Source organism: Enoplosus armatus, chromosome 1, assembly GCF_043641665.1.
Source record: "Enoplosus armatus isolate fEnoArm2 chromosome 1, fEnoArm2.hap1, whole genome shotgun sequence".
NCBI classification, from domain to species: Eukaryota; Metazoa; Chordata; class Actinopteri; order Centrarchiformes; family Enoplosidae; genus Enoplosus; species Enoplosus armatus.
This window is the reverse complement of record NC_092180.1, coordinates 21,377,938-21,450,026: the sequence shown is the minus strand read 5'-3', so window position 1 is coordinate 21,450,026 and position 72,089 is coordinate 21,377,938. Positions and strand designations below refer to the sequence as shown.

The 72,089-nt window shown below is 40.2% G+C and overlaps 2 protein-coding genes across 2 annotated transcripts; one reads left to right on the top strand and one right to left on the bottom strand.

Moving 5' to 3' along the window:
• The first annotated feature begins 38,161 nt into the window (after positions 1-38,161).
• LOC139281809 (lysyl oxidase homolog 1-like) lies at positions 38,162-48,897 on the top strand. The gene is made up of 6 exons (XM_070901792.1): positions 38,162-38,205; positions 39,292-39,429; positions 45,055-45,211; positions 45,578-45,679; positions 46,074-46,183; positions 48,789-48,897. The coding sequence occupies exons 1-6, from the start codon at positions 38,162-38,164 to the stop codon at positions 48,793-48,795; spliced, it is 558 nt and encodes a 185-aa protein (XP_070757893.1). The 3' UTR covers positions 48,796-48,897.
• A 12,393-nt stretch (positions 48,898-61,290) lies between these two features.
• On the bottom strand, positions 61,291-68,014 carry LOC139285860 (secretory carrier-associated membrane protein 5-like). Its single transcript, XM_070906534.1, has 6 exons — positions 68,011-68,014; positions 65,975-66,145; positions 64,268-64,424; positions 62,902-63,003; positions 61,811-61,928; positions 61,291-61,470 (listed from the first exon to the last, which is right to left on the bottom strand). Exons 1-6 carry the CDS (start codon positions 68,012-68,014, stop codon positions 61,291-61,293), a joined length of 732 nt encoding a protein of 243 aa, XP_070762635.1.
• Positions 68,015-72,089: the final 4,075 nt, after the last annotated feature.

The following is a 72,089-nucleotide window of genomic DNA, read 5'->3' as shown; positions in this document are numbered from 1 at the left end:
ATGTTACCTTTGCCCACTATTCCTTATAGGGTGTAAATATAGAATACATTATATGTGATTGGATGTAGATTGTGTTGTAGGTTTGCATTAAGCAGATATAGAAGAAGATAATCAAATCAAATAATCAAAGAGATCATTGTTAAAGTTGCCATTTCCTTACATAAATACATTAATAGTGTTCATGCCCCAGGTACATACAGTAATTATATTACTAATGCTAGTTTTCTATGGTATTCTTCCAAATTCTACACTATAATATGCATTTATTTGCATGTGTCTTCTTACAAGCATGTGTGACTAATGGAATAGAATATGCATGTTCATGTGTGCTTTACATCATGCACGTACTGTGTATAAAACATCATTTTGGATAAAAACTGAGTCTCATATTGAACCTTGAATATTCTAAAGTTGCAGTGCCTACTGAAATATTTAAATGTAATTCAAGGAAAAGTAGGTAAGTACGATACCTTCAAGGCATCAAAGCAATTTTATTCACAAAGAAATTAGTTTTTTTTTTTTTTTACTTCCTGGGGCCACAGCAATATATTAGTGTGTTCTTGCCTGGTAAGGCCAAAAAAATACATGTGAGGGCATTCCTCAAATAAAAGAAAAATATAAGCTCATTTAGACCAGTACCTAAACGTTAAGTTACTAGCCATAATAATTATCAACATTAGCCAATTGTTCAAGGTAAAACACAATTAGACTCTTACAGTATGTAGATGAGCAGAAGCTATACTTAATTTCTTTGCTGAAAATGAAATATACCACAAATGTGTGAAAAGCTGAAGATAGCCCTGAGCCAAATTACAGAATGTTGTACAAACTCATTAAAATATTTTGTAATCTTGTGTCACGTTATAATTAGCTATCATTAGATGATACCAGTTGTCTTAAAGTTAAAGCAGCTATAATCAATATTCTTATTTTACAATGGATCACATGATTACTTGTATGTGAAGGGTGTCCTTGTAGTGATGAACCCGTGGAGAATTATCACTCAGCTCTATGGAGCTTAACAGCATATTATTGTATAATTGTTTCGGTTTTCTGGTTCATTCTCAACACTCTCATAGTGTATATCTCTGCAAAAAGTAGCTGTTTTCAATGAAAAGCTCTAAAATCCCACTGTGCGCTACCTGCTACTAAAAAGCAGACAGGCAAAGTTAGCAAGCTGGTGAACACAGTGGAGCATCTAGCAGATAAAGAGAGATATTTCCCTCATAAGTTGGTGGAGACTGACAACAGAGCTGAAAGGAGAGTGAATATTACACTTACATTCATCAGAATGAATTCTAATCTGCTGGATGTGCTGCTAACCAGTTCACCATATCAATTTAAAAGACGGCTTATTTACGCTGCCGCCAAGTGGCCAAGACAAACAGTTAATACAAGTTTAAAGAGACAAGCAAATAACTAAAACACTGTAGCTAAAATCGCCAGATGAAGGAATTTTAATGCCACAATGCATCATGCAGCCTACAGTATTTGGCAGTGCGTGGAAAGGAAGACGTTTGAAATCCTCCACTATTCTAGTCTCACAAGAAGGACTGTGATTGATATTTTTTTATTTTGAATTAAGTCGAAGCTTCTTTTAGGCCCGGATTGGATGAGTGGGCTTTCATTCTATGAGTAATCACTTTTGTTAGTGCATTCGTTATTGACCTGGCGAATGCAAAAAGGGGTTCTTTGTTTGTATAATCTGAAATGAATAGGCTGACTGTATTGGCATTACTCATTGTCATCTGTAACATTAAAAACAGACGTCGTCTTGATGTCAAGCTATGTATCAAGAGAATGCTTTCAAACACAAACATTATAAAGGGAAGAGGATACAAGCCAGAGGTAGAAACAGATGAGGCACTCCTCATACCTTGATCTTTGGAAATCTAGTGGTTTATAACCAAGGTGAAGTTAAAACCCAGGGCCAACTCATGGCAAGATGGGTTTCTGCTGACTCTAGTACCTTTCCTGACAGACAGCAAGGGCTATATAGCAAAAAAGAAGAACTTGGGCGGCAGAGTACGAAAGAGCAAAGAGAGGTAAAGAGGAGGCCGGGAGACATCCGGGTAAACTGCTTGGATGTAGCTGGTTCTGGTGAACTGTGTTTTGGTTTTGATGGCTGCTGTGTCTTACCTTGGTAAAATAACTCTGATTTGGAATTTGTTGAATTACAAATAATTTACACATAATTGTGTAGGTTAGGATCTGGAACAGCATATGCCTCCTTATCTAACACAAATATGACTCAGGGTAATTTCACACTGTAGTAAATTTAATGTTTTTTTAAATTCAGATGCTGTATCTGGCTTACTCCAGACTAATGGGAATGGTTCAGTAGTTCAGTAGTGCTATTCTGTGATAAGACCAAATTAATAAAATTATTGCTGTGTTCCTTTTTACATTTTTTAGATGGTCGACTTATTTCTTATGTCTTAAATTGGCAATGTTTTACTATTTATTCAGGCCCTACTATGTTTAACTCTCTGATTTTTGGTTTTGTCCAATCCAAACAGACTGTGAAATCCATCTTATTGAAACCAGTCTAATATGGAGGACTAATTGATCAAAACAATGTCATAATTACAATCATTGCAGTTATCTGGGCTCATTACCCCTTCTGGATGCAGGAATTTGTCCAATTGAGAGGGTGCTGACAGAGCCACACTCTGCCTTTCCAGACTTCTAATTTCTTGGTGCCACGTGTACATCATTTGTCTTAGACAGAAATCTATTCTGAATGGAAGGCTTTCATTAAGTCATCCAATAATGAGCCTGTTTGTCAAGTACAAATGCCAGAGTGCTGAGGGAAGTCACTCAAGGGCACATTTTCCATGCGGTGTCAATATGCTGCTCCATTCACCCACAAGTCAGAAAAAGGAATATCCAGTATCTGTTACCCTTTAGAATATTACTTGAAATTAAGAAATTGGCATTATATGAATGTGAGTGTGTGTATAAGTGAAATTATATTTCTGCAGTGTATCAATGCAGGCAATTTGTAGTGTTTGTACTTTATTTTCTTTTTCCTTTTTGCCGTCTTGCTGCTGCTGTGTCTTTCTCTCACCCAAGTTTGTTACACAGTATACATTTTTAATTGACCCCCCAGGTCTACTCACATGTAAACAGTCAATTTGCACTGTGATGGGGTTCTAGCCCATGTGATCAATACACCAATCCCAGCAGGGTCTCTGACACTGTCTATCAGCAGGTCATCCTGTAGCAGTGATAACACAGCTCTGATTTTCTCTTTTTGTAATGGAAAGGCCACATGCCAAAGAAGTAATTAGCCTGTTGGACAGTTAAATTTCTGCAAGAGAAGGTGTTCAAGGCAAGTCCTGCTGATGGAGGCTTTGTAAGAGTGCGAACCTCCTGCTGCACGAAGACAAAAAGACCGTGGAGTCAGTCATTAAGAAAAAGCTTGAGGTAATTTCCTACTAACTTTAATTGACAGAACAGGCCACTCTCTCCATCTCCTACCTTTACTTTTTACACTTTACATTAAGCATCTACTTCTGTTCACAGCTATATTTCGACCACATTACTGTCTTTATCATTTGCTGCTATTCCATACAATTAGAAGAGTAAAGCAGAATAGTGCAGAGAATTATGTACAACAGTGTAGTTGTTTCCCCACCAAAACACCCAAAACACACCCTTGGGCAGGTGAATGCACGGCTGACATATTACATACAGCATGTGCAACAGTCTCCACTGCATCATGGGCCGATGTAATATATTACACCTCTGAAACGCAGGGGAGACAGCAAGCACAGACGTGATGTGCATGCAGCTGAAGTTTGCAACAGAGAATGCCCTGAATTATTTAATACCAAACAAGGCCTGGGTGAGTGCTGAGGATAACAGTTCATTTAGGTAATGCATGGTGAGAGCACTGTCAAATTTTCCTCCAGATACATTCTTAACACCTCCAAAAGAATAGAAATATAAAGCCACATTGTCTATTATTGCAAAATATTGCCAAAATTATTAATTGTGAAGGGTTAGAGAAGAGGCTAGTTCAAGAAAGCTGGTGAACACAGTGGAGCAGTGTTTGTGTAGATGTAGCAATATCAGATTTCTCTTTGTGTTCATTAGCGTGGTTTAAGTATAAATAACTGCATCATGATAGTGTGATTTACAAGAATACAACTTATATTTCTTTTACTTTCCTGATGGATGAGATGGCCATTTGTGGCAAGGTCTACCTCGCGTACAGCCGCAGGTGGAGTACAGGATCCCTGACGTGCGTGTGATTGAATGAAAAAGCTATTTAGTACCATTCCTGTGCTATATATGTCCAGCAGGGCATCCCTAACTAAAATAAATGATGTTTTATGTCTGGGGCTACGCTTGCTCAACTAGCCATGCTTTGCACCATAAACAAGCCACCAGACGCAATAAATCCCAGACTAAGATGTATTTCCTGCACAGACAGCACAATCCTAATCCGTCCTAAAGCGCAATCACAGGATATCGGCTCTGTGCGGTTCCTGGTGAATCATCACACTGTACAGTATGAAGTAAAGAGATGCAGTCTGAATGAAATAGATAAGCGGATGTATGCGTCCATGTCTGCATGAGTGGTGTGCCTGTTGGTTTTTTGAGTGACAATGCCCAGTGGAGATGAGTTTGCTTTAGATTTTTTTTTGCATCCCGGCCTTCCATGTGGAAGTGCAGTGAACCCAGTGTGCGCAGTGTTGTCTCAGCTTAATGTTTGCTCCCTGCGTAACCACATCTTCAACGCCTGCTGTAAAACCCCAGGGGCTTCCCAAAGTCACTTATGGAACAAATTTGCAAGCGTGAGCATATTGTCTTGCTTCATAAGACACCAGTCAAGTCGCATTTTCCAAGTGTCAGTAAAATAATTCAACTCATTAGGCTTTCAAGCCTTATCAGTTGTTTATGGGATCACAAGAACCAGAACTTTATTGGTGGGTGATTCCCTCAGGCACTCCTTGCCTTTTATTGGGGCCTGTATCTCTGTATCTTGTGTTAAGCTTACTGTCATCAAGGAGCCCTTTCTCATCTCCATCCACAGTAGTTATCACTGTCCCTATTAACACAGAGCACCAGTGAAAAAAGCCAGCAGCCTCCAACTGATCTTATCAAGGTCATCCCCTGGATAGCGCAGAGGAAAATAAAACCGATAAGAGATCTTCCATAACTTAATTAGCTTTTTATCACACAATGCAATTACAAAATTGTCAAGCCGTTGGTGTAAGAGGCCAGGAACACTTTGAAGGAACTAACAATAACAAAGTGGTCAATGCCACTGGGAGAGTGATGGCCCTTTTTGTCTCCTCAGCTAAGGGCTGTACCTCAGTACTGAGGGTAAATCAGAGGGAGCAATGTGGTTTATTTAGCATCCGTTGAGTAATGGTAGCCCAATGCAGAACATACCATTCTGGGGCCAGAGCACCCACTGAGATGCTGATAAGAGAGATTAATGGTGTTGTCTGAGTGGCTGGCATACGATCAGTGCTCGAGCAACCCAAATGTGTCTGCTATCTAAAGCATCTGTATCCCTGCGAAGCACTGAGCAGGATGAGGCAAAAGGACAAGATGTCACATGAATAAATAAAGCGACAAGAACAGGAGGGTAAAACAGCCCCGTGCCCGTACATTCTGGTCAATGCACAAAACCTGCATTAAGCCAACACATGAGGAAGAAACAGAGAGATGGAGTGAAGGGGGGTGAGAAAATGTATAAATAAATCAAAAGGTTAAGCAGAGTAAACAGAGAGTTTGAGTCACAATCACACTGAATATGGAAATGTTTTTGTAAGTGTGCTCAAAATTTGCATGGAAATTGCATTTTGGTCCCATGCTCTTTTGTGTGAGTATGTGTGTGTATGTGGCGGGTATGGGGGTCTATTATCACCTTTGTAATCTCACCACTGCAGAGAATCACGCTCTGGGTTGTGGATGTGATCTATTTTTTCCTCACATGGGCCATTCAAGTTGTACCAAGTGTGCCAGCTTGTTTTCATTGGCAAAAACAGTACCAAGCAACGAACAATCGAATGCTGTTATTTGCAGAAGACAAAAAAGAGTTTGCATGGTCTTTCTTGGACGTCTCATCATATCGTGTCATACTATCTCAGCAATGGTTGAATGTTGGAGAAGGAATACAATTTCAGTAGAACATTTGTTTGAAATGTGTAAAATATGAGAAAAAATATGCAGTTACCTACAGCAATTCATGAGATTTATTCCTTATGATGCAGTTTCTGCTTCGTCACTTTTGCAAAATGCGTTATGTGTTATATTATCCAGTTATTTCAGTGGCTGAATTGAAAAGACAACAACAACAAAAAAATCTTGCAAGATCTAGAAACAGTGAGTGAGTTATGTTAATATTGTTGGGTAACCAAAGAGGGGGAAAAAATCATCATGTTTGTTGGTCACTGTACCTACCCAACTGAGTTTCCTTGGTGACTAAATGTCGAGTCAAACCCAATAGTTCCTCACACTGTGTGTAACACTGAGCTCCTATGATTTCTTCAGGGTTGGGAAGAGTGGCCAGCTCAACAACATCTGGGCTGGCTGGAGAGCCATGTTCATTCCCTCACCACAATGAATTTGAAAATGTCAGCAGAGTCAACTGAACTTGTCTCACTCAGACTCATTGGAGTGACTGATCTCTACATTGTCCAGACTCAACACAACACAGTGACTTTATATATATTTTATATAACGTAAAAACAATACTTATCAAAAAAATCAAAAACCAGGTGTCTATCAAGGAAATTATGGGTGATTACTGGGTTAATGCATTATAATGTAGCAATTTATGGAAAACATGATGACCAATTTAAACACAATTTAATATTTGCTAGATGATATACATTTATATAAATGAAGAAAAAAACCATGTTGTGTTCATGTCTGAACACATATATGAGCAAAATGCTTCTTACAACCGCAACAGGTGCAAAACACACCAACAGCATGAGAAACTAAGCTAGCTCGCACTGCCTCTGCTGTGGCATTCTGACTATGTTACATTACAACACCCATTATAAACAAATTACATTCTTCTTATGTACATACTTTTGAAAAGAATTGATCAACATGTGTGATTTTAACAGGTAACCTGCAAATTACAGGGAAATAATGAGAAAGTCAACAAGTACGTGTGTTTTTCCTTCTCTTGCTGTAGGCTCTCTATCACTCTTTGCTGTCCGTCACACACGCAAAGTTTTCAGAGATTTCCAGTACTTCACACATTTTTTGTCGTAGGAACAATGTAGCAGTTGTTACATCAGTCATACACTGTTGTTTTGTGAGGGCTATCAGCCCGTTGCTATGGGGTGTCAATTTCTGACACAAGCCCCCACTACCAATGAGGAAGTAATGTCTGTAGCCATGGAGACAGACTGTCACGGCTTGTAAACAAGATGTGTGATGTGAGCTCTCTGCACCCCACTGAGGTTGCACTATTTGGCAGGAGATTGATCAATTTTACCACTCAACTATAGGCTATGAATGATGACACTGTCAAGAAAATAAAAAGGCAATATATAAAAAAGATAATTTCAAATAGTCATTTCCCGTCATCTCAAATTGAAGTTGTTGGCTGCTTTTAATAAAAGCTTCCTGCATCATTGTATAAACACCTAACCAGAGGTTTTGACTTATTTTCAAGCAAAGCAAAAAGTTCACCAGTCTACCATGACAATGCAATATAACACATAGTTGTTTTATAATTACAATATGCAGTTTTTACTCAGTCAGCCCCTTTGCACTGTGTATAACATGTAGGACACTTTCCAAAATCTGCAGCATGTCTGTGAATGCTTTTTGGGTTTTGTTTATTTCCTCCTTAAACACATCACATGGTTAAGTCAGAATGGGTCTTATCTGTGCTGGCCAGCCACAGATATTGAAGCCTGTGTCCAACAGTATCGCTTTTTGGTTTTTAGCTATCAACTCTCAATAGATGCATGTGGAAAACAATGGTCACTATTTTAAAACTGGACATGTGATTTGAGCAGTTTCTGAAATTACACATATAGTCATTGATATTGAATTTGATACAAGGTGGAAGTAGGTAAGTTCAGCTATTATAAGAGATGCCCCTTATACAGTTTGTTTTATAGTGTACAGAGCCAGTTCATTTGATGGACAGTAGGTATCAGTGGCTTTACTTACTAAGAGAGCCTGAGAGAAACACTGTTGCTGTGTGTTAAAGCCCTTTCTTTTTTCTGGCATTATCTTGGATCTGAATGTTGCTACAATTATAATTGAGGTGCTAGCTGCACTGATAACAGACTGTCCCACTGCTACTGGCAGGAGAATGGGCTTTGTCTCTGATTGATCCTCACAGTATGGAGACCTCCGACATGACATTGGCACCCCTTGAATGCTCCTGATTGATCACTCCCTAATGATAACAATACATTTTCTTCAGCACTGTAACTTCCAGTAGTCATGGTGGGGTGTAGATTTAGTGCACATTAAAAGCTCAGCCATGTCCTTGACAACCTGCATACTGCTAGGTAGTAGATCACTCAAAGCCAGAAAACTGTATGCTATCGAGGGAAGTCCATAAGCGTCCGTATCAATTCTTAAGACCTGTGCAACATTCAGGATGCCATTGTTAACCAGTTTGCCTTACTTAAAACCTGCTTAATATACTTGGCTGGGTGAATGGTTTCACAGTTTGCAATGGTGTTTAAATGATTTCTGTCATGTTGCAAGTATGCAGTAGCCGAATTTGTACCATATTTATCAATCCCTTCCATGCTTTGCCCATCCATTGGGAGGCCCTGATTACCCTCATGCATTATACATAGTCAGAGGGTCTTGGTTGACTGTGTGAAGAAACAGGGTATAATTTAAAGGGTGGGGAATAGAGGCTTGGCCTGTCTTGGAGTGCAGCCTAAGGAGCATGTTGAAATGAAACCACCCTTTTTGTGTTCTGCCTGGCATTTATCAGCAGGATTGCTCTAATGGGGATGTCATTGGAGGAGGAGAGGAACCGTCTCACTGGGCTTCAGAAGAGGTGCCATGATGGAGATGGAGAGCCGTGTAAAGATTAGCCATATCTCCAAATGAGACCTCCAGTCATACTGGAAAGGGAAATTGTGTTCTTTAATCTGTGTCCTATTTATCATATTACACTAATGGCTGTATCCAAGCCATACAGGCTGAGGGATCGTTGGTCTCACTTAGCAACTGATGCAGGATCAGTCATCACGAGTGTCCAGTGACTCACTTTAGGGCCACAGCTGTTGCAGGATGACGATGATGATGATGCTAAACTGATCTATATTGGTTGTACAATCACAACACACTGACTGATTGGAAAGTGCTGTGTGACCATTTTTGCCATGCTGGAACCCTATTTCTGCCATACAATGACCTCTTGAGATTGGCCACTTTAATATTTTTCATCAACACAGAAGTTCCCTTTCAGCCGATTCATTTAGTACAACACATATAGTGTGGGATATCACGCTCCGCGTGACCTGACTGAAGAAACCTCTATTCATGCCTCACGCTTGCACCTACATACATCTGTCACTACGGTCATCCCTCAGTTCTTATGCTCTTCACCTCTCAAAGAACACTTCTGCCGAGTCATGCCGACTAGCAACAGCTGGTTGTCTCTGTTTTCTGGATCATCTGTGCACCCCTCTTGTACCCAGTTCACTTCGAATGGCTCCAAGGTTACATTGTGCCCCAATAACGGTGTATTTGACTAAGATTATCCCTACATCCTATAACTCTATGGCTTTTAAAGGAGGTTGCATTCCCTGTGTTGTACCTACATGGACCACATTGAGGGCTAATCCAGCCAGGGGCAAAGCTCTGTCTAAACAGCTGCTTTCTCACAGGATTGTGGAGGCTATCTCCTTAGTTTACGACAACAGAGGTCTTCTGTTGTCTTACGGTGTGATGGCACATTCAACCAGGGGCATGGTGACATCATGGGCTTTGTTCTGTGAGTGATATCTGTGCTGCAGCCAGTTGGTCATCACTGCACACTTTTCTTACAGTGATAGAAAGAGACATCCATCAAGCAAGCACAGATAATCCAAAACCCAGATTGAATGCAATGTCTAATTTAGAAGTGGTGTGAAATCATACTAATATCGACTTCTATAACTGAATTTCTAAATGTACAGAGACTGGAATAAAAAGTCCAATGGATAATTACTACACAGCAGCCAAATTCACAATTAATCAAGGCAAAACTTTGCTTTACGTTCAGTCTGAATACACCTCCAGGCACTTAAGCATGAGCTTCACCACACAGAAATACTGGATGCTGTTTGATACAGAGAGACATATAGACTCAAGCAAACACTCCTAAATACACACAGAATCACACTCACAGATGTGCAGCATAAGCCTGTGCAAACACAAGCGGACACATCCCTTAGGCAAAAGGTGATCATTGCAATGTGTGTGTTTCAATGCGTGTGCAGTGTTTCACAGCATACAAAGTGCCTGCTGTAGTCCACTGCTACATGGGATTGAGATCAATGTTCTATGGTGTAGCAGGTAGTTATCTTTTCAGTGTGGACAAGTGTTTCAGAGTTTCATGTTTTATTGATCCATTATGTACAATACATACTAAACTGTACTTACTTGTACTTCTCACCATACATACTACAGTGTTGTTTGACAGGACACGTTATTAATGTTATTAAGGCATATTTCATCAACACGTTTCTGGTGTTTTTACCTGAATACAGCAAGACATTTTGAGTGAACTGGGCTTCCTATTTAATTTCATGTGAATGTCCCATGAAGACAGCACCTCTACTCAGCACCTCTAATCTGTAGACAGAACTAAATAATCATGAATATCTGTACTTGGACTTCCAACTATCTGGGTGTCCTGAAACTGAAATACAGACCAGCGTTGTATTATTAACACAGCAGCTGATATAAAGACTAGCTACTAGGGGTGTAACAAATATAGTCAGTTCATTAATCGGGCTGACAGTTTGATACACTCACAATACTTTAACTTTAAGTTTAAAAAAAAAACACAGAACATTTTATTCCTATGCTGTGTGCATAGTGTTTTTCTATTTTTTATTTATCTAGTTTTTATGAACATTATTTTTCTTCTCTCTAGATTTCAGGGCATAATGAAAATAATATATTCTTATTTCTACATAAAACTAAACTGAGTAAAAAATGCCTAGATAAGAAGATGAAGAACATGAACTTGAATGCATCATTCTACAAAAATACTACTAGTTTGCCCCAAGTCCTGAATTCCAGTTTCCTAAGCAAATAAGGTGAATGCTGCCATTCAGTTGCCTTTTTACAACATGAAGCTATATTTAGGGGTGAATTGCAAAAGCAGATTCGCTCTTTGCACTGAAAATTGAGGTGAAGACTTGTCCGCCTGAGGTGATAGGTTTCAACTTCATTGAAAATGTTGTTATTTGGAGCTCCGTGACTCCATGAATGTACAGAGATAGAGGCAGAAAGGAAAGAGTCTGGAGATAAATAAGAGAAGCTGGCTTTATGGTAAGTTGTAAATCAGTTTCTCCGAGTCGTCACACACTTGTTGTCACAGCATACATTAGTCTGCTAACTTGTTCACTGACTGGCTAAAAGACAATAAAAAACCAGTGCAGCGTTCAAAGAAAGCCGAAAACTGCTTGCTTTTTCAGTGACAGAAACAACACACTTTGACTCCATGGCAAAATAAGTACTTAGTTAAGGTGAGGGAAACATCATGGTTTGGGTTAAAATAAAAGGTTGGGGAAGCTTCGTTGTCATGGTTACAATAATAACTACGTAGTTAAGGTAAGGGAACGATCATGGTCAAAAGAAAGAAACGCTGACTGTCAGTTGGAAACAAGAAATGAAGTGTCTCCTGTGTTAAAGTCCAATGTTTTGTTGACCCATCTATCCACCTCCTCACACTGCAGACTTGGTTGCTCTAATAACATCACTTTACTTCCCTTTGTGCTCCAGTCATAATTACCACGGTTGCTAGAGGGCTAGGTGTTGTTGTGTGGCATTTTCTATTAGTTTTTTTTTTTTTCTCTTCTCCTCCATTAAGTCTAACATCACCAAAGACAAAATATTGTTGCATGTAAATAAAAAGTGTGTCATACATACACAGCAACATTTAGCTAATACACTTCTCACTTTACATAAAATCTCAGATGAAGATGTACTACTCTGTAAAAAGCCACTTTTGTTTCAAGGTCTATTGTGTTATTATTGATGTAGTATGTGATGAGACTCACACACCAGTTCACTGTAACACCTTTTTGGTAGTGAGGAAAATTTGGACAAAGTAAATATCTAGCTTTTCCCTCGTAGAGACAGATTGGGCTTTACAAACCTTATTTTTTTCCAAGAAGGTGTTTGGAGTCATTTGATCACAATACATTTCTGTTGTGATAGAGAAGGTCTCATCTAACTCATTGCCACTGACGTGGTTTTAATGTTTGGGTATGCTGCTCCTTCAAACGTTTTCAAAACAAAACAAAGTCAAGCCTTTGTGTGTGTATGTATTTCATTTCATTCCTTGTCATGCCACAACACTTGCTTTCTCCATGTGTGGTTCTATGAATCGGTATAAGATATCTTTGAGACTCAGTGAAGCACACCACTGCTGGCCTGCTTCTGACCCTGAGTCCCCATCTGTCATAGCATCCCACCTATTCATTCCCTCCTCTGTTCTCCCTGGCAGTTTGGAGCATAGCCAGCAGGCTCTGTGATGACTGTCCTTTACTGTGGTCATAAGTAAATCATGGTACATCAGGAAAGGATGAGGTGCTCTGCTCACATCCTGGGGTGTAGTTGAGGATAAAAGTAGGCAAATGCCATTTACATACATTTATTGGGCTATGAAACATGGACTATTAATGATAGCTGCTGATTAAATGACCTGCTTGAGTTACTGTGACCACTGTGATTTCTGAAGAACATCTGGAAATCAAATTCAGATGGTTCATCCATTGAAAACTAGGGGTTTGTGGTTGGAATTGTGGAATTGTTTGTAGTTGGTTTGTTTTTGTATCTTTTCTACATCATGATGCAAGCATGTCCAAACACTCAAATTGTTTCTGAAGTGCTGCATATTTGACCCAGCGTAGTGCTTCACTTATGTGTCTAATATAGGACTCTGGGCTCACTTCCACCTTAGTGTTAATTCCTTGGTGAGATTCTCAGAAAAAGACTGTAATCATGTCCAAGAAATGGAGCACAACATGCGTGTTTTAATAATGTCTGAGGAATGAAATGCCTAGATAAGAATGTACTTGTGCAGTTAAATAAATGTATGGGGCTTGCTTGGTCTAGTTTCCCTCAAGGTGTGGTGCACTCTTGTGAGGCACCATGCATGGTGATGTGAGTTGATAAAGTTTGGCTACTCTGTCTAATAAAAGGATTGATACCCCACTCCGTCCACACCCAAGCCTTTCAGTAACTGAATAGGTCAATGAAAATTATTTATTTTTAAAATTTTTTACTTTTCTTTACTTTTTTGAGGGTGCTCTCTGGTGTATGCGGGCTGCTAAAAACTTGGCAAACAGTAAAATAGATTTGCATTGCACAGCACTATGAGATAGAAACGGATTATAAAGTTATGTTGCAGTCCAGAGCCTGACAATTGCCTCTCAGGTCGGCCAATTTGACCTGAAAAGCGACTCTTTAACTGCCCATCACTGCCAAGCAAGACTTATGGGCTACAAGCATCTGAAGCATAGAAAATAGCATCTTAACAAAGTGGCTTGGCAAAGTGATGGATTTCACAAAAACCAACAGCTGTTAGCTAAATAATCTGTTAAGGAACCATAGTGCCAAAAATTCTGTTTAAATACTACATATTAATGCCTCATATTTAATCGCTCGCTGAACAGATGCTGGCTTCTTTTAATTAAGCAACCTCTGAGTTTTGTTACTTCTCAGTGAGTGCTAATGCAATCTGCTTCACAAACCTGTAACTACAAACGCTGAACATCCCATTTTCCACGTTGCTGAACTGGTTCTAATGATGAGTCGATAATGGCCTATAACCATATAGCTAAGTCCTGAAGGTGGTGAAGCCAGCAGTCAACAGGTTTAATCAAAGTTGTGCTGCCAAACTTTATTATTTGACTTGAAAAGTTACAATGATAAAGTATGCAGTTAATAAATTATACTTTGTTATGCTGCTGCTATGATACATAAGGGAAATACGTTTGAATTAGTTTGATCTCTGTTTCATTTCATTTTCAAAAATATGGGATACGAAATGAATACAAAGTAACCAATTAGTGGCTAATTTATAATGACGATTGTCTGTTGAAGGATCATAGCCAGAAGCAGGGTGAGTTCCTCTGAGAAAAATGTTTTCTTTGTAAAGTAACTTGAGGTAATGGCATTTCTCTCACATTTTGAGTTCGGCAAGGCAGCAGTGGCAGCCCCTGTGGTCCGTGACATTGTTTGCAAGGTTTAATTAAGTCACAGCCACTCTTGATGGAGTTAGTTAAAGTCATGAGCCCCTGTTGACTTTGGAATGGCTGAGTGAAGCACATTCGTGTTGTTGCTTTGATTGTTTTTAGTCATTAAAGGAGCAGGACCCTGGAGAAGTGTGCAGGAAAGAGTACAGCCAATTCCACTGCATCCAAAAAAGACAACAGTTATCCATGGAAGGCTGAATAAATCTGTTGGACGACTGGAAGCTAGATCCTACTTCAAAATGTAACCTGCATGGTGTTAATATTTAACTGCGGTAAAAGGGAAAATCATGTTTGTGATAGGATTTGTGAGTTTTCATCTGTTAAAAGTTTTAAATCTTGTTTGAACACTGAATAGACCGTGAGTATATACACATGCACACGTGTCCTGCCAATAATCAGGATGTTTACATGGAATATTACCTAATTGAAATGTATAACCACAAACATGTTTATAGTGGTATCTGGTGCCTTTCTTGGACTCCTCATTATTCCCACACTTTGTCATTCTGAAGAAATAAATTATTTGACAGGACATACTAGTTAACGTTTTCTTGAGCCTTGAGACCTTGAGACTTTTTGTCGCAAAGTTGATACTTGTACAAGGTGTTTATGAGAAAATGGAACACAAGTTGAGTTTTTGAAAACATTAAAGCTGCATTTACTCATTTTTTTTAGCTCCACTTGAGGAGCTGTAAATACAACATTGTCATATTCACTTTATAAAGCTGTTAGGGTGAGTGGGACAGTTTCAAGAGACCTGCTATGACCTGCAAGGAGAGGGTCATGTGACAGCAGAAACATTTGTAAAACTCTGCAGCAAATGGAGAAATGCAGTAACACTTGTTAATTAAACTTAATTTTCAGATATCAATTTCTCCTGAAGCACATCCATTGTAACATAAAAAAACACATAAAACAACATCAAATCCACTGCCAATTTGGTCTACATAAGATAACATCGTAATAATAGCTCTTACAGCCCACAGTCAACATGCTAGCACATTAGCTTTTACTGGTGGTGCTATGCCCATCGGTCACAAGGTCATAGTTGTCCCTCTAGTGTCTCCTTATCGCAAGCGTTAGCAAACGTTTGCGTATTTACACATCAAGCAGCTACATTATCAGTCGACTGGAGTTGTGTTTCAGACATCTAAGAAAAGTAAGTCCAGCATTCAGTATCCTTTTACATGTGGTTTGGTCAGATAATTCTTGTCACTATGAGGAACCCCTTTCACATTACACCGTCATTTCATCCATTATTTATATAGAATTATTGATTAGTGCAGCATGAAAGAAAATGCAATATGTGGTTTAAACAATATCTTATTTAACCATGGACATACTTGTTGACAGCACGGTATCAATTATCAAAGCAGTCACACTGAATATTTATTTTCTTCTCTCTGGCTTTGATAGCACAAGATGATAGCTGGCTCTTGAGGACCACAGAATTGTGCAAACAGGGAGAGTAAACCTTTGGGCCCTGTCTTAGCAGGTGGGTAGACCACTTGTGTCTCAGTTTCTTGGCCTAGGGTCAGATTCTCCTGCACAGCACCTCAGCTAAACAAGAAAGCTACCACTTACCCATGCAAATCTGCCCGGATAATGGCATTAATGGCTGAGCCTACGGGCACAACAGTTTCTGTACTACCTTGATAACCCTGAAAAGTCTGTACACCGTCATTGGGGCAGTGAGGAGATCTTTTCTAAAAGGTTTAAGATGAACATGCTTATATGGAGGTTGGAAGGATTACATACTTCTTCATAAACAACCCTCTGTTTATATCCTGTAGGTAACAGTATCTAAATACTGTGGTATACATATCTTCTATACACTAACTGAAAATTGTTAAACACACACACTCAAACATGTATTTGGTAAAGGAAGCAATCAGGCGGCCATAAGTCTGTGTGTGTTCAAACAAGAAGTGAAAGTACAGTGGTGAGCGCAAGCATCATTCTGCCTCTCTCATGCTCTCTCAATCTCTCTCTGTCTATAAACTCTGGTAAAGCCAAGGCCAGTTTGGCTTCATTTGCAGCACAAGCCTCTTAATCCCTGGAGTCTCCAGTGTAGAAAGGGACATGAGGAGCATATGGAGGGCCTCTGATCCTTATTAGTACATGGCACAGACAGCCGCAAATATTCAGGTAATTTTAGAATGCCTTTCTGCTTATATCATTATTTCTCCTCACATCATGGCCCATGAAGCTCACTTTCCTTCATTTGTAGAAACAAACAAGTTGTTCAGATTTTAACAAGAGGGTCAAAGGGGAGAGAAAATATAGATTCACCATCTTCCCTAATAGTAAAGTTGAGATGTGACAATATAACTCTCATTTGTTCAGAGAATGTTTCTGTGTATGTGTTCCCTTCTGCAGAAATGCCCTACTTTACGCTCACTGCTCATTCATGTGTTAGAGCTGCCCACTAAGACCACAGTCTTCGACTGCAGGTCTCTAAATAGCTCCACTTAAGCTGTTGGGGTTAGGAAGAGGGGATTATTCATTCACTTTCAAAGCCAAGATTTTAGTGCTGGTGCAGATTTTTGACCTAGCAACCTCCCAGTCACACATTTGCTGCCATCCATTTTCAGTTTGGTCCATGATTTGACTTCCTCCGGCATGTAATGACGTAGCTGTAAAAATCTGAAACAATAGACCATCCAGCTTAGTGAGGCATTCCCCCAAACCACAAATTACTCCATCGTCTGGAATAAATCCTTCCACTCTGTCTGAGTGGATGGGATGCAGCAGCCTAAACACCACCTATCTCTCTGTGTACTGGCAACAGCACATATTTAGCTATTAACATTTGTCCCAAGCTGTCATAGTGGTTCAACCTTAACTTCACCCCACTGCTCAAAACAATGAGCCGTGATTTATCGTTCTGGATGAATGCACTTCTCCCAATCATAAACTGAATATCCACAATAAGAACTACATCTCCAAAAATAAACTTTAAATCTGTTTGCGATGATCCCAACCAAAGCCACTCCTACTTGAATCAAATCTCTAAATGCATCTCACAATTGTATTGTAAAAACAACACCCTGAATTAAACTACCCATACTCCATAATTTAGAACACTAAAGCCCCAGATTTATCTCTAAGGGAGGATCCATCCAAATGAGTCAGACATCTTCCAGATAGACATAAAGTAAACATCATTCAAAACATTCAAACTGCAGAACTACCATTCATCCAACCAGTCTTTCCTCTAGGAATAGTGTTGCATTCAGTTGTACCCGTGTAGCAGGCTTGGTTGTTGGATTGTCAGTTTTGAAAAGTTACAGTATAGAATGCGTATTGTCAGATGCACAACATTTTGTACAGACATTCATGGTCCCCCAAGGGTGGCTTTGCTGATTCCCTATTTTTCCTTCAGTGCCACCATGAGGTTCACATTTTTGGCTTCTAATGAAATATCTCCACAACTATTGAACGGATTGCCATGGCATTTGGTGCACACATTCATGTCAGCATGAATCCTAATGACTTTGGCAAGCCCCTTTTCATCTAGTTCCATTGCCATGTCAAATTTATAATTTGTCCAATAATTTGGTGTCTGACCATGTGTGTATGATGAAATACCTGCAAAAGTAATGAGACACCCGTCAGCCTCAGCTGTACTGTGTCAAGTGCTAAGTAGCAAATATTAGCTAACATGTTAAACTAAGATACTGAACATGCTGATCATCAGCATGTTAGCATTGTCATTGTGAGCATGTTACCATGCTTACTTTAGCATTTAGCTCAAAGCATTGCTGTGTCTATTAATACAGCCTCATAGAGCTGCCTGCATGGCGGCAGTTTTCCCTTGTCTGTCCTAAACCCTATAAATATATATTCCACACAAATACTGACACATCCATACACACGCACATACACATACAAATACAACACTATACGTACACATGTCTGCACAAAGAGAATACATAACATAACCTCAGGTTATTCTCATCCACCTCACATTGTTAACATACCTAAACCACATCATGTCTCCCGTGTCTCCTGTGCTGTCTCATATACAGCAGATCACATTGTTTTTTTGTTAGTAATTCTCTGGTCTGTCAAACTGTATAATTTATTTAATGTCACTTGTATGTATATACATAAAGTCCTGAATAGTGTGTGCAGCAATCTTCGCACTTAGTTGGACTCACATGTCAGCAATACTAAAGCAAGCTACATCCTGTCTAACATGAGTGTTGAGCTACGGTACAAACTCTTCAGTACAGGACTGAAAATGTCAGAGATTGCTTTAACAAAATGGATTCATTACACAGCTCGAAAAGGGAAGGGAGAGCAAGGGCAAAGCCCCTCATTCTGCATCCTCATTCAGATCACTCCCTAAAACCTCTCTGCCACAGTCTCTAATCCACAGCTTTATTTTTGTTTATCTGTATTTTTTAAAATTTATCATGAACAAGATCTTGTCTCATGCATTCATAATTTCTGCGCCCTCAGAACTTCCTAACGGGGGCAATGTATTTTTTTTTTCCTGTGGTGTGATCATTTGCATAACTAATCTGGTATTTACATTCATCAATTGCTTCATTAATTAGGTCAGTGATCAAAGCAGGATTTCTCTATCACTCGGGAGGAGAGGAAAAAATACATTTTGGTGGCTCTCTGCTACAGCTCTGCGCAGTAACAAAAAGAAATAAAAGCAGGGAGTTTGGGTTGAGATCTAACGCATAATTTCTTATGGAGAGCCTGCTGAGAGATACTGCACTCTTATGTAACTCAGCAACATCATTATGAAGACAGTCAGAGATGGCAGAGAGCCTCCATCTTTAGCCACTACCTCTGGCAGAACAGTCAGATCGCCCACGCCATCTACTGGTGGATAGGTGGAGGGATTTTAACCACCACTAATGACCACCCAGGGGAGAGGGCCAGGGGCTGAGGAAAACTAACAGTCCTTTCAGGGACTGGATTTGAGGCTTTTGAACACTGATGACATATATGATCCACCATAGGCTGGTATCATTAGTCATGTGAGACACATCCCGGCTCTGGGAGCCACAGTACTATTCTCCAGCTCTCCTGCTCCTTTGTCAGTGGTGATGTGTAATTTGTCTACCTTCCGCATTCATCTAACCTTCCTCTTGACAAGGCATCGTCCAAAAGACACGTTTGTGTGTGCTGGGCATTTGTGCTATCTTGCTGACACGAACAATGTGACCATCGAGCAGCGCTGAGGTCCCTGCTCCGCTTCTCCAGTCTCTCATCTGCTGGCAGCACTACATCATAATCTGGAAACACCCGGCACAAGATGGGTAAAGTACACAAATAGAAACTGCTGACCCACTGGTTTTATATATGAGGGGAAAAGGCTTGAATTATGAAATATGTACAAAATTGAAAAAGGCATGATCAGTTTGATAGGCCTGACTGGATTGAAATATGAGTGTTGTCCTGCTTTAATTGCACATGTTTTTGCGCCTCACTGAGTTACACATCCTAAAATTTTCATTCTGTACAACCTGCTTAAAATAAACCTGCAAACAGAGAGACTATATATTATTGTGTTTTGGATTTTTTTTAAGGCATTCACTAAATTACCTAAATGACTTCAGTAGCAATATAATAATTCATATAGCTCACACTGGTGAGCCACGTAGTCCACATAGGTTAAAGGTGAGTAGAGCTGGTCAGGTATTACTACAGCATTTACCTTTATCAACAAACAAGTAAATGCACAGCACCCAAATAGTTACCATTTTAATTGTCTTGCTCTTCATCATAGGAATTTGATTTAGACCATACTGCAATGCCCTAAAACGTATAAACCATTCTTTAAACTAGTGTTTTGTTTTACAGTAATTCCTTACAGAGCTTTGTGCACAACCATAACCTAATTTTGTTCTTGCTTATCAGACACAACAAAACTCCCCGAAGGAAACTGTTTCAGTAATTAGAGAGAGCAGAACATTTCCCCCCTCATTTTCTCCTGCCCCTTCACTTTCACCTCACCCTCCAGAGTATATGGACCCCAGATACTGATGCAACTTATTCAGCAGGCTGCCAATTAATCTACGTTGACCCCATAGAGTCACACAGGTCTGTTGCTGCTCTAAAAATACCCAGGAGCAATCAGCTGCTTCTTGAGATCTTAGCCTTCATGGAAGAGACCATTTCTGACTGCAGATGAATGCCGAAGATACACATGCAGTAGGTAAAAACAACAGAGGCAAGACAAGAAAAATGCATTCAGAATCTGTGCATCTGTTATATCAAATTTCAGCAGGGGTCAAAGTTCGAGGGTCAGCCTGCTCTCATGTATGGGTCACTGTCCTCTGTTCTCCTAATATAACATCAGGAGAGGCTTTGCAGATGCTCCTGTCACCCACATGTAATGCTTTTTTATAGGTTTTACAGCTGAGCTTTTGTGCAAAATGGAACTGTCCTCTTTGTGGATAATTTACTGTACGCAAAATATGAAGTTTGTTAGCATTTTTGATGCACAAGAGGGAAAAAAATGATTTATGGAAGTAAAAAAAAAAATCATATGTTCTGTTCACTCAGTGTTGCAGCATCTTTCAGCAACAGCAGCCATGACTAATCCAAGATGAAACGAGCTGGAGGGAGGGCACAAGGGCTATAGTAACTTCAAATGGAGAGGGGAGATAGTGTTCATACATATACACACAGAGACATAAATATTTACTTGCATTTACACAGAGATCCCTCTATGAGGCTCAGAGTGTGGACGCCTTAATTCCATTAATTTACCCTCTATTGCATTAAAAAAAGGAAGAACGTGTGCTGATTGCACTTTCAGGTTTATCTATGATGTTTTGATCAAATAATTTGCAGATATAGCAAGCTAGAAATGTTGATAGGACAAAAAGTATGTCCCAGCTTAACTTGAGTACTCGGGTTGCTGAGAAACTGGAGGAAACCAGACCTATATTTTGAGTTGTGAAAAAAAAAAAAAAGCAAGAAATGACAAATCACAGATCAGGCAGCATTGTCTGTCGCCACACAGTGATGGCTCTGTCCCAACAACAGGTTACAGCCTCCAATTCTCTGGTGAGCTGCTGAACTGTAATTGCCTGTTGTTGCTCTTATCAAACTCCTGCCACTTTCATGTCGCTCTTCCTTTCGCTGCCCTACTCTAACCCCTAGGAACCTCTTCAGAGTAAACAGAAATCACATGAACAATGCAGTTTTTTGTCTTTTCTTACCCCGGGCAAGAGTTTGTGTTGCACCACTCGTGCCATGTCTTCCATTCACAAAGGCCAGAAACTTTCACGTCTTACAGCTGCCCAGTGCAAACATGCTTCACTTAGTATTGACCACTGAGCCCCTTCGGTGATGCAAAAGGAGGGTAGATGTCTTGCTTTAAGACAGCTCACCAGGAGAGAGCATTAGTTTTTATTTCACATTATGCAGTGTGGGATAACCAGTGCAGTTAGACTACTGAGAGACTGAGGAAACTGTGTTCGCCAATGATGTTATGTAATTCTTTTTGATATCCGATGAATCACCTCTAACTAACATTGATCTGTGAAACAAAGTGAAATTTCAATAGATTTTGCTCTTTTGGAAATGTGGCTTTGTGCTTATTACTACCAATTTTGTTTTGGTTTCTCTGACAAAAGCTTGTGTCTCCAGATAAAGAGAGTCTGCCTTGTTCTCTCTCTCTACAGTGAATTAGTTTTGGTGTCTGGTGTCAATTTGTTAAGACACTCACACAGTGACTGCACCATTCTTAAGGGCAGCAAATTCTTGTTGGGGTATTGTAGATAAAGTCTTTGCTAGATTAGACTTCTTCAGACAGACTATTGTACTGTGTGTGTGTGTGTGTGTGTGTGTGTGTGTGTGTGTGTGTGTGTGTGTGTGTGTGTGATTTTAAACCGATGTTTGGGATTATATGTATGCAGGGATTGATGCATACCGTCTGCATTGAATGAGAGGGACAGAAGGAGAGGAAAGGTGAGGTGGAAGAGGGGGAGAGCAATGTAGCAGAAATGGAATTTTTTTGGGGGGCGTACAGAGGCCCAGGGGAGTAAATAAGAGTGTGGATGACAGCGATGCACCTCGCTGTAATAAGTAAACACATCACAACCCCATGTGATTTATTGCAGGGCCAGGATGACATTTTCAGCAGCAGGACAAGGAGCCCGAGTCCTGTTTTTTTTTAACACAGAGGACAAATCCTGCATTCTTATTTTCGCATTTCCCCAGTGAAGAAAGGGCAGTCTGCTTATCTGGCAAGAAGCGGAGAATCCAGCCGCTTGGGCTGAAAGGGGTGAGAGGTACAGTATTGGAAAATGGGGGTGGGAGGTTGTGCCTTGATAAAGACCCGAGAAGTGCCCCATGACAAGAATAATAAGTCGTTCCTGTCATTGATTCTTTTCTATGTATATTTATTATTTGGTTAAGGATTCCCACCTCCTGCACAGGGCACACTGAGGATGCAAAAAGAATTCTGATTTTGCACCAAATGCTTGCAGCTGGTCCTACTTACCGGAAATGTAATGGAACTGACGTTTTAATATCTTTCTCTCTTTTAGAAACACAGTCCACAGTTTGTGCAAAAATGTATCATCAAACCAACAGGCTTTGTCTAGTTGTTCATGAGCATTTAAGCTCTAAAATTCAAATTGCAAAAACACCCCATTTATTTTGATGTGAATCACAGTAGCTGTTTGTGTTACTTTGACAAAGTTGGCGTTGCTCTAAAAAAAAAAAAAAAAGTACTGAAACTGCTTTTTAATTCAGACCTGGACTGGAAATAGTGAACAAGAGAAGAAAGGTCTGGCAAAGCAGATCCCAAGTCAGCATTTCACAGCTAATATTCCTGCCAAGGGAAGCTCATACACAATAAAACTTTAAACATAAAGGTGTTGACAAGTGCTAAAGTAGTCGACCATCTCCATGCTGAAGCGTTTACACACAGTAGCATTCTGTAAACTATATTTAGTAGCTATCACATAAAATCAGAGGGTGCAGTGACACTAAAAAGCCTCAGCATGCGCTGTCACCCTCACCCCCAAAGGAGCCACATTGGGTAGCATCATCCCCTCATCATAGCTTATTGTCCTCATACATACAGTGCAATTCATAATATCTAGCAACAGATAAGACTTCTGCATTATCAGGATTTTAAAGTGAGAATAATGCTAGTTATTCTATCTCTTATTTGAGATTATCTTTATGATAACAAAGAGGATTTCCCTATCCTTGACTACAGTTGACAAAAACAAGATAAATAAACGTGTGACAGGATTATGAGGAGATGTGCGTTGACAGGTCTAAAGTAACATTTCTGGGTAACAATAAAAGCTGCTAGACCCCATTCTGCTCGGGCAAAAATGGTTGAAATCAATATTGTTCAGACGACTTTGCCTTGTCAAACATTTATGGAAGATGTGAAGGGAGCATTAGTGTCTTAGCATTCATTTTCTCCCATAAATAGACCCACAAGGGGGCAGTAATTTGTTGATATCCTTGTCAGTTTAGATGCGGCTGTAAGGGAATGTTGAGTTGCATTTCACTGCACTAGTAATGGGTAGAAACAAGAAACCAATGTAAGACCATTAAACACTGATCACTAGGCCAGGCATGCTATTGACCTCCTCTTTCTCCATCAATAAGCTTTTGCTGCATCTAAAGTGCCACATTTCATACAGGAGGTTTTGGCAACTTATTGAAAAAAGGATTCTCCATGCATTTTAAACAATAACTGAAAATGACTTGTATGTGATCCAGTTTCAATTTCAGTTAGAGAAAATGAATAGATGGGATTCTACACAGTGGAAGAAAGCATGACCTCACGTCTTCATCTCCATCAGGCCATGTGCATTGGTTTGTCTGGCAGCCAACATTTATCCGCCTAAAATGTGATCATCAGGAAATGCCTGGGAAGTGTTTTAACCTGCCCACCTTAATCCAAAATGCCAGAACACTAAATCAGGCAGCCCAGAGCAAATATTCCAGTTGTTTTTTGGCTTGGCCTCTGCAGTGGGTTTGCACAGCACTCTCTCTCTCTCTCTCTCTCTCTCTCTTTTCTCTGAAGCACTTTGGCATTGACCCAGCATAGCAGGATACATTACAGAACTACTCTGCCAGTCCACTGGGCCAAGGCAGCATGTGTGTGAAATATTTATTATATACATTATACAACGAGAAACATGCCCCTGTTTCAACTATAGTGCTCTTGAGCAAGGCACCAAACCCTTCTGTGAAGCTGCGCTGGGGCCAACAGTAGAAGCACAAGTCTTCTACTATTGGACTGAGCAGCTTTTTCGGTATGACTGCATGTGACTGTGAAGCAGGGCGTTATTGCAAAAGAGCACATGTTCTCAGCACAACCCTCCCAGGATAAATAAAGGTTTAAAAAAACACACTTAAGCATTGGCCTCTGACTGCAGCATATGTAACAGAGATACTCTGTCATCCTGTGGGGACAATCCAGCATCTATTAGTTTAAGATTGATTCCACATGTTCTTATTTTGGGTCTTAAATCAATGTGAAATTAGATTTTTGTATTATGTAGTAATTTCACTGCATACAGCAGTCTCAGTTGTGGCTTGTATTTGTGGTGAAGTTTATTTCTTTGCTGTAATCATTCTGAATAATAAACATTAGACGCCTTCAACCTCGGGGGAGCGGCAGGATTAGAATTTGGATTCCTCCCAAAGGGTGAGAGGGTTTGATGAAGCTTAAATTCCCACACTCACCGTCCTATCCCCTGACTTTAAACAAGACGAGGTTTTTAAAGGTGGAATTTCAGGAAGAAGCTCCGCATTCAACACCTGACCGAAATGATTAAGATGCTTCATATTTTTGTGCATATTCTCTCCTTGTGTAACTTGGTTTCGTGTGATATTTTGGATTTTATCCTTAAGAAAAAAAAAAAAGACACCAATAGTCCTACTGCTGACCATTGGTGTAAAATTTCTGAGCCTATAAAATGTAATCAGTACTGAAGGCCTCAGATCAAAATGAATAATGATATCTGGCCGGGGAGGCTGGTTCTCCTTTTAGAAACACAGCCTCTCAGAGGAGATAAGGGGAAAGAAAATAGTTGTTTCGCTATTCTCTTATCAGTGAGAACTGCATAATGTAATCTGACTCAATGGCGTATCAGATCAATCACTCTGTCTGGGTGAGGAGGGAGCGGCAAAGGGAGCTAGGGAGAAAAGGCAGCTGGAGAGATTTTACTTATGTAAAAATGTACTTAGACAGAAAGGAATAATCTGTGAATTTTTTAGATAAAGATACATTTTCCTGTTCCTTAGTACAATTTGATATAAAACAATATGGTGATTTTACTTACAACTAATGAGTGAAAGCACAGGGTTTTGTATGGCATTAATACAATTGAATAGTTGGCATGACCAGTGACAACCATTATTATACAGAAACCCAAATGTTAAATAAATAGAATATGTAAAGAAGAGTGCATAGTGCCTACTGTAGCTACCCTCTCCACAATAACTCCACAATTTAGAGAAGGCGCAAACATAGTTTGTTAGTTTAATTGACTGTTAGCTGAACAAGGAATGTATTAAACAGTGTAAAGTGCAATAAAAATAATATTAGCATGTCCAGCTAACTAGGCTATTACCTACAAAGGTAACCAAGCGTTTACGCCAAACGTTAGCATGCCATAAATCAACGATATTAGTTTAGGCTAACATTAAGAGCTCTGTCCTGATCTTTATGGATTTGGGGAGGTTTACACCCTAGCAACCCAAGCAAACATTACCCGAGATACATTTGTCAAACACATTGGTTAGTCCCTAAAAAGTCCCTTTTCTCTTGTAAAGTTTCAAGTGAAAACAGCGTTGCGTTAGAATGAAATAAGCATTGAAAAGTCACCTGGAGACAGTGTTTTCACCATGGAGCTAACGTTAGCTATCTAGCCATCGCTCGAGCCATGGCTGATGACAGAAACAGCTGTCATTTCATCCAGCAAAATCAAGGGTCACCAGCTAGAAATGAGAAACTTGAGTCTGTCTACCTCAGTCTGAAATCAAGCACCCATTGTTTCAAAAATTGCAAAGAATTTCAAGTGGTTAATCTGCTCTCAGCACAGGTAGAGCATCACACTAATGGCATAATAACATTACCCTGCCCTCTAAGAGATAATTCACTCCACACTTTCACAAATCCACTGAACGCAAGCTTTTCCATTATTTTTGTACATTATTCTGAATGTGGGTGTGTTTGAGTGTGCCAGCCTTTGTGTCTGTACAGAGGAGGGCCTTTGATGACTCTTTCTCCTTGAACAATATCAAGCGGAGGTGTGAGATGATTTCAGATTCAGCCTGTTGTCTGTCTCTAGGCTCTGTATCCCGGCTCAGCCAGCATCTGATTACCAGGACCTTGTTGTGTTGTCTCTGTAACAAAGAGGGGAGGAGAGAGTTGAGAGGAAAGGAGAGAGAACAGTGGAAGGGTACTTCTCTGGGATGTGGAGACAACAGCACACAACACATGTGTGGAGACGGCTCTCTGGGGACCAGCTGTGGATTTCTGGAGCTAATTGAATAGGCTGCTCCAACAAATTTACAGGATCCTCTTTCTTTGGGAAACGCATGACAATGGAATTCTCCCTCTTGCATCACTTGCCCCCACCCACACCACCATACACATCTTGACTTTGTTTTCCCTATTTTCCTTTTGGCTCAATGTCTCCTGGCAGTCATCATGGTGCATAGCGTGTGCTAGAGGTGCCCACAGACAAGCGGTAGGCGCTTACTATGCCAGTCACTTCCTTCCATCTCCATGTCCCTGAGAGACCTAATTGATATTCCAAAGCAGAGTTGGAGCTGCATCTCAGGCTCACCTTAGTCATTAGTGAGCCCCACAGGGCTGTTTGCATTATAATCTCTGATTTAGATTGTGTGTTGCCTCCGTGTCCTTCCCTCGAGGTTGAGCTGTGTGTGCAAAAGGCCACCGTCGTTGGGGATCCAAGATCAAATTAGCTCCTGCCTCTGAAGTTTGCATGTGAGATGAGGGTTACAGGTCGTGAACTCACACTTTAACAGACAGATCAGATGAGCGGATTAATATCCCCCCCGAGTTCTGTCACAATATGTGAGGAGTGAACACCATCATCTAAAAGGTCCATCTGGACATTTGTATGGTAACGAGGGAAGTGAAACTGCTCATAACTCATCAAATCTGGCTTATTTATGGAAGGTGCATGAGAGGAATACTAAAGCTCTGGTCTGTGCATGGATGCACGAGCCAGGTATATGTGCGTGTTAATGCACATCGGTGCATTGCTCAATTGCATGTTTTTCTCATCAGCCTGCTACACTCTGGTGGATCTTTCATCAATGTAACATACTCATCAGCACCAGACAAGCACAGATATCCCCCACAGCTCTGGGCTCCCTTGGCTAACCTCACCCAGAGTTAGGTGGGTAGTGATTTCAGTGTTGTGACGTGGGGAGGGCAGCCATTGTCAAACCATTGTACCTGTTAGGCAATTATTTCTCCGTGTCCTCCCTCCTCCATCCTTACACTGTTTATTGAAGGTTCTGTGAACTTGGTCACAGATGGGGTTAGCTAATGTGTCTTTCTTCAAGCAAATATGTTGCAGATTAAAGGGGAATAGTGGCGACATATGACCTTTTTATATGACTTTCCAATTCTTTTTTGGCCAACAAAAAGGTGTAAATGTGAGGTAAAAAAAAATGTATGAAGTGTTGCTCCTACATTTACTCCTCCTTGATGATCCAATTGATTACCAGAAGAATTTCGAGAAGAATGACGTAAGCAGCATTGTATCCCACTGGGAACAATCAAGACAATCTTGGCACTTACATCTAAATATGTAGGGAGGGAGTTAGAGGCCCAATTTAACAGACTTAAACACCACATAAAACACATTTTCAGCCTGGCACATGTCTGGCACATCTTCGTGTCTTTTTAAAAGGAAAATCACAAGGTTGATTCTGATGTTGTGCTATGAAGAAAAAAATATTTAAATTATCCTATGATCGTTTCTGTCTCGTGGTATCTGATACTGAGCCAAGAACAGAGTGCAGGTGCCTGATGACTCTCCTTGAATGGAAATGAAATTAATAGAAAGCAGGTGGGTACTTCAAAAGCCGACTACTGCCGACAACCAAATGTGTTGCAATCGCCAACCTCAGCCGTAATCTCTGCCATGGTGAAGTGGAAGTTAGGATTGTGAATAGAAGTAATTGCTTAATATTAGAGACGATGTAGAGTAAAACAGATGAAAGACAAGGGATCTGATGTGTTCCTCTGCAGTCAACAGTTATTATAGAGTGGAACTGCAGATACAGTTTGTAGTTCAGCGTTGCCACCAGTCTCTCTTTACGACTGTTACAAGTGCCGACCAGCTTGAGGTCTGTAATATCTTTTGTCCATGTTTGTGTTTTTATAACTTAGCTTTAGTGCTAATAAACTCATTGTACAGCAGCAGTGCTTGAATAATTTAACTGACCTATTTTAACACCTACATTACAGATCAAATCAATGCTCCCAAACAACAAAGGCACATTCCTGTTGTTTGGTTTTAACAGTCATAGAAAAGAATTCCCCACCATGACCCCCATATTTTTATTTTTGTTGCAAAAAAGCTGGAAATGTTCCACAGAAAATGCAGCCATAGCAATCTTTTAATGTTTCTCCAGTAGATTACAGATGGGAAGGGAAGCTGTAGGACCACAAAATGCTGATTGTGTCAAATTCTAACAGACTTCAGGAAGTGGTTTATCATCATGTCTGACACTGAATGCACAAATTTAGCCATCACCCAAGTCTAATTTTTTAACTACATGTTTACTGAACCGTAGCTGCATTGTTCCATTCTTAATCCTTTAACACAAATGCAGGCTGTATTAGGTTTGTGCAGGCTGGGAGCTGTTCTACACCGGCAGCCAATATAACATTTGCAGTTTTCCTGTATGTTTTTCATCTATCTTTCATTTGTATATCAGACAATTTCCTTTTGGAATGAGGAAGGATCAAATAAATATATTGCAAAATGCAACTCTTGCAACATCTGACAGCTGCAAGGTTGAAAGAGTTTTTTTCTTGTGACAAAGATTTTTTTTTACATAATTATGAGATCTCTTCTCTTTATGTGATCTTGTGTCTGTCAAAATTAGCATGAAATTTGCACTGCACAGACATGTTTCCATGGAGAAAATAATCTCTTTTGACAGAAAAAATGTGGTATCTGGCCGGATTTAGAAACATTTATCAGTTAAATTTTTTTGTCTTAGACTTATTCAGTTAAGCTGGACTTGACACTATGCAATACTGCTCAAGTTTTCCTTCATAGGACATAAAACCGGGACACAGTTTGGTCTTTTCAAACGTGTTTTATTAGTTTGTACTTTTATCATTGCCCAAAATACTTTATTCAATAGAATTCTGGACTAAAACCACTGATAAGTTTGTTGTAACATCACAAATGAGAACCCCCACCTACTATCTACATAGACCCAGAGGATGAATATAGTTCTAAGTATATAAGAGCATCCCAAGCTCTGATTCTGTGCAGCTAAAGGTTGCTCTCAGCAGGATGCCTACTCCCTGGGCTTTCCTCCTGTGCTGCATAGTCACTAAGATCAATGCGTTCTTTCACCAAACTTCACAGAGTACATGGTGTTTCCAGCAGACAGGAGACGCACACAGCAGTCACACAAAAACAACCAACCTTGCCTCACAACTTCAACTAATCTCTGTGGAATGTCTCAGTGACAGGATTTCAAGGCATTCTGAGGCTCTATGTTGGTCTGCTTCTTTAAAGCAGCGATTTCTGTCTCTGAAGAAAATCCCCTGGGATCAATCTATAATTAAGAAAAAAAGCCCTCAAGCTTAATATAACCCCAAAAAAAGTCTGCAGGCATGTAATACAAATGCAGGAGTAAGCGATGAAAACAAGACTGATCCAAAAGACAGAAAGAATCCTGGCTTTAAAAAGCACTAAACAAAGTGGGACAGTGTAAGCTCAGAAAAATCTGACACTTTCCTTCCACTAGGAATTTCTCCATTTTGTGTCACTTTGAAGTAAAATCCCCTCATAGGATATCACAGCAAAAAAAAAGATCTACACACACTGTGAGGCTAGTGAAAAAAAAAAAAAAGAAGAAATAGTTCAACAGAATAGAAGTGGTCTTGTTGACCTTTCAAGAATTTTTAATTTGATCTAATAATCATTGTGCACAATGAGTGAAAGTTTTATCTCATATTTAATATGAGAAGGATGCATTTCATAAATATGCAGATGTTGTACAAATTTTACACAAATTATTACACTGTTTCTGTGATGTAAACATGTCTGTAGACCCAGATGCGATACAGTATATATGCAGTATATATATAGTTATGATATCATATGTGTATTGGTGCGCTCTGCTACACTCTCATGGCCAGCCATTTCCCTAGAAGACTTCTCACAACATTGTATTGTGCAGAAATGATCATGATGGAGCTTCTCTTTGCGGTGCATTTACCTGTTTGTGGGAGAGGACATGAATTGAAATCAGCATCTGTGCATCAGGTTGTTTTTCTGTATCGTGTTACAGAGAGGCAAAGTGAATGTTGACTGCTATAGCCCTGGAGGAATGTTGTCCTTTCTTTGGTCTGTGGCACATTGTGGCCATTGCCCATGCAAGGCATGCCAAGGAAAATACCTTGCAAACTGCTGACTTTGATAACAGGGAGAAATCTGATTGTGTCTGCATGCACTCGGTAACCAAGCTGTTTCAAATCCCACTTGAATGTGTTTACTAATGACTTGTCTCCCACAACATTTGTGTAAATGAGGGTCTCAGAGTGCAACATTGCTTTGATAGTACTCACAGACAACAGCACACGCAGTGTTGTCTTGCTGGTGAGCTCTGCATGTATGCATGTCTTTTGTGCATTCAGTGTACTACAAGCAACAAGGGGAATGAGGGGTGGAGAGAGGTGGTGATGTGTGTGTGTGTGTGTGTGTGTGTTTGGTGGGAGGAGGGTTTTGACCTCAGTTTGATATTTCTTAGGGTGGAGGATACAGACCACATTTCCTAACAAACCCACCACATAAACAGAGGATTGTGTTGTAGAGACAAGACTATTATATTCATATAAAGTCATATTACTAGTAGACAGAATATCCTCATTAACTGTTCATTGTTTGTGCATATGCCACTCAAAATTCCTTACTTTATGTCATCGTTGCTCTATAAAATATTTTACAGTAGGATCCAGTTTAAAAGAACATGTTGTCTATTGCTTGAACTGCATCCCTGTGGTTCTCTGTGATAGAGTGTCCTGTTACCAATTAGGTAATTTCCCATCTGCACATGGTTATTGTAATTTTTAAAGGTTTAAAGGCAAAACAATAACATAACAAGCCTTTAAAACACCTGTGGGAAAACCAAATGTCATGTTGTCCCTATCTATGCTTGTACAAGATGAGAAAATAATTCAAGCCATTGAAAGTGAGATGTGTTATATGTCTGAATGCCTTTGCAGATGGTAATGTTGACTCTGGAAGCCTCATGGAGCCCTGGCTGCTGCAGGCCAGGAAACATCACTAGCACTAGGGCCATGTGGGACCTCTTCTTAAAAAAAAAGTTTGAGATTTTTTCACAGCCCATTGTAAGCAATCAGGCAAATAGAAGCTTGCAGCCGTGCAGTGCACAGGCACTTCTTTCCAGAAGGCAGAGAGCAATGCTCAGTCTACTGACAGGCGAGCCAGAAGACCGACAAGGAGTCAGGACATATTCTCATAGCACAGACAGTAACACCACCAGTGGGTCTTCTGAAGCCCACTTTCACTCTCCTGGGTGTGATTGCTCCTAAATGCACATTCAACCATCTCTACTGCTGGCAGTGAAGACCTGCAGATGCACTCAACCACAGGCTTACTTTTCAACCCTGCATCTGTCTCAACACTCACACCAAAGTTGTACCTGCGGGAGGAGGATACACTTATTTTATTGACAGAGCTACAGGTGGTTTGAGTTTGAGCTGCTGGTGGACTGGAAGGGTTTTTTCCTGTGTGGTGAGCTGTGGCATCTTTAGAGCCAGCATGTTGCCTATTGTTGTGGCATGTTTGGTATTCGTCCTTTTGGGCTCGGGGCAGGCTCAGGTTGCCACACAGACTCAGGGGCAGAGTCGGGGCCAGGAGCAGGACAGCTCTGCCACCCCTTGGAGACAGGTAATTCAGTGGGAGAACAATGGCCGCATGTTTAGCCTGCTGAACAGTGGTGCTGAATATGTCCCAGCCAGGGCGGGGGCCCAGGACAGAGGTCCCAGGGTGGTTGTGGCAGATACTCGTCTACGCTCTTCACGTAGACCTCAGGGAGGCAATGTCCGCCGACAGGCTCCATCCAGAGGATCCTCTGAGACTATCCGTGGGCAGGCAAGGCATCCTTTTGGCTTTGGGCAAGTGCCTGATAACTGGAGACAAACTGCAGGCAGCACAGGGAGTAGCCAGTTCCAGGGTTCCTCTAGCACTCGTTTCAGGCCCTCCACAGGCTCTTCATCTTCATCATCATCATTCTTTTCTTCATCTTCTTATGATATACCATCCTACCCACAGAACCCATTTCCTCAACAGCCTCCCTACCAACCAGTGCCTTATGACCCTAGTTTTGTGGAGGGACCAGTCAGGAGCTACGAGCCACCTTTTCAGCCTGTTGTTGGTGGAGGATATGGCGGTGGAGGTTATGATGCTGGACGGGGGTATACTGGAGGAGGATATGGAGGTGGTCTGGCCCCAGTGCTCCCAGGCTCTCCCTCTGATTTTACTGACGATGGCTACCGTTACTACCAGTCTTATGGCTATGGGACCAATCCTGTGGTACCTGCTCGTGCAGCACAACCACCGTTTGCTGATGGTCTGGACCGCAGATACACCCACAGTCTCTACAACGAAGACTCTGCTCCTGCTGTCCCTGCCCCTGATGTCAACCAGGCCGCTCCCGTGATAGTGGACAGGACAGGAACAGCTGGTCAACCACCAGTCAGGAGCCCTCAGTATGAGCAGTTTCCTCCATTTGGAAGACCCCAGCCTCCTTTCCAGCCCATTCCTCCAGGCAGAAATTCTCCAAACTCTGCCCCTGAGAACCCCAGTATGAATGTGGGGAGTGTGTACCGACCAGAACAGAGAGGTACAGTAAGCTTTTTGTTTGGGTTTTGTGAGTTAACACAATGTCTCATCTATTTCCCATTTTGTTCAGGAAGTTTGACCAAATGTTCATAATATTAGGAGAGGCTGTGACACATGGGTGTGCGGCAATAGAGGCAGATTTGGAGCAATGTGTGAAAATTCTGAAGCACTCAAAATATTTCCCCCTTTTCAGTGAAAACAGGGAACATTTTCATTTGTAGGCATTCACCCAACGGAGTTTTGTCTTTGAGGAAAATGAAAAACTTGCCATGTGATCTCTGTTATAGCTGGACATATGAATTTGAAATATGTAAAACCCAGGGGAGTATAGAGCTCACCAACCCCCTCAAGTACACAGTCATGTTTGTCCAATAGTCTTCTTTCATGTTTGTCAGATATCTGAAATAATCACAATGGAACAGCTGCTTAAAATTCAGCCTCTTTCTCAGTTTACAAACAAAGCAAAGTGGACGCAAGGTTCATCTTTTCCCTCTTGCACGGTTATTGAAACCAGGTGTTGAGCAAACCATGTCAATGTAGAGAGAGAGCACACACAAGAACCTCTGTGTTTTTGTGGAGGCAGTTCTGTGCTACATGAAAGTAGACTGGTTCACGATGCGTGTTGAGTTAGGTAATGGTGCTGGTGACCTCATTGGGGGGCTGGTGACAGGGGGTGTTGGTGGGCAGCGGCTGCCTCCTTGGCTTGAGGACAGGAGAGGGGAAACAAGGGAGGGGGATACAGTACACCATTCTCAGAGGGGGAGGGAGAGCGCGGAAAGTCCCTGTAACACATGGGGTCCATTGCTTCAGCTACAGAAAATCAAAGAAATACTTTGTCAGAGTTCTTAGGGGAAGAATGAGGAGTGTCATAAGCGATTATTTTAGGTATCGCTGTACTGTACTGTGGAGGAAGAAGTTTCTCTCGCTTATTGTTAATGCTGAGGAATAAATGATTTAGCTAAATACAAACAACATGTGATGTCTTCTATGTCCTGACTTACAGAGGCTGTGTCTGGTCTGAGCTGAGAGGAGATGAAGACTTTGAGATTCTTAATAATGCACATTTACCTTTTGTTTCACTCAATGATCTGCCTTACTGTGCAGCAGCCTCTTTGGTGTGCTGTGTGCCTTTGCAACCATCATTCATTAGACACACGCTGGGAGCCGTTTCTACAGCACAAAAAGCCAACATGTATGCAGATGCCTTAGTGCCCCCAGTAATCATTGTGATAAAGATTCAGCCATTGGGAGCTGTTGAAGAGCTGACATTTTTATTGCACTGCTTCATGGCACAGGCAATGTTGTGACGTATCAGAGGTGGTAAAGTATTAAAATAAACTATTTCAATGGCCTGGCTGCTCATTTGATAATGCTAATCAATTAAATCTATCTCATCATATGTGGCCTACTGAAATACAACTAAGCACAAATAGGGTTTTGGTAGGGTTAGCATGGGTGGAAAGGTTGGCAAGCATTACCATTCACCAAAGTGTACCGATAACTGCAATGATTAAGTTAAAGGCCATGAAACATCTTTCAGTACAGAACCACATCCCAGTCACTGCTTTTAACGGTCAGCTGGTTTGACAGACAAGTTGTTCCCAGACACATCACACACAGTAAATGTGGCTTGACCCACAGACAAAACTACAAGAAGATGGTACTTGTAGCAGAGTGTAGTATAAAGCGAGCAAGAACTCTACACAGCATACTGTATGTACTGTGTGTTAAAGTGTTATGGTGCCATATGTGCAAAATTCTATCTTTCTACTTCTGTCTTTTCTCAACCCACGTTGGCTTTAACATCAGTCAGAAAGGTATTTTTGCTGTTAAAAAACTAGAGTTTATAATGGGACAATGACTTCAAGCCATCTCCACTTGACATAATGCACACGGCAACAGTTATTTTACTAAGGCTGAATCTCAGCCATTGTCTATTCTCTATTTTTCCCCTTGAGAAATCCCTATATTGTGTTACCAGGCAAACTGACAAAGAACAGATTCTGATCAACAATGAGTTCAATTTGAGAACAAATTCAAGGGGATGACTCAAATCAATTCACAAGTAAGTGTGTTCTCTCAGTGTTAGCAGTACGCTAACCCAGCTGCTCCTGGACGGAATCTGAATTGGATTGTGCAGCCTTGGTGAAGGTATGCACCCAGTATAGTTTTGGCATCTGCAATGTTGCATTGGTTTTATGAATAATGAATTGTCTTTCATTAAGTGTCATGGAGAAGACTATACTTAACTATGCCCTTTGCAGTACATTGTCATTTCATCTCACTCTTCCTTACTCTCGTATTCCCTGACAAAGCCACAAGCAGTCAGAGGTGAGAATAATTACACTGTTACTGGTCCAGATTAATTCATTAATGCAGCTGCAAGGCAGATCTGCAGTTATTTCACTCATTAGTTTAAGTATGATACCTTCAAATTAAGAGAAAAGGTTTTAGCATCTCACTATTGCTGTATCTGTAATCTGTAATATATCAACTGACCACCGGAAATAAAATGGGTTATAATCATGAAAATAGATAAGATGTAATAAAAACAGAGCATAGAGAGTATAAACTCCCTGACAAAAGAATCTGTGTAACCATATACTTGATCATCAAATGCTGTTGTGATTTTTCAATATTCATTTTAAAATGACCCCAATGAATTTCAAGTATTCCAATCAGTCCTCTGCAGCTAACAGCCTGTAACCTATAGAGTATCTAGAGTGGGAGCCCTCATGTCTTTTATTATGCTGTATTAGATGGTATAATGAGCATGGCAAGATTCAGTTTCTTTTCTCCGTGCCCCACTTAGAGTGTAATGTGTGGCTTTGTCACATGCTGTCGAGAGCTGATCAGCTTTGGCTTCTCAATACACTTTATCCCTCTGAAAGAGACCCAATTTCACATTTCAAAAGATTAGGGGGCAGAGAACAAAGCCTTCCTAGGATGAGGAGAAAAAAAATTGGGTCGAGAGTGCTGTTGGAAAACCTCTGCATTTCAAACTGGTCTTACAGTGTTTACATGGTCTGCCCCAGGAAGCGTCCCTCTGTCCTATAAGTCTGCCTCAGAGAGCTGTCAGATGGGATGTTTACACAACGCACACAAAGACCTTATTTAAACTTCCAGCTCGGGTGAGAGGATTCACCTGGATGTTAAACGCAGGGCAAATATAGAATGGGGAACTTACTACCTGGTTTCCACAAACAGACCCTGACTAGAGCCCTTCATGTTAGTCCAAAATCAAAAGATAACTGCATTATTTCATCACCTATTTTCTTTTCCTTGCTTTAAGCTTGATGCAACAGAAATTAAAGGTTGTACATAATTTTTTGTGATTTTATGAATGCTTCCAGGCTAGGTCAGATAGTTTGACTTTCAGTTGCTTGAACAAGCTCACATTAAAGCGTGTCTGGCCTATGTGAGCTCAACAGAGAGGGGTGATAAGCTACGTCAGAGACCCTTGCTGGCATGGCCTTTAACTGGGAACGGGACCGAGAGACATTCACTCTGACAAGTCAGTCCTGCTTTTTCATACTTGTTCCTTGGGCTTTCTGACAGACTTGGTCAGTGGCCCACTTTAAAAACAGCAGCGGTGTGAGATCACTGTTGTTTTTGCCCGTGCACACACGTTCTCCCTCTGTCTGGCTCTCCGTCTGTATCTCTGTGCACCTTTGCCTTCCTACATCTCTTCATCTCTGTCACTTGTTTGCAGGAACCAAAGTATGAAAAACACAGGCTGCATTGCAACAAGCACTCCTGTGATACTGTAGCTGAGATATTTCCAAGTTTAGCCTTATCCCCCGCAGATATGACTAGTCATCATACATTTACTATATTAAAGGTTAAACTGAAGTGACACGTTCATATTAAGATTAGTGCCATGGAAGATCACATCACATTAGCCAAAAAGGCAAGAAATTATTAGTATAAAAATGTTTCCCTTAATAACAAAATGTATTTGGTGAGAGGCAAATTATATTCCGCACTGGAAGTTAATGTATTGCAAGTTTAGTTATGTTTCTTAGTGTTTTGGGATTTTGTACACCAAAATGTAACCCTTGTGCTCTCTCACCTCAAACTCACCCCTGTCTGAGAGGCCTATGGAGCAAAAGTGTCTCATTAGAAAACCAGGATAATTATCTGGAATGCTCATTAGAGGCCAATGGCTGAGAGTGACCCAGTCTTGAACTGTGGGCCCAGTCGCTGCACTGTTGCTCCATCATATCATCCATCAGCACCGCCGTAAATGCCAGGTAATACGAAATTGATGACAAATCTATGAAAGGGTTCTTCTGTTTCTGGGGCGTTCACTGACAGATTTGGGGAGGGCTGGAATTCAAAGAGATCAAAAGGTGACATGCCACAGATTACCAGTCATTGACATTTGGATTACTAAATAAAATCATAATAATAGTGCGAAAAAGGTAGTTTGTTAGTTTTAACTACACTTTAGTAATAATTAGGAACAGATTTGTGTGATTTGTGAGCAAATTACATTTACTTCTTGAAAGGTTGTGTGATACCTAAAGTGGCTGAATGAATATCATTTCAGGTTTGCCTGACCTGGTTCCTGATCCCAACTATGTACAGGCTTCCACATACATCCAGAGAGCCCACATGTATTCTCTCCGCTGTGCTGCTGAAGAAAAATGTCTGTCAAGGTAAACATTCATTCTGGATGTCCTTTACTGGCTTGTGTTTACTTTTTAAAATCTATTTCTTTTCTTTTTCTGAGCGTTCATTCTAATGTCACAGTATCAAAAATATTCTCGCCCCTGTGAGTTCTGTTTTCATGTTAGTGACAAAGGTTCTCATTTGAATGGTTTCTGCTACTTTTTAAGAGCAGCGTTGTGGCTTAGTGGTTAGCGCGCTTCAAAGACGTTCAAGTGAGGCAAATTGGGAAAAAATTGTTTCCTGTCTTAATGTAGCCCTCTCATAGGCTACTGTCCAGGTTGTAGCCTGCTTCGGATCATGCATTAACAACAAAATGCTAATTTAACATTTTTCTATAAGCTGCTCCACCTTTGGGTAGCACTGACCAGCAAGTGAACCATCCACAATTCTACCATAGCTTTCAGTTTTAAACCAGTTGTGCGCAACAGTATCTGAAAGAAATAATGAAAAAAGTTGACCAACAGCACAACATAAGAACTAAATCCTGGTCACCTTTGGGGATACAGGCTGTCGTTATTTTCATTTCTTTGTGTTGGCAGATAGCATCCCCTGAGCCCCAGGCCTGGGCCCTTTGACTGCCTCTGCACTATTGAAATGATGGAAGTGTGCTGTCCCCATGGCTGCTGTATTTGCCCTCTTCCCATCACAAGCACAGCCATCCCTCAAAGCTCTTTCATATCCTGTCTGAGTTTGCAGCAATCACGGACAGATGGGCTGTTGTAATTTGCCATACACTCCAATGTCAACAACAGCCACAAGACAAATGGTTTAGATCTTCAATGGTATTGTGAACTCGAGGTTGTGCCTCCTTTTTTTTTTTACACAAAAAAGTGAGTCGTGCAACAGAATGCTCCCTCTGCCCATGTTGAAACTGTGTATTTGGAGAGATGGTTGTAATCTGTAGAATGAATTATTTAGTAGATGTGCTCCTGCCTCCAAGCCCTTCCAGTCTTGCTCTTTTTTTCTTTCCTCGTCTTAGTTATGAGAAACAGACATGCTGACATTCTTTTTGCAGCCACTTGTGCAGTTTCCTTCACTGTTTTTTTGTCTTAATGTATGTCTCCGCCATTCAGCACCGCCTATGGCCCTGAGTCAACCGACTATGATGTAAGGGTCCTGCTGCGATTCCCACAGAGGGTGAAGAACAAGGGGACTGCCGACTTCATGCCTAACAGGCCACGTCATACCTGGGAGTGGCATAGCTGTCATCAGTGAGTACTTAACACAAAACACATTTTACCCAATCAGCTAGTTATGCTTTTCTGGCAACAAAATCAGTTGGTGGAGCGAGTTAGAAATAATATTTATGTCAATCAAACAGTCAATCTGATTTTATTCTTACAGAGTGTATTTATATATGGAGCTAATGTACACATAGGCTGGTATATGTTGACCACTATACCCATAATTCAAGGTTATTGCAACTTTATAAAATGGATCTGGTTGTTAGTTTTAATTGTAAATGTTCCAAAGGTTGTAAAGTTCTTGCTCTACCTGTGGTCAAAAGGGAATTTGCAAATAATGATATTATATTGAATAATATAATGAATGTATTGAACCATGGTCGATGATGATTTGCATTTCCTGGGTCAATCAGCATGAGCACAGACTTTCTCTCTATAAGGGGCACTGCAACTCTACTCTGTATCCACCAAGGCAACATGTAGAATAGCAGGGTGACAAACAAAGACAGCTCCACATTTGCTCATAGCATTGCACTATGCAACTACTACTGTGTTTTATTTACACAAGTTGCTATCTAACAGACTTTACAGGCATAAAGGCAGCGTTGATGGCTAGACCTGACCCACTATTCCAAAGCATGGCCTGGGATGGGAAGGTGTAGTCTGCTGTCACTTCAAACTCACGAATCACTTTGCTGATTCACAGCACATCACAGTTCAGTTCAAAGATTGTGACTATTTTTGACTATGACTTTTTTTCCTGAGCTGAGCAGTCGCATCACCATAAATGAACGCGTCACCGTTCAATTGCACTTCAGTACGCTTGTCAGTAAGTTCCACTGCTAAAAAGCTACTGATTTGATCGGTGCCAATGGTAATTCACTATGAAATGTGTCGATAAAGATTTGTTTGTACAGGCACTGAACACCTCTAGTTCAAACTTACTTGATCTTGTACAATACTGAAGCAACAGCAGTCACCCTCTTACCATTGGGAGTTGGATGTTACCCAGTTGGCCTCATTATATCTAGGTGGACACCAGAGGAAGAAAATGCTGAAGCAGTAAATGATTTTGGATGTAGGGTGCAGCCATTTCTCTGGTGATGGCCCGCCCTGTGGGCATGAGCATGGCACTGCCATTTTAACAGCCTGGGGTCATGGTGGGTTTAAGGTAGTGAAAGTTCTCTGTGTGGTTGTTGATCCATACCAGCACACTCTTGCTGCTCAACAACAGCCCAAAGTGTTGGAGGACACAGAGCCCTGAGTTCATGCCCAATAAGTTTATGTGGCGCATGTCAGTGTCATTTGACTGAAGATTAATGCTGACTGGGTGCCATAGGGCCCTATAAGATCCTTATTGTGCCCTACATGGTCATACTGCAAGAAAAGAGAAGCTTTGCCCTGGTTGGCCGAGAAAGTACACATATATTTCAGTTTCCTGGCCTAAAGAGGTGGTCAAACATATTGGTTTAGCAAGCCAGTCATGGTTCAGATCAATTATCTCTGAGGGACTGCTGATGTGGTGATTTTGGGGGTATCGTCATTTTTATGACGTTAAATTCCATGTAGACTATGGCTTTTATCTCAATTTCAGCAAGTCCACCCACTGACGCTAGTGCCAGGCTCTGCTTTACTATCCTCATCTTAGAGGAATGTTGACTGGCCGTTAGGAGATTGTCAGTGTTGTTGCTGTCTGACATCAGTCTGCATTTACACAGTGGTTCCCAGGAGGCAGAAAGCCAAGGCAATCATTCCACTGGCTGTGTGATCAGAATGACAAATCAATCCATTTTTCTTGTCAATCTGTGACACCAGATCACACAGCTGCTAAAGTATGATGGCATGGATGTGGGTTACTGGGACAGAGTGTTTGTTAACAAAGAAATCTCTTTAGGGGAAGAAAATCTCCAGCCCAGATTCTCACAATAAAACTTTCCTGCCCTACATTTCTGTTGAATAAGCTATGTAGTTGACAGTTTTGCTTTTCATTACTATCACCCCTATCTTTCTCACTGGAGTATTAGAAGAAGGGGAGGGAGCAACATCCTCTTGAGTATCACTGTCTGTGAAAATGTTGGAATTCTGTATGTTTTTTATGCAAATGAGGACACAGAATTCCATGTAGAACTTATTTTTTTATGCCAAGCAGTGTGGGGAAACAAGTGAAAGTCATTAAAATGCTCTGTTTATTGGGTGGAATTTTTATTTTAAGTTAATAATAGAGTTCTTCAACTTGTGCTTTATTTGTCTCAGTCACTTATGGTACAACTTTATTACACTATGTGACCTGTGGTCAAAGATCATGGCTGCTATTTGTGCAGGTGCTTGGACACATGTCTTCGTATCCTGGTTGCACTCTGTGGAAGGCAAATGTCAGGCCATTGCTAAATAGTTCTCAAAGAGCCTACTGTAGTTCTCTGTGTTTTACAACCCAAGCTGTGATCTGAGAAACCCTCAAAGTCTTGTTTGTTGCAACACAAGTGGAAAATGAGTCATGACTATGAAGAAGGATTGGAATGTTTTGTATATTACGATTACAAGTTATTCTTGTTAAATCCTTTATGTGTCCTTCCAACGCTACATTCTCTATCGTTGACATAGTCAGTGAGGGGATCCAGAAATCCAAGGAGGCAGGGGACCCTTCCAGGCACCTCATAGTCCAGCACCTCCCACCCCTCAATCTTTTCCCCCGCTTCCCGCACTCTTTCTTTCTATTTCACACACACATATACTGTAGATAATCATCTCAAGACTGCCACAGTAATGAATGCCAGTTTCGGGAATACAAACAAAGACTGTGCTTCAGGCCCTCCAGTTCCCACCCTGATTTATACACATACATGATTATATATGAACTCACACATGTATTGCACAAAATGAGTGTGTGCCCCACATAAAATAAGCCACACGTGGTCATGTATATTTGCATGTTAACAGAGACAGAAGAGGAATTTATGCCCATAGTTGGAATAAAGCTAGTGTTCACCCTCAGAGAACAACAGACAGGTTTCTACCTGAGAGCAGCTTGTAATTGGTTGTCTCTCCTATGGAAAGAATGAGTCCTTGAATGGTCACTTGCTCCATCAGTGGAAAAAAACCCACTTTTTCTTCCAAGTCATCCTTCAATCTTTAATGACTGTTCCAGTAAAAGCTGTTGCTGTGTTGAAACATGGGCCATGAAGTAAGGCGAAAGGGCAATATTTATATAGTCTGAGTTTGTCTGACTGTAAGAGATCCAGTGCTTACCTCACCTGCTACAACAACTACAGTCAATGCAACTTAAGTATACTGTATGAATCAAAGAGACAATAAATACTTTAAACAACTGCTGGAAGATCCTGTAATGTACTATTTCAGTTGGGTGTCTCCTTTAGGAAGACTGAATTTTTGAATCTAGTCCAGCTTTTGGGATCCACCTTTTAGAAAGGTTTTGCTTTCTAATCAGATCATTAGTGGTAGATGGATCATGTGTCATCAGAACTTAACTAGGAGAAGTTATTAGGATAATCTTTGTGTATATTGTTTTTATAAGGAACTTTGGTAACATGAAACCCCTCCAAAGGGAGACCCCTTTGTTGCACATAATAGCTACATTTTTCCCCAAAAGGGGCAGGTACAGCCAATATACAGTATGTGGAAATAGCTAACTAACATGAACAGACATGCCTTCACTCTATACTGAATGAAACATGTATGCAAGGTCCATGCAATCACCTGACTTATATTTGCTGTTGTTGTCTTTCATGACTTCCTAATTAGTAACTGGAAACGTACTTTCTTATTTGGGGTTGTATTATCAAAAATATGTCCAAATAGCGTGTTTATGTATCTCAATTGAGGAAATTTGGCAGCTGATGACATGCCTTGTTCATACCCCTGAGATACTGTATGTTGGTATCTACAATGATTCCCAGTTAATTAGGTACATTTTATCAGGCTTATCGTGTTCAGCTTTGAGAGTGTGTCAAAGTTGTTTCAACTCTGTGTTCATTTTGAAGGTTGTAGTTTGTGATGGTATTGAATTGTACTATTATAGTTGTTATATAACCATATGTGTTATAGACATTTGTATTACATATTTTGTCTGTATGGGTTGAACAAAATATAAAAAAATGATATGATACAATACAATGCAATACAATAGCACAACAACAACATCCTCCAAAATGAGTTAGATAAACACCTCTATGAGCTTCATAAAGGTAGGGTATATTGCTAAGCGGCTGGATTAGATTGCAATAGATTTAGCTACCTGTGGCTAATAAATGTTCAACTATGTGTACATAGAAAATTGTACATACTGTAGGAACTTTGCAGTTTTTGTCAAACAGACCAGAATGCTTGCTGCTAACAAAATATAAAAAAAAGTATTTTTGTGCCTTTGACAAATGATGTCATGTCTGGAAACCTGACAGCCACGCTTCATGTTCAGCGGTGTTCCACATTCTCTGCCATAGTCACATTTTCTCCAACAGTACACTAGTTAGCTTAAAGTTGATTGTCAGCTCTTTCTATGTGCTCATGCTGTTGGAAGGGTGTTTTCTGCCATACATTGGCTCCTGCACAACACCTTTGGCTGTGCAAACAGGATTTCTGACACGTACACACAACTTTACAGAGAAACACCATGACAAAAAACCTCATGTGAAAGAAGTAAAATAAACAAACATGGTACAAAACTGGTAAAGTAGGGTGTTGAAGGCAGGAAAATTGTTTTGGTATTGTATGTGTGCAGTTGCTGCCAGTGCTATGCATAAATATATCAAAATAATGACCACAAATAGAGCTTTTTTCATTAACATGGAAATATGTAGTCATCCTACTCCATTCAAAAATGCTCTTGTTTTGTGCATAGCAGTCCCGGGTCACTTTGACATTTGGGAGAGGTCATGTAGAGAGCCATATTAATATTGTGGATGATTTCAAATGGACCAGCTCATTGACGGAGTCACTCACTGAGAGTCTCAATGAGAGTCACTTCATATGCCGGTTCAGTTGAGATGATCAGTGGTCATGTGCATCCAGGCTTTCCTAAGCTGCTAAAGCTGTGCAAACACACACCAACACGCTGCAACCAGCACACACAAACTGTGATGCACATACACGTTTACACACACACACACAGATACATATACATATATATGCACATACACATGAAAATAAAAAACAAGTGCACACACATAAACACATACACACCGAAGCACACACAAACACCTCTGATCTTGCAGACTGATACAAGCTAATTAATCACATTAATCATTAAGGTGTTAATGTTGTGCTTCAGCAATACTTTATTGTTGCCATTAATTAGTATCCATTGTCCTTTGATACTTTATGATGTGTTCAGTCAAGGTGCAACACCACTTACAAAACTGTGAACAGAGGAGGTCAAAGGGTTGAATATACAGTCTATAAGTTCACTGTTTGTCTTTAAAGTTACACTTTAATTTAAATAAGCTACATTTAAAGAAAATGGCAATGTAATTACAATAGCAGCCTAATAAACTGACTATATTTTCCACTTAAATACTGTTTCCTAGGCACACATGATAACAGATACACTAGAATGAAATTAAACTCTTTGATTGTCCACCTTAACCAAGATGTTGGCTTCACTTTTCACTACATTCTGCCTTTTGCTTGTTCCGACAGGCACTACCACAGTATGGACGAGTTCAGCCATTATGATTTACTGGAGGTCAGCACTGGCCGTAAAGTGGCGGAGGGACACAAGGCTAGCTTCTGTCTGGAGGACACCACCTGTGACTTTGGTCACCTGAAGCGCTATGCCTGCACTGCTCATACTCAGGTAACACAGCAAGCAAAATCATGGAAAATATGACAAAAGATTTTCACCTTGTTTTGGTGGTCACCCGCAGTACGTCACCACATGATTTATCAACCACTAGGCCAATATCCATCCACTGCAGTCATGCTATTATAGACTAATACTAAGACTAATGTATTAGTTAGCCAAGCACTGATCAGGTATAAGCCCTGATTTTTCTTGGCTGCTACATTAACAGCAGTCTTTTATTCATTGGCCTTCTCTTGTTTATTGCAACATTATATTATATTTACTTTTTTGACCATTGACTTAAAATTGCAACTGTTTTTTACTGTTGAATACTGTTTTTCAGTATTCCTCACGATGTCCTCCCCTCTGTTTCTTCAGGGTCTGAGTCCAGGCTGCTACGATACATACAATGCTGATATTGACTGCCAGTGGATCGATATCACAGACATCCAGCCTGGAAACTACATACTAAAGGTAGGAGTCAAGTGAGATACTGGTGTGCATGGACACGGCAAGCACAGGGTCACACATCATGAGAGACACTGAGGGTCTAGACCGCCAAAACAAATTGATCTGGGTTATAAAAGAGTTGTAAAGTTACTGAAGTTTTAAAGCATCTAGTTATTTGTTTTTCATGTCCCAGCAGTTCATGGCAATGGTTTCCCATCCATCTTATTGTCTGTTTTTCATGCATATTTTATTTGGTCAGTATGGCTGCAAGACGTACACACAAAAGATCTATACATGATTGTGTTCAGTGTTATTTATCCAAAATGCATTATTTTTTGAAGCATTGCTTGGCCCGTAAGTTGTTGAAATTTAAAGATTATGGTGATTTGTAATATGCCTTCTGTCCTTTGTCTCTAAGCTCCAGGTTAATCCCAAATTCTTGGTGCTGGAATCAGACTTTACCAACAACGTGGTCAGGTGTAATATACACTACACAGGACGGTTTGTTACAACAACCAACTGCAAGATAGCACAGTAAGTAAGACAGAATGTACACATTTTTGATCATAATTGATTATTAATAATTTACTGTGAGAGTGTTACATTTATTTGCAATGTTCTCAAACTCTGCTGCTTGTTTGTACAAGTAAAACCTGGGCTATTTTCAGATATTGTGCTTTTGTAGAATGGGAGGTAAAAGGCAAACTGTAAATCAGTTGTTCCCACCGCTGATTTACACTGAACCACATGACAGGGTGGCAGCTAAATGCAGTTTTATGAAGAGCCTCACAGTGTTTTGAATTACTTAGTGGACTTAATGGGTTCCTGGCTGAAATATTTGATGATATAATGAATGATGTTCTCATTCTCCAGTTAAGATTAATAGCCTCTGAAACTTTCATATTTTTCCTCAAAGGGAGATGTAGGGGTGTTGAACTTTTAAATAGCGCTATTAAGAAGTGTATCATTGCACTCAGAATTACTATCATATCCTCTTGAAAAGACTTTATATAGAGAGTGGATATACATGAGCAAAGCATCATTAGGTTCAAGTGCTCTAGCCGGTCTCCCTTAGTTTCACTGGTACAGTACAGTGAAACATACACTTGAAAAGATGTTTGCCAAAGTATTTCCAGAGTTAATGAAAGCTGGATATGATGGTTAAGTACTGATGCCTATAAAAGAATTACATTAGCAGATGCCAAGAGCAAATCAAATTAAATCTGATATGTGAACAGTTTCTTTTTTTAAAAATCCACTCACATCATGTTAATGTATGTGATTAAGTCCACACTAATGTGGTTACATTTTAATAGACATTTCCTGCGCAATATGGTATGAGGGGGTGAATGTTAGATGAGTCATCTAATAAATAACAAATTAAAAACAAATTATCATGATTATCATTGCATAGAAATTAGATACATTTTAATTTAAATCAAAGTATCACACATGTTAATAAAAGTGCTTCTTTATTGTAGCAATTGACTTAAAAAAAAATTAGGATGAAAGATATTTGCATTTGAAAATTGATTTTGATGTGTGTGTTGATGTACTGGAGCTGACTTCAAAGCATAGGCGTTGTTAATGACATGATTTTCTAAAAAGTAATTTCATTAAAGTCTATATGCAGCAGACCAGGAAGTGACAGATATTCCCTCCTCCAAACAGCCCTTACCCAATCAGCAACAATAACTAGGCCTAGCAGGTCTGTCACGCTGTGGATTTCCCCATTTCATTTAAAGAATGCAAAAGTGTGAGGAATGAATTAAACAGTGTGTTCATCAGCTCTAATGTTAGCTGCCCTCATTAGCATGTCTGGCTAACTAGCTTCCTACCTATCATTAGTTACCAAGTGTTACATTCAAGGCCAAGGAGAACTAACGGACAACATTTGTGGGACCCATTAACAACTAGCACAACTACTGTGTGACATTTCACCACTGTGTGGAGCAATCAGAGTTTTGTTGGTGGCCTGTCCTGCTCTTCATTAGATTAGATTCCCCTTCGCCAAACACAGTTTGCAGAACACATTGGTTACTCCACATCCTTCAAACATTAAAAGTCCAGTCAAACCTGGTTAAGAGTCTATATATTTACTTATCGTACTTATAATACTAGGACTAACTGGCTCTACACTGCAATACAAGAACAATACTGCTTTTACAAGATTCTCATTGTAAAACAAGTCAGTTGGAAACATTAAAAGCTACCATTAGCTTAATTAGCTAGCTAGAAATCTGCCAGTGACTGCTGTCATTTTGGCCTGCAAGTTTGATGGTCGCCAGTGAGAAAAAAAAGAAGCTGGCCTTGGTCTGCCTCTGCCTGAAATCAAGGACCTATTGTTTTAAAAAATAATTCCAAGTGGTGAACAGAATCAGAAGTAGAATCAGAATCAGAAATACTTTATTGATCCCCAGGGGGAAATTACACAAACCTGCCACCGTTATCACCTTAAACTGCTCTATGTGAGCTGTGAAAATGTAAATCTTCGACAGGCATGGCAGCAGAAGTAAGGGAGGTGGAGCTTAGCAAACTGTCAGTTAAAGTAATATATAGTAACATAATAGGTAACAGAAAGTATTTATGATCTTAAATGAAATTGTTTCTTCAAACTCACAATAACAAGCCAACAGAAACAGCTTAACATACCAATAAAAACTCCTGTACTGAGTGGTTGGATATTTTGAATCATGACGTGAGCACTCACAGCGAGAGTTGGAAGCAGAAGAGAGTCAGGTATCCATTCATGTTTGTGATAATGGTCTGTCCTCATTACCAGATGGTGGTGGTAATTTACAATTTGATTGTTTGGTAACCACAATCAAACTATAAGAGAAAAGGGAGAGTTTTTGTGTAGTTATAGCATTACAGGGTGAAAAGCAAGCTTCTCTAAAATGGTATAAAATAAATGTGAACACATTTTTCATGTGAATGGCATTTTGGATCTGCATGAACAGTTTTGTAATTCATGGGGTCAAGGTAGTTAACAACTTTTTATCCGCGGTTATTTTGTTTGAGCCCTGTCAAATTGTTCATTATGTGCAGTATCTCATATTGCATTGACATTCTTCACTGAGTCTGGAGTATCACAGTTCCCTCTAACAAAAGTGTTGTTTGTTGTCTGTTTATTTTACAGGTCTTGATCAGGCACTGGAAGGCTGCCATGCTAGAGTGACCCTGATTGCTATTCCATTTAAATGTGAATGGAATCCATTTGTTGTTGGTTCATTGTTGATGTTGTTTGTCTCTACTGTTTTGTGCTGTCTTGGTATGCTTGGCCCATGGCAAACAAGGGTTCCTCTGGCACTGAAAAGAATGTGGGGGGGTTTGAAGTAGACACACACACACACACACTGTTGCTTAATGCATATTCCACGTTGACATCCCAATAATGAATCAACAGATCAAATCCCTGCAATCGACATTATAATATTGTCCTACTAACTACATCTCTCATATTGCAACTCTACCAGTCTGGTTTGGTGAATGCTAGGACACATCATTGACTTTCAAAAGAGGTGTTTACTGTATCTGCACACAAACATCTATGCACACCCCCGGCAGAGTGGCTCTATTTGAATTATAACTAAAGTGTGAGAAAGCGCCAGTGCTGAAATGAGTGGTTCCAGACAAGTCAGCTACAATCCAACAAATAAAATTAGGGGACAAAGTCTACCCTAGTGCATTCATCCATGCAGTGTGGGGACAGACAGAGATGCCCACTGACTCAGAAGAACCCTAATGTGTTACTTTTTGTTTTTTTTCTCTTCACTGCCTCAGTGGGTCAGGCTGGGATACTGTGATTCTCTGGGCACATCCTGTTTAGTGTTGTGTTAACAGCAAGAGGATGTCAGCAGGTCATATTTGCATTAGTCAACTCCATCAAATTAAAAGTCAACATAAAGACTGACTTTACTTCTCTTAAATCCTTGCATATTCGTGTTGTGTCCACATTCGTCCTTTCTTATTTCAGTAAAACAGGAACAGGAAGCTCAACTGGCAGAAGAAGGTGCTTTCCAGAACACAAGACTCACAGTATGTAAGCTGTATGTTTACGATGTCTTTGGGTCTCTTCTTCAACTACCAACACTGGTCTGATGGCACATAGGTCATCTATGCCTTTTGAAGAATGTATATACAAATATCCCACTGATGCATGACTTTAATGATGGAAATTATATTGTTATAACTGATTGTACTTAGTTTATCCAATTTGATCTGTTACTGTAATTTGTGAAATTCAATGAACTATACATATATATTGATTTTTTTGTTTTGTTTTTCTTGATAATCTGAATTATTCAAATAGTATGTAATACTACTGCTACAGACTTGGTATTATAATGCACAGCGTCAGAAAGCCGTCTCTACCTACCTCTCCAATTGAGTGAGTGTTTGTTTTTGTTTTTATTGGAAGTCCCTGCAATGGTTCACTGTGGCTTCCCATCACTCTGTTGTAGCACACAGCTAAAACCCCCACATCTATTGAATATATCAAAGAACACATGATATGGGATGCAAACAATGACTTTCAGTTTTGGTTGCTTTGGTGACACATGTGGTTACTGGTAGTAACAGCAAGTGCGGTTTAATACCACATCAAACATTCCTTGAGCAGCTACTTTGCCAGCAGCAACACAGCAGACGAACAACTGGTGTATCTGTTTACAGTGCAACCAAACAAACTCACCTTTCAATAAAGTGAGTTACCTGAAGAGTTGTGCAACCTGTCGCCTGCAACTTTCCATCAACAGCTCACTGTGATTTCTTCTTCCATTAATCCCTTCAACATTTAAAACTGATCTGCTGTCCAAAATTGTCATTGTCTCGTTTTATAGACGCATTTTTGATAAATGTTTGTAGTTATTGCTAACCTTGGTGACAAAAATATTCCTGTAACTGCTTTACAATAAAAGCAACCCCATGTTTGTTTGTTTTTAACAGGATGCTTTAAATGCAGAATAGGCCTAGTCTTTGATATCCAATGTATTGCCTGTGGTACACAAGTCCTTCATATTTTACTGTAAATAGTCAGTTCTTTAATTTGATCTGCATTTTTGTTCTTTGGTAGCTCATGATCATACTGTACGCTCACTGAAAAGATGCAACAGCATGTAATTCTTCTTCCTGACATTCAGTACAACAGTAGGTGACAGTTCTACAGCATCTTTGACATGTGGGGATGAAATTTGTATTTTTCTACCGGAGAACACCTGTCAATAATGTCATATACAATAAATACATTTACACATCTGCTGTGTGCACAGATTGGAATATGAATGATATGCACCACTCGCACAGCAGCAGATCACTGTGCTTCATATGAGCCCACATCTGCAGGTTTACACAAAATACATGTCAGTAGATTGAAAAGAAATGCTGTGTGACAGGTGTGACAAGTTACTGAAATCATCCCTTTCATAAAAGATTACGTGTGATATCTTTAATGCATTAAGGCGTTTTCTTGTGTTCTGTGTGTAATTTTGTCATGCATGATTCAGGCAGGTATGGAGATCTGACCTTTACGAATCACACTGAAAAATACACACTGCATATAAGATGCCTCCAAACAGTGAATGCTACATCTGGGCGGTGGTACTGGTGCTGTGCATAAATTAATCAGTCACACTAGTTTTCAGGTTGTAGTTGACTTTCCTCAATCTGACATGTTGAGATGTGTGCAGACATCGTGAAAAAATAATATGATTGGATGATATTTCCGTCATTGACATACACTGCCATAACACAGCCAAAGACCCATTCGCTCTCTTCAGAAGGTTTTTTGTTGCCAATAACATTTAACATTTCGTCTGACTTCTTTCGGCACCAATCACATTATGCATGAAGAGTCATTGCATGCAACACAACACCATGTTGCAACAGTAAGAGAGAGGAGCTCATAATAAACAAAAAGAAATATTATTTGTTTTATCAGGACAGGAAGTGCTTATTGACTATCTTCTGTTTTATTTCCAGTCTTCCAACGTTGTTGCAAATTTCTCATAACCAAATAGTAACAATGTTGTACCACATTGTCATTTGGAAATGCAGACTTATGAACAGTACTTGCAGAGTGATTACAAGCTTCATCGCACTTTTATGACTAAAAGTCAAAATAATCTGTAATCACTTTTAATAGAAAATGTGTGAATAAAAATTACAAGCTCTAAAAAGTAATCTATTTAATAGAAATATGAGGATTCATCATCCAAAAAATCAATTCAGTCTCTGAAGGACAAGATGGAATGAACGAGAGGAAAGAAAACATTTTTATCTTAATTCTCATACTAAAGAGATGAGAAGATCAGAATAAGATTAAATCATAAGATAGAAAAGTATCTCTATTTTTATGCTGACATGAATGAAAAGTCCTTAATATGTTTAAAAAAACTGAATTGCTTGACAACTGGGCAAACTTCATCTGCTGACGAAGATCATGTGATTTGACTGAAAGCTCCAGAGCAGCAACTAACGGACCTTGTGGAGAGACTGTTTTACTGCAGCCTGGAAGTTGACAATGAAGGTCAATCAGTTCTCTGACAAAGTCTTAACAAAAACTGTACACAAAAAGCTTCACAATGATAACATTCATCACAGGGCTATTGTATTTGATTGTGCATTGTACCTAATAAACTGGTAACAGCTTCATTTGTGAAATATGTTTTTTGGAAAACACACACAGATTTTCCTCGTAGAAGTATTTCCTGGCCCCCCTAGAAGAATGAGAATCCATTATCTGGTTGTTTTGATATGCTGGTCTCACTCTCATATTTGGTCTGTCCTAACAAAACCCTGACCCCCCGTGATGGGACTTCCTCTTGGTACGGGCTGTTTGTTCAGGCTGTTCACACGAAATTGCCCCATTCCAGCTCCCTATGCCATATTATGTTGTTTCGTGAAAGTGCTGCAGTATGTGCTGGCATGTACTCGACTTTGACAGTATGTGTTTATGTTAATGTGTTTGTGTGCGTCTGTGTATATTTTTCTGTGTGTGTGTGTGTGTGTGTGTGTGTAAGTGACAGAGAGAGAGAGAGATGGGTAACTCCTAATGAGGGAGAAGCCAAATCATGCAATGAATTGTTTTACTTCGAGGTATTACTTTTCCAAATAAAATGGACCGACTTTGTTATATATCCGTTTTCATTTTCATGCCTCTGTTTTTTGCTCCCATGTATTCTCATGCAGCTGCTGGTTAAGTAGCTCAAATGAAGCCTTATATTCCTCTGTAGGGTATAGGCAGTAATGCACAATGTCCACCAGGAGCCTCTTTTACAGTGCTGGCTTCATGTGCTTGTTATTGGTAATGAAAAGGACATACTGCAGCACATTCCCAACAGCAGCGTCTGCAGTGGCTGTGAAAGTATTTGAGTTTTGCAGATGATTTAGGACCATTTCTTGCAACAAATGAATATGCAATTGTATTTTTTTCAGTAATGTGCTACAGGGTGTTTCCCAAAGTGAATCCAAACAGTGTGAGATTCTGAGTGGAGCACATAGAAAATACCTCAAGGGGTGTACAGAACAAAATCCAGCAGACACATATTGTATCGCTGAGATATGGAAAATACATGATGCACTATGCCAGAGATGCCAACGCAAGCATTGTAGTAAGAAAGTAGAACAGGAGGAAACTGGAGGGACAAATTCATCAAATTAGCACCACTAGCAGCATGTAGCAGGAGGAAGTGTTTGTATAAATGTGCAGAACAGCTTGTCAGATTCTGCGGTGATTGAAAGAGTCACATGATACTGATCAGCTGACAGGATGTGCAGCGTCATGTTAAACCAGGGTAAGATACTCTATGTGGCCTAAAACACTCTCCTCTTGGGGCTCCATCCCAAAGGAATTCAAGCAGCATAAAATATCTTGAAACTGCCCTCTTAATAATACATGTTCTGACTATATCCGAAGCAACAGGCATGTTGTAATTCCCCTTGAATGTTGCAGGCCTCTTCTCATTCAGTGCGTGAGCTCTGCAAACATGCTGGCACCTCATCAAAAGAACATGATGGCAAGATAGTGTAGTAGTATCCTGAGAAAAGAAAGACTCTAGACTGCACGGATGAGGTTGCAACATGATAAGAGCAAGTCCATTACATATGTAAATACACCGCTTTGGGCAGCAAAATGGTATGTCTGATCATCGATAAGCAGAAGATCTGTAGGGAGGGCTATAAAACCCCCCCAAGACAAATATTTCCCCTTGCAACAAGCCGCATTTACTTTACCAGCAAACCTATGTAAAGCAACAAGCGTTTTGCAGCTGCAAGCTTGCAACCTAATTGAGGAAACAGATCAAGTGAAGTGAAGCAGGACTGATTAGATCTTCCTGCATTCTCAGTGGCGAGACGTCATTGAATACACAAAACCCCTGCGGGAACGGAAGCCAATGGGCGGAATGCCGCTGATGCTGAAAATGGAAAAACAGGAGGAAACACCTTTTTCGAGGTTTTGAAGTTGTCAGTCATGACCAAATGAGGGGTGGGTATCATGGACAGCCTTTGGCTTGAATTTCTGACATTACCAATGAAGCAGGGTGACAGAGGGCCGTTATAGCTGCACTGCCTCCACAGTGATAAAGCTGAAAGAGGGTGGAACCCTGGGGATCTGTGATGAATACAGGCGAATTGTGGAGGCTGTTATGCCTGTACGCCTGCGATGACAACTTTGACCTATCAGCATCTACTGAGCCTGTGCCGTGTCCCTCTCCAACATCCATCTCATCTTTGCTAAACCATGATCACAGTGTAGTCTGAGAGGCAAGTTGTGAAAATGATAATAAACACAAAATAATTAATGGATTAGAATAAATTAAGTGAATAAATAAAACAAACTTGTCCTCCCAATCCTCCTGTAATCTTTTCCTTCACTTCAAAAAACATTACTACAAAATGACATTCTGCTGCTATCTTCTTTTCCCTCCCCTGTGCACCAGATAGTTTAGCTGATGTGACATTTATTTCACTCAAGCAGAGCATAATCATGAGTTCGAGGTGACACCGATGACAAGGTGACAACATTCAGCTTCAGTAATTTGCTCGCCCCAACTGCGCCCACCCCACCCCTGTCCCATTTTAGCCACAGTGTGTATATTAGTTCACGGCGAGGTCACGTCATGAGGGAGTGTTTGTGCTCAAATTATAATAATTACTTGTGTTTAATCAGACTTTTTGTCTGGGGCGCTTTGCCTCGATAATCTGCATGTTGCATGTGCAAGAGCTTAATTAAGTTTCACTGAATGCATCTTTATTTAATGATTTGGACTATCTCTTAGGCAGTTTTGTATTTTTGATGGTAATTTGCAAGATTTATATATGTAATCTTAAAAACAAAAGTCCTTCTAGAGCAGAGTGCTGAACTTACTAACACCCACTCTCAGCTGCAAAGTTTTCATGTACATTTGTTAGACTTTCTCCCATATCAATAAAAAGACCAACTATCGACAAAGACTCCAACCACTCCACCAAGCCACCCTAATTTGACCAGCTGGCTTACAATGAGACAGGGCTAAAAGACATGACTGGAGACCTCCATTCTTCACTTCAGCAGGTTTATTGGAGGATAATTGAATTTAGTGGAAAGAAAGAATAGGGACTAGTCTGTGAGCCGACAGTTCCAAAAAGCCCACCTCCAGACTTGAGGTCTAATTTCTGCAAAGCCTACTGTGTAGAGATTCTGTGGCACAATATCAAGGCCACAGGTAATTCATCTTCGGGCTCTAGCTCTGCTTTGCGACCTAATTAAATGAATAAAGATGTGAAGAAATCTTCATTTCCGTAGGGATAAACACATTGCTTTATGGGAAAGGTAAGAGGAAAGGTTGGCTTTGTAAAGGAAGAATAGAGGCAGATGAGAAACCACTGGCTGGGAGATAGTGAATGGCTGAAGACGTCTGAATAGCAAGAGGGAAAAACAGTGCTCTGATTTACATGCAGCTGCAGTTGCTGGCTCATTTGTTTTGATAATAGCTCATCCTGCGCACACTTTATGCAGAGCTGACTCCACCATATATATCTGAGTTAACAAACATTTCACTTCTTGTGTTAACACTCCACATTGAAAGCGATGGGCGTTATACGAGACAAAGAAGCAGCTTGTGTCATCGACACAAGACACACTCGAGTGCACTGCCTGACAGTTTGAATACCGCCTGCCTCATCACTGAAACATCTGGCTTGTATTTGGTGTCGGCTGCAAAAGAAGCACTCTTTCTTACAACTTAGTTCCCTCACTTTCTCCACTCATCAATTTTAAGGAGTATGCAAATGGGCAATTCCTCCAGCATCCTGAGGAGTCCACACAGTTACAACAACAGGGCAATAAATTCTCATTAAGGCTTTCCTTCCTTGAAAGACAGAAATTGAAGTTGGGATATTCGTGTTTATAGTCCCAGGCAATTGGAACAAATGAGGAGATCTTGTGGAGGGAAGATAGGCTTCAAGCCTTAATCGGGTCTCCACAAAACCCCCACCCCCCCCTCCGCTGGCTCTATGGGGAGCGTCAATGATGAAGTCGGCCACGGGGAGCGACGGCCCTGCGCCACTGTGCTCAGCCTCTCTCCCCTCTGACAGGCCCATATTTCACCAGACTCATTCTACAACCTCCACTGTCACCGTTTCCTGTGCTGTCAGGGGGACGACTCCCATCATCAGATCGGTGATTTCACAGGCTGGTGGCAGCAGCACTCCCTCGCTGTAGCTGACTAACATGGCCCCACTCCAGACAGCTGGGTGACCCCTCCTTAGTAGCTGGCTGGCTGGCTACTCTGATTCCTCTCATCATGCACATGTAAAGATGAACTAGGGTGGGAATTTCTGCTGCATGATGCCAATAGCTTTTGGGAGCTGCTAATTTGTGTATTTGATTGAGTTTGATTCAATGCAACTATCAAAGCTGGACAATGTCAGAAGTCACCAAAGGAATAGTTTGACATTTTGGGAAACACACTTATTCACTTTCCCGTAAATATGAAGCTACAGCCTGCAGCTGGTTAGTTTAGCTTAGCATAGCATTAGGGGAAACAGTGGTTCTGTCCTTTTCCTTGGCCGGGAGCAGTAACTTCCTGAAGTCATGACACTGTGAGATTGCCAAGCAACCAGCAGAGACTCCAGGAAGTCATTGTGTTGGCCAATAAATAGTCAAACACATAGGCCCCTGTAAATCATTTTTACACTTTCTACAAATCAAACAAACAAGATATACTGTGTTAACTAGTGAGCTTTATAGGTGCTGAAAGGCAGATTTTATAACCTCTGGACAGCCAGCTGTTTCCCCCTGCTAAGCTAAGCTAAGCTAACCGACAGTTGGCTCGATCCGCATTTGCCGGACAGTAGTGAGAGTGGTATCGATCTTCTCATCTGACACTCAACAAGAAAACGAATAAGCATATTTCCCAACATCAAACTATTCCTTTAAGGGTAACATTAGCACGTATTCATTTTCAGTGTCGCAGTGTAATCATGCATTGCAGTGTAGTTAGTAGAAATCAATACATATGTCCACCTGGAACTGAACTTTAAGCAGTGTGTGTCCAAATATTTTGTAAAAAAGTAAAACATCAAACATCAAAACAAGTTGAACTATATCCAAGATTATACAGCTGCAGACTGCTGTAAGATCATCATATGTGCGTGTTCCATTACCACAGTTCTGGACTGTTTCAAGTCACAGCAAACTTTTTATGATCTTACTGAAATTCTTTTTAGTTGCTGTTATGTTACTAATGACATCTTGCAGTGTGATCAGTCATCGCACAAAGGCTGAGGAGTTTTTTCGAGCCACCAGCTTTAAGGGCCATAATTAACAGCAACCACTTTACACAGATGCAAATGGGCAATTTTGCAAACAATTATGAACATAATTACTTTTTTTCTTCCTTTTTACTTTTTATTCTATTTTAGGCCAGCTTGATCATCGACTGCTCACTTTGCGAAACCTCCGGCTGCAGATGCACATTCACCGAGGCAGAGGTAAATGACTCACTCCCACACATTGATTCCAGTCTGTTTCTTCAGGCCATCTGGTAAACTCAATCTAAACATTTGTTTTGGATTCTTGTCATGTGCTCATTATTAGTCAAAGTCAACTTTGTCTCCCCTAGACCAAAAAAGGAAAGTCTTGACAGGTAGCCTATAGTGAATGTCAAAATGATTTTATAGGAGACATGTTGGGTGGTGGGACCCCAGTTTCATGTGCACTTGTGTATCTGTGTGTGATAAATACATGCCTGTGTGAGTGCATGACTCCACGTCTGCACACCTTTGTCCAGACGGTAGTGTGTGTGTGTGTGTGTGTGTGTGTGTTTAACAGCATAAAAGGGCACTCTATCTCCATCTCTCCTGAGAAATTAAAACAAAAAGGCCCTCTGTGCTCCGTCAACTTCAGGTCATACGGTGCCCTTTATCTGGACCTCACCTCCTCCTTCCTTCCTCCAGCCTCTCTGTTCTCTCCTGCTGGTTTGACTGATAACCAGGAAGAGTTGCATATCAGAGGACCCTTCTTGGTGTAAATGTAGCATTAAGATTCACATTCACAAAATCCACTCCATTGTCTGGAATGGATGACTTAAAGCTGCTATGATCAATATGTTTATATGAACAGTGGATCAAATGACTACGTGTACGCTAAAGGGGTCGCTTGTGGTGACGTACCCGTTTTGGTTTTGAGGCCCCTTACTGCTTTGGCTCATTCTCCAGACACAACAGGCAGCTATTTTCAGTGAAAAACTCTCAGGCAAACGGACAAAGTTAGCTGCTAGCTGTTGAATATATTGGAGCGTTTAGCAGCTGAAGAACCAGATATTTGTTTCCCTCAGGAGTTAGTTAGTGAAGACCAAAAACAAAGGAGAGTAAATATTGGACTTACATTCATTAGGTGGCCATGAACATGACTCCAAATTAATGATAATGTTCCTCCGTATCTGCTGGATGTATAAATAAGCAGTTATTTGCTAACAAGTGTTGTGTTTACAGCTTGTTTCTGCTGAAATGAATATTTCTGTGCCCATGTAAAAGACTCATAACAGCTGTTGGATGCTAACAAGATAAAAGTTGCTATGTTTGTGAAACGGATGAGATTTAGAAACGCCAATGTAAGAAACCCTCCATACATAAAATATGCTGTAAAAAACATGTCAGTGGAACCCAAGACAGAGCGGGGTGAGACTTTTGCTTTCTTTACCCCCAAACGCCTCCCCTGTTTCCTTTTCCAAAACAGACAAGCCACTGCAGCACCGCCAACACAGGAAGGGGCTATAAAGGATCTCACTTGACCTTGGCTTGTATGGCAAACCCAAACCAGGTTACAATGTGGCCTTGTGGTTGTGACATGGCTGCAACAACCAATAGCCTACTGTAAGCCCATGTTATGACACATTGGCATTTAGGTCAGATGTGCTTTTTTTGTTCAATGAGATGATTAGTGGCATACAGTTTGATGTTTTCAACATGTTTTACAAGTGGACAGAATCTAATTTTGAAGGAAAAGCATCTGTACAGTCGACAGTTGATTTGCTACGAACCAATGACTATATTCTGTTGCTGACAACCATTCCTGTTTACCTGAAGGCACAAGTCTTTGCTGTCACCACTTGTCACTAGAGATTTCCATGTGTACGGCAATTACCGTGTTTGTTGGTGGCTGCCGGTGGGTCCTCTGGGTATCTATATTGCTGTATAATTTTGTCCCCCTCTCCACAGAGTAATTCTATCACTCTCGCAGCACAGGGAGAGGCAGACAGTAGGGAAGAGGATATCCACAGATAAATCCATTTAAAGTGTATTTTTGAATCTAATCTATGATGGTCACCTGCTCACAGGATGTCAAGGGAGAAATTGTGTTTGCCCTCACATAAGTAAAAAAAAATAACAGTTTTTGGTCAGGCAAGTAGTCTCAATCACCCTATCTCAGATTTCTTATGCACTTGTGCAGACTTTATAAATAGATATCTTGGATGAAAAACAAAGGTCATATAGTGCCCCCAGTGGACAGTCCATGTGACTGGTAAACAGCCATAAAGAACCAATGCGACCACCTGAAGGCAAAGAATGTGCCTCCTAATTTTAATGTCCCATTTTAACAGTGTTTAAATGTGGCTGCAGTACCATTTGCAGTGTGTAATGTATTGGAAACAATTTAAAATCACATTTTAATGATTGAGTACAATGTCTTGATTAAATGGGGCAAATATAACAAAATACTCAAGCGAGAAACAAAGAGGCTCTATGCAAAGCTACCTCCTCGAGTAACTGCAGAAAAATAACATAACAAACTTTTTGCAATCTGTGGACATCAAACTTAGCCGCTTGTCTGAAGATTTTAATTAAGCAATAGGGTGTTCAATACACTTCGATCCATGATTTCAGCTCGAGTATGACAGTGATAACTGTCAAGTGGCTAAAATGTATGTAGAATATCTTAAGATATGAACGCAATTTGTTATTCTAGCTTCTCCAAACACCCTCTAAAGAACAGAAATAATATATTAGCAAGGGTTGTTTTATGTTGTTTTCTTTTAACGGATATTCCTCACTGAATATAGGATCAGATTGAGTGAGTGAGCGATGATCCACTGTTCACTACCAACTGTCCTTGAGGTGCTTTTGAGCAAGGTTTTTAACCCCCTTCTGCTCCAGAAGAGCTGCTCAGCACCCAACAGGTCTCCACTCCAAATGGCCGCATGTGTAACCATCAGTGTGATGCAGGTTACTATGAAAACAGAGCAGACAGAGAAAAAGAGACAAGCAGGAAATAGAAGGGACTTCCGTAAATGCAGACTGTGATCTGTGAAGGATGAATGAAGGTAGTCTGTACATGTTGGAGCTTTTATTTCATACTAAAGCCACCAGCGCCTCTCTGTGGTCAAATAGCTGTAGTACATCTTCAAGTACATCAAAGAGTCCACTTCTAGTAAGTTTAAATATTCTGTTTCTATTCAAATCCAGCTGACGACTTGCAATAATATTATTTCTTATTGTAATACAGACAGTCTTCCTTTCAACATTACAACACTCTTTCATGTCACAGTGCAATCCCTGATAAACTGCATAGAGATATGATGAAATGATGCTGAAGTCACATAAAGTTTAAATAATTATTCAAATAACATTACAATATTACATTTGATCTTTGGTTTACCTTTGAATTTAAAATACAAGAAAAACTAAAGTATCTTCACATCCTAAAAAATTTATCGTTCTAATAGTGCACTGGTAAATAAATTAAATACGATAATACTAAACAATTGAATCTTCATCACAACAAAAGTTATTGTACATCATTTTTTTGTGTTTTTGAAGAGAAAAATAGCTTTCTTTTGTAAAAACTGCTAGAACTGCAGGTCAACACAAAGAGTATATTAGCACACAGCTCTAATACACATTCAAAACTAGTTTCATTTCAACCTCCAACAGAAACAGAAAAAAGAAAAACATATGAAACCATATAAAATACTACAAATAATTTGCCTGCCCTTTAATACAGGAAATCACTGATTCTGCTGAATCAGCCAAAATCTGTCATTTCGGAAACACTTAATAATCAACAATGTTGTGGGAAATGGTCAAATCTTCCTAACTGTGTTGCTCAGACTTTGGCATAACTGTCATGTCATTTCTTTGACACCTCTGTCTTGAAGAGGCTACATCTGATTATCGTTATATTGTGGGCTGGAGTACTGATCCTGCATGGCTCCAGCGGCTGCCCCCACAGCGGCCTGCTGGGCCGCCGCCTGCACATGAGGGTTCTTCCAGGCTCCTGTGGTCCATTCCTCCTGAGCTTTGGACATGCTGCCCCCACTGCCACGGTAGAAATTATGGATCTGCAGGCCAGGTGGTATCACAAGTTATTACCAACAAGCCTTCATGTGTGGAAGGTAAGTGGTTTTAATTACTTTAGTATTCCCTAATCAGTAAGTCTCTTTAAGGAATACAGTGTTTTAGGTGCAGCAAAGGATTGAATGAAATTCTGGCATTTATCATTTTAAACCTAACAATGCTGCTTTGTTGATATGTGAGATCTCAAATCCTGGACTGACAAAGACTAGTAACATTATTTTCTGCCTCAACAAAATAGATAATCTGTAACTTCGGGCTAAAGACTATGACAGAAATTATTCAAATAGATTTCCCTTTATAGAAATGCATAAGTTAAATTCTTACCCTGGTGAGGGCAATGAAGGACAGTGAGGCCACTGCAGTGAACATGATAGTAGGGACCAACATGATCAGTGCAATGAAAATATTATAGCTGAAGAAGGAGATGGTAGCCAACCAACCACTGAAAAAGACACAGATGACCATTAACACGATTTCATCAAAGCGTCGATTAATTCGAGACTATGAACACAACATGAAGCATAATAATCTGTTATCGGATTGTCTGGTGTCCCTCATCATGACACTACCATTGAACATCTGGATGTTAAATGCTAGTAATTTTGTGGGCTTTAAGTGCTGCGATATAAAGTTTAAAAGTTTTATAGCTCATACATGAGGATATCCAATTGCACATGGTGACATTTATAAACTTTATGGAGGCTGTGATAATATTAATTTCTGATCATCAGCCTGAGTCAGGTGACATTTTGAGGATTTCTTTAATGGCCTCTCAAAATCTAATAACAGGACTATCATAAAAGTTATATGAGGGCAATTTCTGATGTTCCATCACTGTCATGTTAATGAAAGCACCGAACAAGTCTTTAAAAAAATACTACCTGACTGGACTTACTGCTTGAGAAAATGTTCAAAATGTTCAAAATGTTTCATTCAAAAGTGGATTTTGTAGTCTTATTAAAACAACTTTTCAACTAACTATTCAACTAAAATGAATAAATGAATCACTTAGAAGCACTGGTATAAATATGTGTGAACTTTAGCAATGACTCTGGTACTTGAGTTGCACGAGACTAGCTGGCTCTAAGTAAGAGTCTTTGTACCTTAGTGTAATGGCACTTTCTTGAGAATTTATTTTCTCTTACTTTGGTACATTTTCTTCAAAATGAGTGAATAGAGTGAGGGTCAGCATTACAAGATAAAGAGTTTCCCTTGACATAATTGACATTAAAAATTTTCATGTGAGCAAATTTCTCCAAATCTTCCAAACCAATTTTTTTTCAAGGACTCAACCTTTGAATCTGATAAACATGCAAAAGACAAAAGACAACAATTATCTCTACATTCTCAATATTGTGAGTAAAATTCAAGTAATTCAAAAAACAATTTGAGAAAAATATTTTCCTGACTCTTACCATACTCCCCATCCAGGGATGCCTATGCATTGGATGATGCTGATGCCAACTTGGGCCATGAACACAAAGAAGAACTGCATGAAGTTGAAGGAGCTGTCACTCCTACAAAAAAAACACAAAGATAAAGAAATATTTGTTCATGTTATCTATACATTTGGATTGAGAGCATTCAAGCCAACAGAGGTCATTCCCACTCTGCACCATGAGGAGTAATTCACACAGGCTTCACTCTCGATCGTGGCTTTACGGGCTACACCACTTTTGTTTAGGAATCCACACACTAAAAAGGTCCAGGTTTATTCACAGCCAATCACGGTGAATCTATTCAATCACATTCATTCTTCCTTTCTGTAGTAATGACAACACAGCCATGGATGGCCCTGTCAGAGTACTTTTCAGCCCAGGCTTCAAGCACACTGCCCTCTTCGACTGTGTTCTTCTCCTACTCGCCCCTCTATAGGTAATGATTCCGTTCTCCTCTAAGGACATGTTATGTGCTTCTAAGAGCTGATGCCCTGATCTTCACCAGAATGGAGGGCAAGACCCACATTTTGCATGAGGGCATCGTCTACTGTACTAGACGACACGTCGTCTGTCCTTGACTCGGGAAAATGGCTAAGGAGCAGGAAACACACGTAAGCCTAGAAGATAAAGGAATGATTGAAGAAGACATTTCTTTTGGCAGCCCTCTTTATTACACTGCCCTTCAGTGAAGGGATAGAGAGGATGTTCTGGGAGCCCTTCTGTCTCCAGAGGGACTGGTTGGATCATTTATCTCTGCTGCCACTCAACACTTTAAGAGAATGGAAGAAAAAATTTGCTTTAAGCCACTGTCCACAATGGATCATTGCCCTAGATGAGTATACATTTTACATACTACAGTAACAGTGCCATGGTGCAGTATGACTAAGCAAAAGAGAAAAGATGTGTGGACCCAATGAGTTTCTCAATGGCAAAGTATGGGGAGAAAATCATTTCTTCACATTTCTTCCTGTGATCTAGTCCTCTGTTGAGTGGATAAAATACACAAAAGTTGAATTTAACTTAACCCTAAATACCTTTTATTGCAATATAACAACTCACTTCAATATTACTACAGTGTACGTGCCATTTATAACTCAAGATCAAGATTACTTTTACTTACTATTTCCCAGGGGGAAATTTGCCTTGGACATATAGGCCGCCACATAAAAATACATACAATTATAGCAATAGACATAAAGCGCATAGCACAGACAAGTGCAGACATGATGATAAGTAAGTGCTGCTTTGTACTACTTTAAATTACAATAGCTATGCTGGAAAAATGCAGCTACACAAAACACAACTTTATTTATGAATGTCAGTACTACAGTATTTGACTTACTTGAAGGCCTTGTAGATGGCCCTGAACCAACAGACGTAAGAGCAGGGAGTGAACATGAGGAGCCAGATGATAGCCAGTCCAAAGTTGGTCACACCACCTCCGCCAAACATCCAAGCAAAGCAGCCGATGAGATTCACCGCCAGAGTAGCACTGTTCACTGTAAGACCAAAACAGACATACTGTACTTTAGGTATCTGTCAGGTACAAGTACACAGACAGGCACATGCACAGAGACACAGTTTGAAAAAAGATTGGAAAGTGGGTATGAAGGCAGCCAGCGTGAACTTAATGTCAAATATGTAACTATGATGCTTGACTCACAAGATGGCTTGTGTTTCCTGAATGGCCTTTTTGCAGGTGTCCTTTTCTATTAATTCTCAGTAATGTTATGGGGCTACAGTACTCCCCGCTTAAGTTGCACTTAGTTCTAATTGGAGCTCTGAGCTTTGGTCCGATCTTTCTTCTCTAAACTAGCAAAGACGGCCAGTCAGCCTCACATTTTGGTCTACAGAGAAAATGCAGAGTGCTTCACAAGAGAATTACGAGGCCAAACACAGCGGCAACATGACAGCCATTAAGGAAGACAGTTACATCTCTTAAATACACAGCAGAAAGATAACACTGCTAGCTTCATATGATTTTCACACATGCAAAGAAAAAAAAAGATTAAGAACAAAAGAATGTGCAAACTGAATAGCACTCAAGCAATGTTCATGCCAAACCGGCACATTGTAGCATATGGCAAATGGCAAATCCGAATGCAAGAAAGGCCGTTACAGAAAACAGAGGGAAAGAGAATAATAGCACATCCAAAAGCAGATTGGGGACTTTGAATACCTCCATATGTTTACCGTTTATTAGAATAGACGACGCCTGCAGAAAGAAAGGAGTTTAGCCACAATGATGAATAGTTCAGAGTAATGAATACATATTTCTTGTTGTGTATAAATTATTATTTCAAATGGAAAACATCTTCTGTTTTGTTGACTGTGCACTGCAAACACAATCAAAAGCAGGCTGCAGGTGGAGTGGAGAGGCATTTCTGGCCAAAATCAGTTGTAACCTTGCATGCTTTGTTTTCATTATTTTTTCACGTTAGTCTACCGTTAATTGTCTTATTGCCCTATTCCTATCTGCCAAGTTAGTGTCGCTGCACCTATGTAAATGTTGCAGCAGCTTTGGTCTATTTCTTGTCTCTCTCCCCTTGCATGCCTTCATGGACGGGCAGGGAGCTTTCCAGACCAGAGCAATATCACAAACATCATTGTGCTGCTTGTTTATGGTGTAATAAACTTTGATGAAAGTGCTTCTGGCAAAAAAAAGTGTTTAAAACAATTTCAATGTTAACTGCTCTGCTCAAACCAAGGCCATCTGGTCAGCGCTATGACTCATTAGCAAATAAACCAGTCAGGATAAGACAGCCACAGCCAATAAAAACTAAAAAAAAATCATTAATCTTTTTGGACTAAAGGGACACTTGTAAACCATTGCCTCTCTGTTACATAGTTCTTATCATGAGTTAACAACTGAGGAGAAGACAGTTTATGGGACCTCCAGGAACATTCTGATGATTTTTAAGGCTTCTGTTGTTATATTGGAGAGTCAGGTAGCACCTGCAGGATAAAAAAAACTCAGTAGCCGGATGCAAAGATGATGTCACATAATATGAACTCTTACAACAACACAACATCACTTTAAGCCACTCACACATCCACAGGTGGTACATTTTCTTGCACATGCTGCGGTGCTGCTCAGGGATCTCGTCAAAGTCCTGGTAGAAGCATGGCTTGAGTGGGATGAATCCCGGCAGTGGGGGGAAGTTGGGCTCTGAGACAAATAAGTATTGACAGTTAGACGTGGCAGGTTGCGTATGGTGATCTTCTTTCCCAGTATGTTACTTTATAATTACTGACCTGCCATGTGGATAAAGTTCTCTGTTTATATGTTCTCCTCCTTCAGTCTGTTGAGCCTGTCAAATAAGAAGAAACTGGAGGTCAAGACTTAGTCGTTGGTGTTGACTTATTTCTACAGCCCTTGTATGACCTTTCTAGTCATTTGCAAATTATTTTCATATGCATGCCATAGGTGTGGGAGCAGATCTTATAGGGCCATTACCACAACAACATGCTTTATGGGAAGAAGGCGTTTAACAGAGGGTGCTATAATCTAAGCGTCGCCGTCGGGAGTGAGTCCTCCAGGCACCGTCTCAATGGTGGTGATAAGATTTTAATGACTGAATCCTTCCGGTTTGAATGGAACCACCAGAAAATGCTCTCTCTCTCTCTCTCTCACACACACACACACGCACACACCATGGCAGACCGGTCACACGCGCTTTTTGCCATCGCACGCAAGCTGCACTCCACTGGATGAACATATACAGCGATATTCGCCGTATATGTGCGAAGACAGTCGGATATGTTGTCAGAGAGCTGGCCATCATAGCCAGGAATTACGGATTCCACGGGAAACATAATCTGCTTACCTCGTTCAGAGAGCAGCCGCGTCTCTGTTGAAAGTGCACAGTCTCCAGTGGAAGCGTCAGCTGGGTGTTGAATAGAGTGGGACTGCCAATCGGACGATGTCTGCAAGCAATTTATTAGACTATTATAACACTTTCTTCTGTAAAGTGTGTGATCAGAGCGATAAACCCTAACTATCCTGACCCTCGACCAATCACCGTGCTCGAGTCCGCTGTCACTTTGATTCAGACCAATGGGCGGATTACTCTAATCCTTGACGTTGTATTGTTGACCCAATCACTGTTTAGCTCTCTGTCCATGGTGCTGAACCTGTTTACCGAAGGGAGTGAAACAGTGTGGGTTGAACTGCAAACTATACTGGTCATTCCTCTGACAATATCATTTATGACAACAGCTGTCACACTTCTTATCACACGTTTTGCAGTATGATATCTTTCTTTAGGACGTGATGAGCACCAATATTAGAAATACTGGCTATGATAGCCCTGGTTCAATGAAAGAATAGACTAGAAGCAATTTCCGCTACACCACACACCACGTGGTACAGGGCCGTCTGTCAAATCAGCGCCCATACCAACGGCCCAACACTTGAATATGAGACTTGAGCTTGTTTCTGACCTAAATACTCAGTTGACTCCAGCTCTCCAGCTGGGGCTGCTGTTTCACTGCACTGAGTGACTATGGAAGTTAAGTGGAACTTGATTGATGCCTCAGGAAACAATCTCTTGGCTGTAAACGCCTTTGCTTTGCTGACTAAGAAGGACTTTCTTTTTTTTATTTAGTTGTGGTAATTCATCAACAACAGAGTCAAGTGTGTTTGGTATGGTGCTGCAGCACATGAGTACAGTGTGAAGTGAAGTACAGTAGGTCTCAAAGCAGGTTGTTTTGTTTTGCATACATACAAATAAACAGAAACCAAAACATGGTACACTATGCCAATAACAACCAATTTATCAATTACCAATTGCACACACATTCTGCATGGGTGCACTATTGATGATTACTGGGTACTTTCATATCGCCACAATAACACATTTACAGTATCAAGTGAGCCACATGAGTTCACTCAGAGAGAATGTCAATCCCATTGTTTTTCAGTAACATAGCTTCATAGATTACACCGCATCTTGGGGTAATAATCTCATAATATTAGATATTTAGATAATAAAATGGTGTATACTGTACTGGACTCTACCTTACCCTGATAATTGGTTTTTGCTATATATCACACACAAACTATCACACGGGCCAAAAACATACCCATCTCTGTACTTAATCTTAATGAAACTCCCTCAGACAGCAGTGAGGCGCAATGAAAATTAACTACCATCCTTGGGCAAAAATCTTTACTAGCTATGGTGCCATGGGGCTATTTTGTGGCTGAGTCTGTGCTCCCACCTCCCTGTATTTTCTCTGGGAATCATTTACATTATTAGTGCAAATGTCAACTTACAAGCCTGTAAGTTGACATGATGTACCCTGATCAGCCCACATGGATCATGTGATGTCATAATCCATGCAACAGGTTCTTCACAATACAAATTAAAGCAGCAGACATAAATCATAGGTATTAGTTATATCTTTTAATATTGTTAAATAAAGATAATATACTGCCAATACTGCGGTAGGAGTTTTCTTTCAAACTATATAGGTTTCATTCATTCCATGCTTGTCCAGAGTAGTGTAGACCTGAAACAGAGGATTCACTTTGCTCACAGGAAGGAAGATATTATTCTGAAATGGGCTTTTCTGTATGATGAGCACTTTTACTTTTGGAACTTTAAGTATCTTTTGATGATAATACATTTGTACGTTTTTGTACTTTTTTTCTGTAATTCTGTAATTTTCTGTACTTTTTACTGTAATTCTGAATGCACTTTGAATGCGAGATCTTCTACCACTGCAGAGGAGTAAGAGCAGGAGGAGGCAATTTGGATTGTAATTGGCTATCAACAACCTTATTATCTGTCATAAATACTTTCTGTACTTAAAGTTAACAGATACAAATAGATGCAACCTGGTGTGTCCTAGGCAGGTAGGCCTGGCTCAAAATCAGTGCCAAGCCTAACAGGAAGCCAGGTTTCAGGGTAGCACACTGAAGGTATCATTAAAATCCAGGCAGTTTTGGTCTGAACTGGCAGAGAGACATCTGCCTGACACTAGAATAAAGTGCATTACAGTGTAAACCATGCAAGAAAAAAATAGAAGCAGATATTTTTATTTTAAAAAAAGATATGTCAAATGAAGGCCACTGGATGTGGAATGCTAGTGAAGCCCTTCTCTCTCCACTTACCTCACACTGTCACTCCAGCCACTCTCCCATTTTCCCTCTCCTCTCTCCATTAATATTTATCAGACAGAGCTTCAGTCTAGACAAGTTTCTGACAGGTTGTTGTAAGGCCACTATGGCAAAGACCTTAAACAGAAATCTACAAAAGAATAGGCTATAAGTGGTCTAACTCTATCTTGCTTCTTTGTCTGTGCTTCTCAGTCTCTCTCTCTCACTCTCATTCAGTCTCTTGCGTCTCTCTTCACAAAACAAGGCCAACATTGATGACAGGACCATTGAGATGAGCTCCTGTCATTAACGCCTCGCAATCTTCAACTGAGATTCTGATTCAGAGTCTTCTTTTTGAGCTAATTAGGACAAGGGCCGCTTCTTTCAGGGAGTCATGGTGCTACTCTGTATTAACACAGCCCACAGTCTTACTCCCACTCCAGCTCACCAACAGTGCTTCACTCTGCATAGATGAGAGTGGGTAAGTCAGATTTTCCCCACGAGCTTTCCCAATACAGCATTGATGCAGCACAATGAGTCTTTTCTGGGTGCTCTTTGCTGCGTGCTTTGTCATCATCCTGGGCTGGATGTAGATAGAAGGCAGGATATTAAGTATCGAGTAAGACAGTGAGAGAATGAGAGGGGTGGGAGGGGAAAAGAAAGAAGGCAGAGAGAAGAAGAGAGGAAATGAAGAGCAAGAGATGGGCCTGACATCTTATTACAACATTTATTGAACATCAGAGGCAGAGAGAGATACAGTTTCTTATTTTTTGGGGGGGAGGGTAACATTTACTTTAGATCACTCAAAATTCCTGTCTTGGGAATTAACCCACAAAAAATCCACAAATGACTCAAGATTTACAAAATTGCATCTTTAAATTGAGTATAAAAGTTGATTATTTGTTAATGATCCATGTTCATCATCCAGGTCTGTGTTATCATTCATAATTTATTAATCAAAAAAAAGATGAGACAATGTCCTTTGAAAGTGTTACATTTTGTTTTGGGTTTGTGCTAAAATTTAATGAAACTATGTCACATTTTGTCAGTTAGATGTGGAGGTGCTACACCACCACACAGTGGCATAGCACACACACAAACACTAACACTCACGCACACACGTTAGGCCACTTGTTTCGTATTGAATTCATGAATACATTTATTTATCTTCATCACTGGGTGTGTAAATGCACTTTAAATTAGGTAAAAGTAAGTGTCTGTTGTTCGACACTCAATATCCCTGCTTGATGCTCTCAATTGCGGCCCAGCGCCAGTGCACCCTAGTGTCATTGTCCTCCAAAAGAAAAAACATTTGCCCAGTCACCCCCTAAGCCCATGTGCCACCGTTGTCTTGGTTTCTATGGAGACGCTTTCCTCCAGACCAAGCATGTGGAGGGCACCCCTCCAGCGGAAGGAGGTGGAATAACATTGTGGCAAGGAAATCATACACCAACCTCATTTACATATCCAAACATGAACCATGGACCGTAGCATACAGTGTTTGTTCACTAAACATTTCACAGTAGTTGATTAAACCCAGCTGGGAATGGAGCACAGATATATGAATTTTCTTTTTATCAACAGAGAGGTTTAGATAATTCTCAAATTGTGTGAATAAAGGCAAGCTAAAGAAAACAGACGACAGAAAGTTACAGCAAGAATACTATTCTTCTCTCAGAGTGTAACTTTCTTTGTGCAGTGAGATTACTCAGCATTCTGATCATCACTGCTCCCTTTGTACCGTCGACATGAATGATGCATGCTTCTGTCTGGGCCTAATGGTCACTCCTCAGCACCTCCAGCTGGGGGCACTGTTCAGTTTGTCTGTCAGCCAGTCTGTGATATTTCCTTACCCATTCAGGAGATGCTCTGCTGTCAGATTTAGCTGTGTCTCTGACCTTGAGGAAGATGAAAGACAGCCACCACGGCAGCAACTGTACTCAGCATTCAAATACACCAACCTCACAGACTCAAGACTGTAACGCTTGTGGCCTAGAGACAAGGGCAAAAACAAACGGGAAGAAGCAAGGTGACAAATTCTGTTTTTTTTTTTATTCTAACCATATAACTGCTACAATTTCTGGACAACTTCCTTAGAAAGCTACTTCTGAAGCTGCACTTGTGATTTGGCCATTATTGTGGGCTTTATTTCAAATCACATGTTACTTGTTTACGGGTTTTTATAACTGACATGGATAAATAAAGCTCAATAAAACAATACAACAGAAAATAGGGTAGTTTTCTTTCTCCTTTAAATACTTGTTGAATGGAGAGGTTCACTAATTAATAGACCAAATTAAAATAGAACTAAAGAACCAGAACTGCAGCAAACCATCATTAACATATTTTACTGGGGGCGTAATTGTAGCTGTTCCTGACTGCCACACAATCTCACTGATTTCTATAAAATTGCACTGAATCTCAAACAGTGGGAGTCACCGCTGTAAGGATGACAGTCAATTGAATGTTTCAAATCATTTAAAATGCTCTTTTCCATCTCATTAACATGGTCAAAAGAACACATAATCATACATGCATTTAAAATACAGGCTAAAAACTGAAAGATTTTACCACTTATTTAACACATACAATGCCAACTTGTGATGGCACATGTATCATTTTGGCAAATGAACACTTTATAATCCTTTCAACATAGAACGGCTAATGAACCTCATAATGAAATCATCAATATACATTTCTTTACAATTCACTGTTCCTCTGAGAATAATATACTCATCTAATCTAATGGTATCTACAGACTAGATACTTGAGCTTACATTTCTGATACTTTCTGATAATATGTTATAGCAATGATTGTAATGTGTCAGTATCAGAATCAGAATCAGAAATACTTTATTGATCCCCGGGGGGAAATTGTACACTATGCATACAGTATGTGTTCTTTAAGAATGTGGTAATAAATAAGAATTATCAAAGTGGGGATAATCACAGGGTGCACCGATGCAGTAATGTTGTTTTCCTTGGTCATGAACATGCTTGTAAAATCTACTCAAGATGAAATCCGCCCAATGCAAACCTCCCATCAGGGTTTTCATAGATC

Bases quoted from the DNA above. Each gene is read 5' to 3' on its own strand.
- LOC139281809 (XM_070901792.1), top strand. From the start codon at position 38,162: ATGTATTCTCTCCGCTGTGCTGCTGAAGAAAAATGTCTGTCAAG. The intron at 39,430-45,054 runs GTGAGTACTTAA...TTGTTCCGACAG, and splicing joins GAGTGGCATAGCTGTCATCA to GCACTACCACAGTATGGACG. The intron at 45,680-46,073 runs GTCAAGTGAGAT...TCTAAGCTCCAG, and splicing joins ACTACATACTAAAGGTAGGA to GTTAATCCCAAATTCTTGGT.
- LOC139285860 (XM_070906534.1), bottom strand. The intron at 64,425-65,974 runs GTGAGTGGCTTA...TTGGTCTTACAG, and splicing joins AATGTACCACCTGTGGATGT to TGAACAGTGCTACTCTGGCG. The intron at 61,471-61,810 runs GTAAGAATTTAA...CCTGGCCTGCAG, and splicing joins CCTTCATTGCCCTCACCAGG to ATCCATAATTTCTACCGTGG.